General features: G+C 48.0%; 5 protein-coding genes across 5 annotated transcripts in view; 2 read left to right on the forward strand and 3 right to left on the reverse strand.

Annotated features, from left to right (window-relative positions):
- Window positions 1-2,176: 2,176 nt before the first annotated feature.
- On the reverse strand, window positions 2,177-21,485 carry LOC125621581 (zinc finger protein RFP). Its single transcript, XM_048818642.2, has 7 exons — window positions 21,015-21,485; window positions 19,390-19,485; window positions 15,108-15,338; window positions 14,022-14,044; window positions 12,566-12,681; window positions 10,567-10,596; window positions 2,177-3,759 (listed from the first exon to the last, which is right to left on the reverse strand). The coding sequence occupies exons 1-7, from the start codon at window positions 21,432-21,434 to the stop codon at window positions 3,245-3,247; spliced, it is 1,431 nt and encodes a 476-aa protein (XP_048674599.1). The 5' UTR covers window positions 21,435-21,485; the 3' UTR covers window positions 2,177-3,244.
- A 13,455-nt stretch (window positions 21,486-34,940) lies between these two features.
- LOC125621622 (histone H1C-like) lies at window positions 34,941-35,485 on the reverse strand. The gene has a single exon (XM_048818749.2). It carries the CDS (start codon window positions 35,483-35,485, stop codon window positions 34,949-34,951), a length of 537 nt encoding a protein of 178 aa, XP_048674706.1. The 3' UTR covers window positions 34,941-34,948.
- Window positions 35,486-44,412: 8,927 nt separating this feature from the next.
- LOC125621629 (histone H2B 7-like) lies at window positions 44,413-44,778 on the reverse strand. Its single transcript, XM_048818759.2, has one exon. The coding sequence runs from the start codon at window positions 44,776-44,778 to the stop codon at window positions 44,413-44,415; it is 366 nt and encodes a 121-aa protein (XP_048674716.1).
- A 12,004-nt stretch (window positions 44,779-56,782) lies between these two features.
- On the forward strand, window positions 56,783-59,783 carry LOC125621621 (vespryn-21-like). The gene is made up of 3 exons (XM_075119101.1): window positions 56,783-56,842; window positions 57,872-57,974; window positions 58,985-59,783. Exons 1-3 carry the CDS (start codon window positions 56,783-56,785, stop codon window positions 59,488-59,490), a joined length of 669 nt encoding a protein of 222 aa, XP_074975202.1. The 3' UTR covers window positions 59,491-59,783.
- Window positions 59,784-63,675: 3,892 nt separating this feature from the next.
- Window positions 63,676-69,024, forward strand: part of LOC125621440 (zinc finger protein RFP) — a 16,920-nt gene continuing 11,571 nt past the window's right edge. The window contains exons 1-3 of the mRNA XM_048818300.2: window positions 63,676-63,687; window positions 64,043-64,513; window positions 67,791-67,886. Of these exons, the coding sequence (XP_048674257.2) occupies window positions 63,676-63,687; window positions 64,043-64,513; window positions 67,791-67,886 (579 nt within the window). The remainder of the gene's footprint in view (window positions 63,688-64,042; window positions 64,514-67,790; window positions 67,887-69,024) is intronic.

A 69,024-nucleotide genomic window follows, 5' to 3' on the forward strand; every position in this document is an offset into this window, starting at 1 on the left:
AGAGCCAGAGCCAGCAGAGAAACGAATGAAAAGTGGATCTGAAAAGCCAAATCTTCCTTTGCTGTAACTCAGTGGTTCTCAAGCAGGGGTACGCGTATCTCTGGGAGGACGCGGAGGTCTTCCAGGGGGTACATCAACTCATCTAGCTATTTGCCTAGTTTTACAACAGGTTCCATAAAAAGCACTAGCGAAGTCAGGTTCCATAAAAAGCACTAGCGAAGTCAGGACAAACTAAAATTTCATGCAGACAATGACTTGTTTATACTGCTCTGTAGACCGTACACTGAAATGTCAGTACCATATTTATATTCCAATTGCTTTATTTTATAAATATATGGTAAAAATGAAAAAGGCAGCAATTTTTCAGTAATAGTGAGACTGTGACACTTTTGTATTTTTGTGTCTGATTTTGTAAGCAAGTTGCTTTTAAGTGAGGTGAAACTTGGGGGTAGGCAAGACAAATCAGCCTCCTGAAATGGGTACAGTCGTCGGGAAAGGTTGAGAGCCACCGCTGTAACTCCTCTGACATTAATGAAGATCCACAAGGGACAGAGGCAATGCATGGAGGGGGGAATGAGGGGTCAACTGCCCGCCCCCAGATTTACTTCTTGGCTTGTACTGAGCATGTTCACACAGAATGAGCATGCTCAGTAATACCACAGAAGCCAACTGCCCTCACTCTGTCCCCTCACTCCACCCCTCCTCCCCACTATTGGCAGGCACAGGGTCGTCTCTGATTTATGAATCAGATCCCAAGGGTATGTTTACACTGCAGCTGGAGGTTTCATTTCAGTTGCCAGTTAACAAATCGCTGGCCCATTGTCTGGGCCTAGCCCCAGTCAGGTAGTGGTCAGCCCCACCTGGATCTTTCTGCAAAGAAAACACCCTTTCCCCCACCACCTCGTTAACTCTTCACTACATAGGGGAAACTGAGGCATGGACATTGTTCAATGAAATATTATTTAAATTTCCAATCCTTCGCACCCTCACCTCAGCCCGCTGGGACTGTCCCCTCTCCCCAGCTCTGGTCAGACTGGAATTGTCAGAGTCGCTTAGGGGAGTTGGCCGCCTGCCTCCCGTGGCCTAGCCTCCTTAGAGGCCTTGGAAAATTCCAGTCTTAATCATCCTATCCTCCCCATTCCTGCCAGCCTCTCAGCAGCCCCCCCCCAAAGCCAGCTGCTTCACTTAAACTCCAGCCAGCCACCCTCCCACCAGACCCTTTGCCCCCATGTCAGTCAGCCAGGAGTCCCAGGGAGCCAGGCCCTTCACCCCTGTGTTAGCCTGGTCCCCAACAGCTGGATCCCTCACCCCATCTTCTGACCAGCCCTGCCCCTTCCCCAGCCGGGCCCATCACCCCCACTCTGGCCAGCAACTGGGAACCATGGGGCAAGGGGAAGGCGGTGAGGGGAAGGAGGGAGGGGTGACATCTGATGAGGCACCTGGGTGCAACCGGGGGAAGTGAACTGGGACTGGCTGTACCATGGAGTGTGGGGCATGGTGGTGAGGGGACTGTGTGAAGAAGGGACTTGGGTGGGGGAGTGGAGTTTGGGAATGGGGGAGAAGCAAGGACCTGAGGGAGAAAGTGGAGCTGGAAATGGGGGACGGTGAAAGCTGAGCACTTGTATTTGTCGGGCCTTGTGAAACTTAGCCGGGTGTAGGACCCAGGGGGTAAATTCTCTGGCCTGTGTAATGCAGACAACACGATCTAATGGTTCCTTCAGCCTCTAAAATCTACTAATCAATTTTGTCAATAGGGCAGGGCACAAAACTGCTCTCAAAACTTTTTTCCCCTCCGTGGCACATTTGGATTTTCTTCTAAATAACATTCTTGACAAAAAGGGTCTGCTCTCCTCGGAAATTTTCAGTTGTTTATTGGGAAACCAACCCCCTGAATACGTTCAATTGAAGCTGAAAATGTTCAGTGGAAAACCAAATGTTCAGGGGCTTTTCAGCTGCTGAAACTTCGTTTTTGGATGAAAAGTCAAACTTTTGCTCAGAAACCACCCACCCCCCCCCGCTGCCACATACTCCACCCACCAATCCTTGCTGAGTTTGCTGTGTTCCCCATTGGTGTTCACGTCACAGTCCCCTCTGGTGAACTATATTTATGTTTCCTCCCCACAAATGCTCAATAATATAGATAGGGGGAGAGGAGGCACAATAGAAAATAAGGGTATTTAAAAATATGGATTTTATTCTTACTTAGGTAAATGCGAATCCTAAAATAAACACAAGTTGGCTTTGAACGCTGAACATTTGCGTGAGCAGCAAGGACAACAGAGAAAGCTGCCGTTTGATCTCACCTAACCAGGGAACATGGGACAATCCTTTGGCGATTTCCACCTTCTGAAGCCAAGCAAGGCTCCCATCCTGCAACACCCACAATCTACATGGGTGGTGCCATGGGCCTGCACAGACCCCCCACTTAAATCACTGCTGATGTAGCAATGGGATGGGTGTTTAGAATGGTACCTAATATTTTCAAAAGCACCGAAGTGACTTCAAAGCCAGAGTCCCGTCGACTTCCATTGAGTCCTGGGTTCTCAAGAGTCACTCATCTCCTTTGAAAATGGGATTTAGGCACTTCTGAAAATCCTACCCCAAGTCTATGAATCCTCTGAATGATTCTCAATGTTTCTTGTGTAGCTATCATTGCCTATTACATGTATTAGGATAACCCCAACTGAGATCAGGGCCCCGTTGTGCCCCGTGTTGCACAGACACCCAGCGAGAGACAGTCCCTGCCCCAGCTTAGATCAGGGCCCCGTTGTGCAGGGCGCTGCACGGACATACAGCGAAAGACAGTCCCTGCTCCAAAGAGTTTATATTCTTCCTCATCCCTTTTTCTCCTGTACATTTTCCTCTCATATTTCCTTCTATAAACATCCTCTCCAGTTACTCTTTGTTTCCCCCACCTCTAATCCCTCTGATCTCTCTCCTCTTAGAAAAGATCCTCTCCCACTCATCCAGGGAGGGATTTGTCCCCTCATTCTGACCCCTGTATGCTGCAGTATAGGGGGTCATGATCTGTCTGCGCTATGAACTGTCTGCAGACATTAGAGAAACTGCGCTCTCTCTGGGCTCCAGTAAGAGGTGGCGTGGGCAGTCAGATACTGCTGTGAAGCGAGTGTTAGAAGCTGGGTCGGACAGACCAGAATTTCACCAGCTGGCTGTGCTGAGATTTTAGGGAGATGCCAGATCCAGGCCCCGGGGGGTGGCGGGGAGGGGTACTTGATCTCACGGCTCAGTGACACATTTTGACCTGGGAGCTTTCGTCTGCCACCCAGCAGAACGGGAAGATTCTCCCAGCAAAAGCGACTTCAGTGAAAGTGAAGATCTGAGTGTTGTTCTCAGCATTGAAAAATGCCACCTGCCGCCTTTTGCAGTCCAGGGCGACCCTGACCTTCCTGGGTCTCCTATCCAGTGGCAGGCTTGTCCAAGGAGAAGTGAGAGCCACATACTGAATTGGGTTCAGCTGCCCCACAGCCCAGATCCCCTCCTCTGGCTCCAGGCTGACCCCTCCCTTTCTCCTCACAGACTCTCTGGCCACCCCCACGGCCCAGCTGCTCCCGTCCACCTCCACCTCCCACCAATGTCTCCCCGCGGTGAACCCCTCACAGCCCAGCACACAGGGAACAGGATCAAATCTTCTGAAGTTGTCGGGCACGTCCTGCCGTGCAGGTCCCCATCTCACGCTTGTCCCATCCTCAGACAGGATGAGATGAGGATGAGCCGTGTCTGGATCCAGGGTCACGTGTGCTGGGGGTTGGGTGGGGAGGGAAGAGAGAATTAGAGTGTTAGGAGCACTCCCTTAAATCCCTTTGAAAATTCCTGCCTTTAATGGAAAAGGAAAACCTTCAGCTGCACAAGATGGGATAACTGGCAGGTCACCAACTTTATCACTGATGTAGGCTCAGCCAGCAGGTGGTGGGAGGAGCCGGAGTGTCTATTCCTGAGTCCGTAGCAAGGTCCTGCCACCCAAACTACATTTTACTGTTAAGGCATCTAAACTGCTCCCCTTCTTCTCTTTGCTGGTTTATCAGCTTCCTTTTCACAACTTCCCCTTGACAGCACCCATTGGATGCTACTGGCAGAGGAGCCCAAGTTGTACCATTGTGACCTCATTTGCTGACTCATTTCAACCAATGGGACTGCAAAGGAACTGGAGAGCGTGAATGATGACGGGCTGAAATACTTCTGATGTCACAATGCTCCTCGGCCTGCAGTACCAAATGGGCCCTGAGCGGAAATCAGGATTTTCTGGTGTTTGGGTTTTTTGACTGCCATCAAAATCAGTAGGGTTCTTCCCATCGATGTCCGGAAGATTCCCTGAAATTTTAGAACTGATTGGACATGGTCTTCAAAAATTATCACATTACAGATAGAGAACTGCCACTGACTGCAAGGCCTCCCCTCTGTCACTAAAAAATGTACCTAAGAACATAAGAGTGGCCAGACTGGGTCAGACCAATGGTCCATCTAGCCTAGTGTCCTGTCTGCCGGCAGTGGCCAATGCGACGTGCTTCAGAGGGAATGAACAGAACGGAAAAAATGATTGAGTGATCCTCTGTTGTCCAGTCCCAGTGTCTGGCAGTCAAAGGCTTAGGGACACCCAGGGCATGTGGGTTGCATTCCTGATCATCTTGGCTAACAGCCATTGATGGACCTATCCTCCAGGAATTTATCTAATTCTTTTTTGAACCCAGTTTTACTTTTGGTCTTCACAACATCTCCCGGCAATAGTTCCACAGGATGACTGTGCCTTGTCTGAAGAAGTACTTTCTTTTCCTTGTTTTAAACCCACTGGTTATTATTTTCATCAGGTGACCCCTGGTTCTTGTGTTATATGAAGGGGTAAATAACACTTCCCCGTTCACTTTCCCCACACCAGTCATGATTTTGTAGACCTCTATCATATCCCCCCTTAGTCATCTCTTTTCTAAGCTGAACAGTTCCAGTCTTATTAATGTCTCCTTGTCTGGCAGCTGTTCCATACCCCTCATCATTTTTGTTGCTCTTTTCTGAACCTTTTCCAATTCCAATGTATCTCTTTTGAGATGGGGCAATCAGAACTATATGCAGTATTTAAGGTGTGGGCATACCATGGATTTATATAGTGGCATTATGATATTTTCTGTCTTATTATTTATCCCTTTCTTAATGATTCCCAACATTCTGTTCGCTTTTTTGACTGTCGCTGCACCTTGAGCAGATGTTTCCAGAGAACTAGCCACAATGACTCCAAGATCTCTCTCTTGAGTGTTAACAGCTAATACAGACACCATCAGTTTGTGTGTATAGTTAGGATTATGTTTTCCAATGTGCATTATTTTGCATTTATCACCATTAAAGTTCATCTGCCATTTTGTTGCCCAGTCACCCAGTTTTGTGAGATCCCTTTGTAACGCTTCGCGGTTAGCTTTGGACGTAACTATCTTGACTAGTTTTGTATCATCTGAAAACTTTGCCACCTCATTGTTTGCCCTTTTTCCAGATAATTTATGACTATGTTGAACAGCACCAGTCCCAGTACATATCCTTGAGGGACTCCGCTGTTTACCTCTCTCCATTGTGAAAACTGACCGTTTATTCCTACTCTTTGTTTCCTATCTTTCAACCAGTTACTGACCCATGAGATGTACAAGAGATATAAATCCTGTTGTCTCGAGCATAAGCCAACCACTAACTGATGGGGATGCGGGTCAGGAAGTCATTTTTCCCTATGGGCATCTTATTCCAAATTTCCACTGTGGAGCAGGGTTGGCAGCCTTCCTCGGTAGCCACTACCAGCAGCTTTAATCAGAGACTGGATACAGGACCAGATGGACCACTGGTCCAATTGGATACTGGACTAGAGAGTCCATTTATCTGACCAGTTAAGAGAATTCATGAGTTCCTGGAGGAAACCATGGGGCTTTCTTGCTTAGAGCAGAATGGTGTTTGAGAAATGGTGTGATTCACTGACTGTACTGACTAGCTCTTTAGGATCTTATATCACTTCTTAAATGCCCAAAACTAGAGTCCCCTTTTCAGGTGGAATTTCAAACTCCCCCTTCTCCTAAATCCCCACCCATTGATTTAGACAGAGGAGAATGAAATGGGGTTGGGTTGGGAAAAAGTTTTAAATAGGGAAGGAGGATTAGGATTAACTCTGAATTTCCTGGGTTTATAATAGTTGGTTTTGGGATCATTGCAACATCCCTGTAATGTTTTTTTTTTTTATCCCAAATTAACCCCATCTTAAAGGTTTCTTTTTGTTTTGTTTTTGTTTTTAGCCTGGGTATAATACAGTACTCAATTACACCATCAGTCCCCAAAATTTACCTTTGTCCAACTGGCTCGACCCCCCTCTACCCCTGGTCCCGCCCCAACTCCACCCCTGCCCCGCCCCCTCCCACCCCCATTCCAATCCCTTCCCCGAAGTCCCCGCCCCAACTCCAGATAGAGTCACTAGTAGGAGAAAAAGTGAAACACTTTAAATGTAGCTGCTGTCAACGTTACGAAGATATTTCTGTTGTTAACAAACATAACTGCAGATTCATTTCATGTAAAATAGGGCAGACATAAATGCAAAGAAACCAGCAAAGCTCTTTCTAGTCAGACAATGTTGATAAAGCTAAATGGTATTTAGGATTACTTAACTTGTTTGATCCCCGCACCTCTGTCAAGTGCAAGGCAGCATGAACTAGTGGCAAGGGTACTGGATCAGAGTCAAGAATCCGGGGTACTATTTCTATCTCTGCCACTGACCAACTGCGTGACCTTGGGAAAGTCACTTCTAGAACCGGTTGGAAAATTTTCCTTGAAATAGTTTTCTGTCAGAAAATTCCATTTTGAGTAAATTGAACTTTTTAAAATTGTATTGATTTTGATGAAATTTTGTTTTGGGGAGGGAAAAGTAGGGGGCTGGAAATATCCCATTTCAACATTTTCAAAACAAAAAGTTTTGATTTTTCATTTTGAAATTACTTCTTGTTCTCCCTTTTATATTAAAATAAAATAAAATGAGTCAAACACAAAATGAAACATTTCAAATGTATTGAAACAAAACACTTCAACTGACCCAAAATGAATATTTTTGTTTCTGCAATGTCATTTTAAAAAATTGCTTTTCATCCTGATTCATTTTTAAAAATTTAACTGGTTTAATTTTTATTAAGTTTTGTTTTGGGGGAAAAAAATAAAAGGTCTGGAAATGTCAACATGACCCATCTCAACGTTTTCAGAACAAAAAGTTTTCATTTTGCATTTCAAAGCCACTTTTTGTTTCAAAATATTTGTCATTTTATATTTGAAATAAATGAAATAAAAAACGGGTCAAGATCAGAATGAAACATTTCAAACGTATTGAATCGAAACGTTTCAGTTGATCCCCCCAGTGATTTTTTTCCCGGAATTTCATTTCACAAAAAACAAAATAATATTAATAATAAAATCCTGCTTTTCATCCTGATTCAGGACAATTTTTCCCCCATAATCCCAACTTTCTTCATGGGATGGAAAATCCATTTTCTGACGAGCTCCAGTCACTTCCCCTGTCTGTATCTTTTCCTTCTTCCCTTCCTATTCTTTGTCAGTCTCATCCAGTGGGCTGAGGTTTCCAAACGGATCTGGGTGCCTAACCCCTTTAGGCCTCTTTGAAACCCCTTGTTTTAGGGCTTGTCTGCACTACAGTGACACAGTCGCAGCATTGCAGCTACCCTGCTGTAATGTCGTACTGGAGACACATTACAGTGATGGAAGGGGTTTTTCCATAGATGTAGTTAATACACCTCCCTGCTAGGTTGATGGAAGAAGACCAGGCAGCTTAACTGCATCCTTCAGGGGTGTGGATTTTTCACATCCCTGAGCAACGTCGCTAGGTCAACCTAAATTTTGGGTGTACACCAGGCCCCAGACTATGAGCTCTTTGGGGCAGAGACTGTTTTTCTCTATGGCTATGTCTACACTTGCAGTGAAGCGTAGAGTCTGGGTATACGTAGCCGTGCAGATGGGGAGACACAGCTTAGGTGACTTGAATACAGACACGCCAGATACACCCAGGGGATACACCCTACATGAGTCTCTACGTGTCCAACCAGCACCCCCCATGTCTACACTGTACAGTGCTAATAAACAATGGTCACATAAACACCACCCTATACCGGAAACCTACTGACCGCTATTCCTACCTACATGCCTCCAGCTTTCACCCTGACCACACCACACGATCCATCGTCTACAGCCAAGCTCTGCGATACAACCGCATTTGCTCCAACCCCTCAGACAGAGACAAACACCTACAAGATCTCTATCAAGCATTCTTACAACTACAATACCCACCTGCGGAAGTGAAGAAACAGATTGATAGAGCCAGAAGAGTTCCCAAAAGTCACCTACTACAGGACAGGCCTAACAAAGAAAGTAACAGAACGCCACTAGCCGTCACCTTCAGCCCCCAACTAAAACCCCTCCAACGCATTATTAAGGATCTACAACCTATCCTAAAGGATGACCCAACACTCTCACAAATCTTGGGAGACAGGCCAGTCCTTGCCTACAGACAGCCCCCCAACCTGAAGCAAATACTCACCAACAACCACATACCACACAACAGAACCACTAACCCAGGAACCTATCCTTGCAACAAAGCCTGTTGCCAACTGTGCCCACATATCTATTCAGGGGACACCATCACAGGGCCTAATAACATCAGCCACACTATCAGAGGCTCGTTCACCTGCACATCCACCAATGTGATATATGCCATCATGTGCCAGCAATGCCCCTCTGCCATTTACATTGGTCAAACTGGACAGTCTCTACGTAAAAGAATAAATGGACACAAATCAGATGTCAAGAATTATAACATTCATAAACCAGTCGGAGAACACTTCAATCTCTCTGGTCACGCAATCACAGACATGAAGGTCACTATCTTAAAACAAAAAAACTTCAAATCCAGACTCCAGCGAGAAACTGCTGAATTGGAATTCATTTGCAAATTGGATACTATTAATTTAGGCTTAAATAGAGACTGGGAGTGGCTAAGTCATTATGCAAGGTAGCTTATTTCTCCTTGTTTTTTCCTACCCTCCCCCCCCCCCCCCCCAGACGTTCTGGTTAAACTTGGATTTAAACTTGGAGAGTGGTCAGTTTGGATGAGCTATTGCCAGCAGGAGAGTGAGTTTGTGTGTGTGTGTGTGTGTGTCCCCAGGAAAAAAAAAAAAAGGGGGGGGGTGAGAAAGCCTGGATTTGTGCTGGACATGGCCCACCTTGATTACCATGCACATTGTAGGGAGAGTGGTCACTTTGGATGAGCTATGACCAGCAGGAGAGTGAGTTTGTGTGTGTATGGGGGTGGGGGGGTGAGAAAACCTGGATTTGTGCTGGAAATGGCCACCTTGATTATCATGCACATTGTAGGGAGAGTGGTCACTTTGGATGAGCTATTACCAGCAGGCTAGTGAGTTTGTGTGTGTGGTTTTTGGAGGGGGGTGAGGGGGTGAGAGAACCTGGATTTGTGCAGGAAATGGCCCACCTTGATTATCATGCACATTGTGAAGAGAGTTGTCACTTTGGATGGGCTATTACCAGCAGGAGAGTGAGTTTGTGTGTGGGGGGGTGGAGGGTGAGAAAACCTGGATTTGTGCTGGAAATGGCCCAACTTGATGATCACTTTAGATAAGCTATTACCAGCAGGACAGTGGGGTGGGAGAAGGTATTGTTTTATGATCTCTGTGTGTATATAATGTCTGCTGCAGTTTCCACGGTATGCATCCGATGAAGTGAGCTGTAGCTCACGAAAGCTCATGCTCAAATAAATTGGTTAGTCTCTAAGGTGCCACAAGTCCTCCTTTTCTTTTAGCAATTTAGTGTCCTGTAGCCTTCCCACTGCCAGAGCCTTTCCCTGCGGCCTTCCCTCCGCCAGAGCCTCTCACCGCTGCATGCAGCTACACATACTCTAAACACCGCTGCCAGGGTAGACAAGGCATGAAGGGTATGTACAGAACCTAGCACAATGGGGCCCTCGTTCTTGGGTGGGGCCTCTATGGGCTACCGTAATGCTACCAATAAAAGGGAATCTGTGTTCATCTCCCATCTCTCATCGAGTGGGAGAAAGATGATCAATAAACAGAGATCCATACACAGGTGCCGACTTTGGGAATTGCCGAGGGGTGTTCGACCCCTGCTTTGCCCCAAGCCCCACCCCCACTCCACCCCTTCCCCCAAGCTTCCACCCCACATCTTCCCGCCCACGCTCCACCTCCACCCTGCCTCTTCCCATCCCGTTCCTCCCCCTCCCGCGAGTGCACCCTGCCCCCCGCTCCTCCCCAGGCACCTCTTGCACGCCACTAACAGCTGATCTGCGGTGGGAGGGAGGCTCGGGGGGGGGGGGGGGGAGGGGCCGATCACAGGGCTGCTATTTTTTTTTCATGGGTGCTTCAGACCCGGAGCACCCACAGAGTGAGCGCCTATGGATGCATACATGTATACAACTTCATCATTATAGGAAGGTTCCCCTCATCAGCTTTCCCTGAGTCAGCTCAACTGAAACGAGATTCCCCATTAGCTCCAGAAATTTACCTTTGTCCAGCTTTGGTTCAGACAGAGACTCTAGAAGAGAGGGGGAAAAAAAAGGTGGAAGAGGTGAAATCTCGGTTGTTCTGACTGGGGAGAGATGCCTATTGTAGATTTTTGGATCAGGGACCAAAATAGGCAGTCGGGCCTCCTGCATAACACAGGTCAGCGAATTTCACCCAGTGACCCTGCATGAAGTCAGTAATTTCTGGCTACAATCTTTTGGAAAGAGACACCCAGTCTTAATTTAAAAACTTCCAAGCGACGGAGAATCCACAATGTCCACAGGTAGGTGGGCCTCAGTGGTCAATTACTATCGCTATTAAAAATGGGTGCATTATAGCCAGGCTGAATTGGTCTACCTTCAGTTTGCAGCCGTAGACTCTCATCCTGCCTTTGCTAGATGAAAGAGCCCTCTGCTATCAGAAATCTTTGCCCTGTGCACATGGGTGGGTGAACCACCCCCCCTTCAGGGCAGCTAGCCCCCAGCCCCGCCCCTTCCTCCTGAGGCCTCCCCCAATGGCCGGAGCCCTGAGCCCTCCTCCCCCCCACTGACAAGAGGACAAAGTGGAAAAAGCCCTTATAGCCGTGGCAGCAGGCCCAGGGCTTTGGAAACTGGACCCAGAGTGAGTTTGCTTTGCTTTGCAGAGTTCCTGCATGGATACAGAAATTTCTTCCTTGTCTCGAGACGCAGGAATCCACCCTCCCTGGGAAGTGGCTTGTTTTATATGAGCTTTTACTGGGCTGATCTCAACAGGTAGGACCTGCTACACACTGAGCACACAGAACTAGCATCTCCTCTCAGAGTCAGAGACATGTTCTCCCTCTAGCAGTGATGAGCTGCACAGAGCATACTCACCCCCCCCAGTAAGGCTGGTCAAAAATTTTCCATCCCAAACTACTTTTCAACTTAAACATTGGATTTTCGACTAAATGGAAATTTTTCACAAAAAGTGGCAACTTTCCACAGAAATGTTCAATTTATTTGTTGACAGTCTGAACACCTGAAAACTGAAAAGATTTTGGCCAAAAATGCTGCCCTGGTGCCTCATAGGAATTGTAATTTGGTTTGCTCATGTTCCCGTTCTCCTTTATGGGACAGGCTCTTGAACTGGACTACATCACCCAGGATGCACCACAGTCAGAGACTCCATGATGCCTAGCATACCTTCCTCAGGAGGAGACTGTGGTGGGTCATGGGAAATGTAATCCAATCAGGGAGCCCAAGCCATAGAGGAGAATGGGAGCCTGTGTCACCTAAACTACAGTTCCCATGAAACATTGCAGCAATATGTCCAAATTTAAATATTTAGTTATTTGACTGAAATAATTTTGTTCGATTTTTTGGGAGTGGGGGAGGGTCTGAAAAATCAATTTTTTCCAGGGAAAATGTTACTGCAAACATTTTTGGTTTTGCTGAAAATTTCCAGGGCGGGAGGGGTAGAAAAAAAACAACAACTATATCTGGCCTTGCTCTGCTCCCTAGTTGCCTATGCTGGGATGGATCCGAGCATTGTTGCCAATAGATAATTGCTTTGCAAGGGGAAATCATCCAGATAAGCTGGGGGACATGGGGCTACCAGGCGCCACAATCTAATGAATTTTGGTATCTGTATAGTGCTTTGCAAACCACTAGCTACTTGGGCTTCAATTTTCAAAGTGGTTTAGGGGAACTGGGTACCTAACTCCTATAGGAAAAAAAAAAACGTTGGAAAATTTGTCTTAAGCATCACCTCTTCCCCTTTGCCCCGGTGAGATAGGAAAGTTATTATCCTTTTGTAAATATGAGGCAGGAAAGATAAGTGACCCAAACCGGTGGCCATGGTTCTCATGGGTTTCTGTAAGGTAGACCATGCATAACCTGTAAACTAGTGAGAAGACTGAGCTCTCTGGAGACATCTTTTCATTATATGTGTGCACAACATCTACAGCAATGGGGCTTTGATCCCTATACAAGTAAATCAAAATTTTAATCGTAGCCAAGAACGGCCCCAGAGTTTGTTACCTTTAAATTTACTCAGAGCGTGCTCCAGAAGTGTGTGCTTCTGAGAGAATTCCTTGACTCTCCTTTTCAGTTCCAGAGGAAGGGATGGTGGACTCTGAAACTTCCCTGTCTCGTATCTAGGGAGAAAAATGGCCTGTTGTTAGTCATTGTTAACTGATTTCAACAACAATAAAAATGTAGTGGGTGAGGAAGAATTATCAGACTTTTTTGATTTAAAAAATCCCTTTTTTTCTAAATCCGAAATTTCAAAATTTCAAAGAAATTCTTTTAAAAAAACGCCACCCAAATCACCCAGCTCTACTTTTTTCTTAAAGTGAATTTAGTTCTAATGGAAGGCGATAAACTGACAGGCTGTCGAGACTTAGGTTCAGATCTATAACTGATGTTAATTGGCATTGTTCCATTAACTCCATTGAAGTAATGCTCATTTTTACCAGCTGGGGATTGACTTTGATTTGCACCAGCTGGGGATCTGCTCCCATTGACTGCAATGGAGTCATGGTCAACATACCCCAGTAGCGGGGGGGGTCTGGCTGAAATGACTTTAATGGAGTTACGGCTAATTATACAAGCTGGGAATCTGGCTCTGATGATACTAACGGAGTTTTGCTGATTTACACCAGTGCGGGATCTGGCCTTTCAGTTCCCTAATGAGCCAAAGAACTGGCTCAGTGACATTCTCCAACCCACCACCCCATAGGGTCATGTATGCCTGGAGGGTAGCGAGGTACATCTGTCAATGTGACAGAACCTTTCCAGCTCCGTTCAGTCATTGGCTGTTCTGCTGAAATTGTTGACAATAGGGGCATGAAGGGCTTTTGTGAGGGGGGGACTGCCCATCCTGAAAGAAGGTGGAGTGAGACCCACTGACCCCTTTCAAACAGGAGTGAGGAGTCATGTATTTATGAGGATAAATACGACACCCTTGTCTCATGGCACGTTTTAAATTCACTGGGACATGTACCAAATTGACAGGCACAACCCTGAACATGCAGACTGTGCTTAACAGAAAGGATAACCAGGGCACTGACCAGTCCTCAGATGGAAATGACTTCACGCCATTACTGACCTAGGTGGAGTTTTGCAATCATTGACTCAGAAGTTACTCGGGTCATGGGCAGCAGACAACACCCCTAGGTAGATACTGGTAGGTAGCTATTGACTAGACAGCTAGTTGTTTGTTAGCTAGGTAGCCTGTGCTACCTTAACTGGTAAAGGTAGGTAAGTAAATAGCCCATATTCCGTCTCTGATCTCCTGAGGCATCCAGACCATCAGAGGAGTGGATAATTCATAGTGTATCTGCAGTTGAATCTGCATTCTGGACACTGGGGAAACATAAGACAGCTCAGAATTCTGGGGTTGGAGGTAGATTAGGAGCTGCAGGGAGCTTTGTCCTTTACCCAACACCTTCCCAGCAGGCTCAAGTGTGAGGGGGAGTGAGAAGGAGCCATGTACCTGCTCAAGGTGCTTCTGATGTCCTAGAGAGGAGAGAGAAAGAAAAGGGAGTTCAGTCCCACACACCATATACTGGAGATCCCTCTTGCTCTGAGGTATCTAATTTGCTTATTTGAAAATCCCTCTGGGTGCCTAAAAACCTTTGAAAATCTAGCCCCATGGCACACAGGATTCTGAGCCTCATTGAAAGTCTATGGGATTTAGGGTCCAAAATGCCTGAGGGACTTTTGAAAATGGGACTTGGGTCCAGATCCTCAAAGGGCTTTCGGCACCTAACTCCCACTGAAATTAAGGGGAGTTTAGAAGTCTAAATACTTTTGAGGATCCATCCCTTAGGTCCCTTTTAAAACTTTTACTCCCAGGTCCCTTAGCTGGCACGCAGTGGAAGACTCATAAATCTGTATATGTATAAACCTGTACAGCCACTAGAGGGGAAAAAAGACACATGTTGACATGAGTTATGCACGGCATCACAACAGGTTAGCATCCAGCTGTGGGCTAATCTGCCAATGAGAACTCTTGAAATGTGTCCCTCATGACACGGACTCATTCCAACCAATAGAAGTATAGCATGCAAATTAGCTGGAGAGAAAGGGAAATGATTGGTTGAGTTCTCTCTGATGTCACATTAGGTCAGGTAAGCCTCACCTGAGCTATTGACTTGGCCCTGTCTGCAGTCTATTAATCTGAGCAATCATAGATTCTCGGATTGTCCATTACTTGCGACCTTTAAATCAAGACTGGATGTCTTTCTAAAAAATACACTCTAAGTCAAGCAAGAGCGGTGAGCTACATACAGGAATCTCTGGGTGAAATTCTCTGGCCCGTAATGAAGGAGATCAGACAAACTGATCCAAATGATCCCTCCTGGGCATAAAATCTACGAAAGTAATGGAAAAACTCATGTGTTTAACTGCTTTGTTTAATCAGAGAACCAGTGTGTTGAGCACCTTGTACCATCAGGACCTCAATGAATAAAATAATGTATGTTTCTGCAATGCGGTGTATTGTGAACTTGGACTTCGATAGCAAAGAGTCAGGGACACGTTTACTAAGGGCTCTGGGGTACCTCTCACATAGTCTCACCTGCAGGAATTCACTTGGTGGCTGCCGGCACTTCCCCTCCATCTCACTGATCAGGGTCCCGAGACGAGTTTTCTCCTGCGTGAGCCTGGTGGTGAATTCATCCTGCCCCTTCAATATCTCCTTGTCCAGCACTTCCAGCTGGGCCAACAGGAGCAATTCTTTCTCCTCTAGAAACAGATGAAGTTTCTCAAATTCCGACAGAATCTTCATCCTCTCGCTCTCCGTCTGTTGCTGCGATGAGCAGACACAAGCAGGTAAAGGGTGGAGAGAAACATGTGACGGCCCATACACAATAACATTTCCAAAGGAATCTGTGGCGCTTTGGGGGTTCACCCAGACCAGCAAGGGGCTCTTTCACCACCTGCCCTGTAACCTTGGGTGTCTCTGTGCTGTCCGTCTTTGGTTCAAAGCCCTCATACCAGCAGCCTGCTCAGAGCACGATGGCCTCACCCTACCTGCCACCAGTCTGGTTACTCCTTCAATTCTCCCCCACTTACTTGGTCCGTGACCCCGCAAGAGCCAGGGTGGGGCATGGGAGGGTGAGTGGGGCAGGATGGGGGAGGGGAAGCCACGCTCGGGGCAGGATAGGTGAGGCATCGATACCTCTCTAGCTGGAGACTTCCCTGAGTGCTCCTCCAGGCTCCAACAGCAGCTGCTGCTCTTCCTGGTCCCCGGTGGCGGAGGCTGGTTACTGCGAGTAACCGGACTTTTAGTGTCCAGTCCGCAGTGCTGACCGGATAGTGCCAGGTCCTGTTTCCGACTGGCCTTCCAGTCGAAAACCAGGCATCTGGCAATGCTAAGCCAGGAGAGGAGCTGGAGCGGAACTGGGGGCAGAGCGGGGCTGGGTGGTGCTCCCTCCCTCCTGCACCTGGGGAGGGGGGCTGGCCCAGGCTGCCACAACCTCTCGGACATTCCTCTGCGCCCCCTTAGGGGGGCATGCCCCCACAGTCTGGGGACCACTTTTGTATGGTGACACCAACAGTGTTTCCAGTTCTGTGTATCCCCGAAACCATCTCCCATCAATAGCACCTCACAAAAATTATCGAGTTCGCTAATACACACCAGCCTGCTAGGTTAGCTGTGGATTTTACCCTTCAGCTTTATATACAGCCCTGAGATGGTTTTATAATGAAACATGGGTACGTTTGCGAACAAAGAATTGAGACTTAAGTGCTAATGAGTAAGACTAGAAGAGACAGATTGTGGTTACAAGGAAAACACAACAAAATAGGCTTTTAGTGGCTAAAACGTCATTTCAGGAAGTTGCTGCTCTTTGTCTAAACAGGTTTCTCACTCACATTAAGGGCAGATCTATACTTAAAATGCTGCACCGATGCAGCTGCACCACTGTAGCGCTTTAACCAAGACACTCTAAGCCGACGGGAGAGAGCTCTCCTGTCGGAGTAGTTAATCCACCTCCCCAAGAGGCGGGAGCTAAGTCGGCGGGAGATGCTCTCCAGTCGACATAGCGCTGTCTGCACAGGTAGGTCGGATTTTTCACACCCCTGAGTGACATAGTTATACTGATATAGGTCTGTAGTGTAGACCGGGCCTAAGTCTCCAGCAGCTGTAGCCTTCTGGGCTAGGAAGGCACAGCTTTCAAAGGATCAACGCAAAGGTGCTGGAAGTAGGGGTGCAGGGAGTGCTGAAGTGGTTCCCATCATATCCAGGATTTACAGGTTTGGTTCAATGGCTGTCAGCACTCCCACTGTACAAATTGTTTCAGCACCCCTGAATCGAAGGGTGCTGTATTCTACTGAGCCTTCAGTTGCACTGTACCCTATTGTGGCTAGTGTGCCTTGTTATGGATAACAAAATGCCTTTTTGTCTCTGCTTATATCTTCCCCAAGTTCATTAACCCTGTTTCAAGAGGCAGGAAGGCTTGCTAGGGGTGTCAGCTCCATCCCCCATCGTGATTTCAACCGATAGCCACGTCTGTATCCAGTGGTTAGGTCAACTATGGTGCACAAAATTTGTCACAGTCCAAAAAAGGACACAACTAAAATCGTTAATCGCTTTTAAAAATTGAGTCCAAAATTCTAACTGAAAGTCAATGAGTGCCTAAATCAGTACTGAAAATGGGGCTTAGGTAATTAAATCAATAAGACCTGGTCTGCATGTAAAAATTAGCTTGACCTAGCTACATCTCTGAGAGGTTGTGAAAAATGTCGCTCCCTGAGTGCTGTGGTTAGGATGTAGACACAGCTAATTTGATGGAAGAATTCTTCCACTGAGCTAGCCACTGACTCACGGAGAGGTGGATTAATGACATGGGTGGAAAAAAACCTTCCATCGATGTAGGATGCGTCTACACTATGGTGCTACAGGTGTAGCATAGACATGGCCTAAGGGCTTATCTACACGGAGTGATTTCCCATAGTGAACTAATGCGTTACACATTAATTGGTCCATGCAGACCCTGCTGGTGTAAACTAAATGTTTCCTGATGAGCTTTATCAGCATTTCCAAGGCACGATCCAAAGACCACTAAAGTCATTGGAAAGACTTGTATTGACTTCTGTAGGTTTTAGATCAGGGCCATATTATTATGAGTTGTATTAGGATAGTGCTCAGAGGTGTGGGGGTTAACAGTCCCAGAGTCTCCAGGAATTAAAGATTAATTTTTAATTGAAGATTACATCATGGGATGAAACCTCCAGGAACAAGTCCCACCAACACGGGCAACCCTACAGAAGCTCCAACTGAGATCACACTAGATGCTGTACAAACACACGGCGAGAGATTGTGGGTTGGAGGGACAGTGGGGGGAGAGAGGGATGTACTGAGACTCGGGAGGCAGAGCAGTGGAGACACAGCCAGTTGCAGGCTGGGATGGAGGGTCCTGGAGGTTCCTACCTGCTTCCCGGGAATGTTCTAGCCCCTCTTTGTCCTGCTTCCTGCTCCTCTGCCCATCTGGGTCCTGCGCTGTCCTCTCTCCCCTCTCATGAGTTCATATGGGGGCAGAGCCCCATATTATTTCCATTGTGGGGGTGCTAGTCTCCCTTCCCACCACTCGGTTCTGCCGCCCTCGGTGAGAGACAGTAGCTATTTTGAAAATCTGAGTCTAAATATACAAGGGGTGGAGCTGATCTCATTTGCATGGGCACACCCACCTTGCCTAGGTGCTTAGCATGATGGGATTGCTTGCCCAAATGGTCACGTTTGGCTGTTGTGGGAGCCCAAGTCTCCTTGTTATTGGGGCAGGAGTAATAAAGGGTTGTTATCCTTGCTGTGTGAATCAAGGGCAGCAGAGCTGTACTTCGCATTTTCCAATTGAGGGACTCACCCTCAACTGAACAGCATTCGCTAAGTTGGGAACATGGGTTCCAAAGCCCAGTGAGTGAGAGAGAGGGTGTGGGCCTTGTGTAAGGGCCCCAGATACCATTTGACTCTGCAGCTCTCCACTGTGTAATAACAGAGGTAATTTAGACTCAATTGAGAGTCTTGTTACACACTACAGAGCTGAAATCACTGATACCTAGGTCTAAGTATTAGCCCTGCTTTGGTACAGTGTCTCTGATGCAAGAGACTGCCCAGTGTGCATCATCAGTGAGGCTCCCTGCACTAACAGCTGAAATCACTAAGACCTATGTTAAGTGGGGGGCCCTGAAGGCATCTTGGTACTTCCAGCACAGTAGCTGGTGGAGAGGTGTGGTGAGCAGTCAGCAGGCGGAGAGTCATGGCAAATGGCCAGCAGGGCAGCTGGTGGAGAGATGCGGCTGGTGGGGCAGCTAGCTGACAGTGCCAGAGCAGAGCCCTGTAGAGAGTGGCGGTGAATGAGTACTTGAGCAGTGGAGTTAGTAAGGTGCCTCCTCCCACCCCCCCGCAGGGTGGGAGGTGAACTCTGCAGATACACTTCTGAACTCTGGGCCTGCACTGTCCAAGGACAGCAACTGTGAGTGGGGTGCAGAAAAGGGACAGTTAAAGGGACTTTTGGGTTACTAGACTTAAGAACCTGAGGGGAAAAGGACACTGCCCAACTTCCTTGGTGGTAGGTCTTTTGCTCATGGTTTAGGTTTATAAACCCTGTTTGCGGTGTTTCCCAAAATTAATGCTGCATTATTTTCCTCCTTTTATTAAAAGTTTTTTTGCTACACTGAGACTTTGTGCTTGCGAGAGGGGAAGTATTGCCTCTTAGAGGCACCCAACTGTGACTGGCAGAAGTGTTACAGAGTTACACATAAATAAGTGATAATACATTATAGAGCATCGCACATTACTCTGTACGACTCCAGTGGTATTCAGAGTCATCACATAGGTTCATTTGCTAATGAGTAAGTACCAGCAGCTCCTGGCTTGTTATTTCCCCATTCAATTTCAGTGCAGCAATGCCCTCCATCTCCTTCTTCAACATCTCCAAACGACTCCTAATTTGTCCCTAGAGAAAAGAAAAGTTACGTGCACCTGAGGGTATTTTTCAGAGTTATTTATAGGTTCACAATTATTAACTCGGTTATAAAACACTCACAAGCTCTGTCCTTCAAAATCATAGAATATCAAGGTTGGAAGGGACCTCAGAAGGTCATCTAGTCCAACCTCTGCTCAAAGCAGGACCAATCCCCAATTTTTGCCCCAGATCCCTAAATGGCCCCCTCAAGGATTGAACTCACAACCCTGGGTTTAGCAGGCCAATGCTCAAACCACTGAGCTATCCCTCCCCCCCCCGTATAATGTATATACACATCAGAAATTATATATGAATAAAGATAATCTGCTTTGTCTAGCAAAGTTCATATGTCACCCTGGATAGAAGAAGACGTCACATCTGTCAGCCATGCATTCAATAGCAAAATAACAATTATTATATACATGTATTTGACAGACAGAAAGTTAAGTCAAACTGCATGCTCCAATCAAGTTAAATAGACAGGAATATTAGGCTCTAGAGACATTATTGTAAATATAGGATGGGGTATTAAAATCCACAGTTTAGAATAAAACTAAATATCGCACTTGATCGTGTATGTACACAAAACTTAATGACATTTCGCAAGAAAAGAATTTGAAAATGAATTTTCACGAACAGCTACATGACCCCCAGTCAGAACGCCTCCTCCTCCCAGCCAGTTTAAGATAATAAAAACAGCAACAAAAATATTTATCAAAATTTAAAATTATGGGTGAGATTCCGTGCAGTATCTCTTTGAGATTAGCACAGAACTTACAGTCCAGGCACTATGATGGGAATACAGAGCTAAGCAATGGATCCCTGCAAGATCAGGTCTTAAGGTGTAAAATCAGCAGTTGTCTCTTGTCTGGGCAGAACTAGGAACATTAAGTATGATACACACATTTAAGATTCTTTTCATAGGTCTTCTTTAGCAGGTCACAGCCTTATCTGTCACTGATGCAAAGTAACCAAACTCCCAGGCGAAAGACTTTGCTAAGGTGAAGTTCCGGTTAAGAGCACATGCCAGTAACTTATTAAACATGAAAAAGAAAGAATGTTGCAGTTATGTAGTTAACAACTAATAAAGGTACATGAAATGAGATCTGGCCAGAAAACGACTTTTCCCCCCCTGTGGAAAATTTTCATTAAAAAAAAAAACAACAACAAAAAATCTAATATTTTTTAGCAAAAACTGAAATAGTTTTGAACAAAAACCTTTTCCCCCTGAGGAAAAACCCAACATTCTTGCACAAAGCACCTGCTTTCCATGAACACTTTAATTCAGTCGAAAACTCAAGATCTCTGCGTGCCCCCAGGGGGACGGGTACCCCCGGTGGAGAATTACTGCTCTAAAATATGCCAGGGGTCTCTGTCCAGCCCAGAATCCTGAGGGCACAACGCCATTTAAAGTTGGCCCTGCCCCTTCTCCCCCTGGTCTGTGCCCGCTGCACAGAAGAGCACACACAATGAGGCGTGGTCAAATCAGACAGTTGTGCTGGACAATGATTCCTTCCTACCTTGTACTCCTGGGCGGCCTCCTCTGCAGGAACCACCGTGTGAGCCCTGTGCTCCTTGGACCTGTCACACACCACGCAGATGGGGGACTGATCCTCTCGACAGAAGAGTTTCAGAGCCTCCTGGTGTTTCTCACACGCTCTCCCGGCTCCGGCATCTTTTGTTGATTGCAAATGTAGCTGCTTGGCTATTTCTACCATGTTGGCCAGCTGCCTGTTCGGCCTGAGGTTTCTCTGGGGAAAGGTCGTTCTGCACTGAGGGCAGGAGAAGTCTTTATCCGAGCCCTCCCAGCACTGGGTGATGCAGGCTCGGCAGAAATTGTGCCCACAGTCTATAGTCACCGGATCATTAAAATACTCCAGGCAGATGGAACAAGAAGCTTCATCCTGGAGGCTTTGCCTTGCCTTTGCAGCAGCAGCCATGGCTCATCCCAGGCAGAAGAGCAGTTTAATTTCACTTCCCTGTTCCCTGAAATGTGTTGACCCTTGAACGAGAAAGGGGAGTTTCCCTTCCTGTAAACAGGCTTTGTGGAGTTGAGTCATGGTTCAGAACTGCAGCTTCCTGGTGACAGTTCCCAAGTTTGTCTCGCTGACGGAACAGAAGTTGGTCCAATCAAAGATATTACCTCGCCCGCCTTGTCTCTGCCAGGGACTGCAAGATACAGGACCAAAGCGGTGTAAATCCGTCTGGGGGAAGAGCACAGCTGGGATCACAGCCAACACACTGCGGAAGGGATCGACTAGAAGTGATTTTCAAACTTTTTGTATTGGTTCACACAGCAAGCCTCTAAGTGTGACCCCCCCCGCCTCCCGTATCAATTAAAAATGGGGGGTTAATTTAATTTAATGGGCGCTCAGGGGGAGTTGACCCCCATCTAACCCCCCTGAAGGATCACAACCCCCAGTTTGAGAACCCCTGGGATCAAGCATGATGCAATGGACCTGTCGCACAACTGGTTTATTTGGGGGAGCCAAGGGAGGTCGGGCAGGAGCGATCGGTCCCGGCAGCGGGAAGCGAACTGTATCTCATTAGTGGTGTATGCAGTACAGGCTCTCCTCTCTGTCCCCCGAGCTGGTGCTGTCTTGGAGGCAGAAAGTAGGTTAAACTCATCCCAGCGGGAGCAAGTGCTCCCCTTCCAGAGAGCAGGGAAGCAGCAAACTTCTCCCTCCTTGTGTCTTGAGCTAACACACGTCTCGTTTCCTTATGACGACCGATTGCTAGGACAGCTCAGGTTTGGCTGTGCAGAGCCCTTTATCTGGAGCTGAAGGGGGTGCGGAGAGAGCTTCGTGAATGAAATGACCATTCACGCACAAACCAAAGTGAATGTTTTCAGTATGAAACAAAAACTGAAACAAGTTTTGTCCAAACCCTGGAAGAAATTTCAAATGAAACCAAAATTCAAGCTTGTCCAACACAGTTTTTATACTGATTCATTCAAAAGCTTTTGGTTGGTTGTTTTTTTCCCCCCAAAAATGCTTACTACTTTTTTTCAAACCAGCCCTATAAGGGTATGTCTACACAGAGATAAAAAAGCCCACAGGTGCCCCAGGTCAACTGAGTCCAGATCACCAGGCTCATGCTCTGGGGATGAAAAGTTGCTGGGTTGATGTTTGGCTCGGGCACCAGCCCAAACCCGAATGTCTACACAGAGATTTTTAGCCCCTCAGCCTGAGCCCCATGATCCTGAGTCAGCTGACCTCGGTCAGGTGCCAGAGGTCTTTTAATCAGAGGTCTTTTAATACCCTAAAAGCCCTACCAAAGAGTCCACTATTAGATAATTTACACCTAATTTACAAGGAGTTGTGCAGGCCCCACTACAGACAAACAGATACAAACCCAAAGCCATGTGCTTTGGATTCCCCAGACGCCATACACAAAATACTGGAAATGAAATGGACTGGGAATGGGGAGGGGGGAGAATTTAGGTTGCCTGATTTTTGTCCTTCTGTAAATTTCTTTCACTTAAAATTCTTCCTCCCTTTAACCTTCTGTGCAAACAGAGTGGTTGATGAAGGTAGGAGGCTGGTGGGGAAGGGAGGGGGAAGCATTAGTGGTATTTGGGCAGGGTGTGATTAATGAATAAGTTACTAGAGGCTGCAAAAAACCTAGCCCTCGTGGGGGAGGAAACCTCAAAAATGTGGCCACCTTGGCAGTGACGTCTGTCTGAGTTTGTAGAGAACCTGAGACAATAGCTCTGGGGGTGGGGGGAAGAGCTGCCCTGAGTTTAACCAATAGAGCAACATCTGCCCAAGTTTTCAGAGAACCTGAGAGAATAGCTCTGAGTGGAGGGAACCACCTTGTGCAATTCAATGAGGTGTTAACTCCCAGGCCCAGTCCTCAGGGAAGGGGGGCCAGTTACCAACCCAACCCCAGCAGGGGACTCTGTCTGTGGTAAGAGGGGAAGAGCACAGCCTCCCCTCGCCACCAAGCAAAGACATCTCAGCTGCATGTGTATGGGTATGGAGCAGGGCCCCCATACTGCCTTTCTGTAGGGGAGAGGCGCTCCCTACTGCTCCCCAGGAGAGAGAGCTCACTGCTTCTGCTCCTGACAGGCAATACCAAATCTAGCTCCTACCTAGCACTTTGTATCAGTAGAGCCGAAGTTCTTTACAAAGCAAGGCAGTAGCATTATACCCATAGTACAGGTGGGGAAACTGAGGCATGGGGACAGGGACATGGCTTGCCCAGAAGTCCACCGGGGCAGGGAGAGCGAGCGCCTCAGGGCCAGCCCTTCGGAAAATTGTGCCCTGAGCGAATTTGTATGTTGATGCCCCTGGCCCCCGCAGGTGTGGCACCCCCCATTGCCCCCATGGGCTCCCCATCCCCTTCACTCCTAACCCCTGCACTGTGCCCCCGTTGCCTCTAACTCCAGCCCCCTCCTCGTGCGCTCCTAAACCCTGCCCCCAACTCCTCTACTGTGCCCCCTTTGCCCCGAACCCCTACACTCCCCTCCTGTGCCCCTAATCCCTACCCCCTCCTTCACACCTAACCGCTGCATTCCCTTCCTGCACCCACGTGGGGAAACTGACCTGCATGCAGGTCAAGCAGCTGGCACTGTCGCTCACTCCCCCGACCCCGGGGGGCAGCGAGGAGCAGTGGCAGGGCTCACTGCATCCTGGTCACCTTCCCCAGCTGGGCTGCGAAAGGGAAGGGGAGGAGAGCAGCAGCCCAGCTGGGGAAGGTGACCAGGATGCTCAGAGCGCTTGGTGTTGCTCCTCACTCCCCCACTTGCAGTCGCCCAGGTGGCCTACCCCTAAAGCTGTCCCTGTGGTGAGGGCTTCAGCTAGGGGTGCGGGATCTGGGGTGGGGCCAGAAATGAGGAGTTCAGAGTGTGGGAGCTCCTCCTTCCCCAGGCCGGGGCAGGAGATCCAGCTCCTCTGGCTGCCCCCGCCAGCCACAAGGGGCGGGGGGAGATAGAAAGTGCCCCTCCAAACGCAGCCAAATTTTTATCCCGGTGCATGCCCCTGCTTTAGTTAAAGATTAATCTCTAATTCCTGGAGACTCTTCAGGACAATCCAAGTAGATTCTCACAGCAGTAGCTCCAAGTGAACCAGGCTGTGGGCTGTGTATTTACTAGTGCTCCTTAGACAGACCAGGTTCCCTTGCTCACTGGATGGGCTGTCACTTTAAAAAAGTAAACTCTTAGGAGATCAGCTGACTATGAGTCAGTTCCAGGCAGGGAAACCCTCCCAATGGCTACTCCAAGCTGGGTATCTCATGTTTCATCTGCTCTGGATTATTTTAAAGACCCAGTGATGATTATAAACTGCAGGCACAATTTCTGCTGAGCTTGCATCACCCAGTGCTGGCTGGGGGAGATGGAGACCACTATCTCCTGCCCCCAGTGCAGGGAAACTGCTCAGCAGACAAGCAGCAGGCCAAACCAGCAGCTAGCGAATGTTGTAGAAATAGCCAGATGAATGAATTTCCAGGCAGCCAAAGGAGCAGGAGGGGAGAGGGGGTGTGGGAGACACCAGGAGGCCCTGAAACTGTTCTACGAGGAGGATCAACCCCCCATCTGCCTGGTGTGTGATGGATCCCGGACTCACTGAGCTCACATGGAGGAGGCTGCCCAGGAGTACAAGATAGGAAATCTTTGTCTAGTGTCACAGTTAATTGTTCTGGATTTTAACTACCATTTAATTCCACTGCAGTTTGCTTCTGGGGCCTGATTTATTTCTCCCTCTGCTATTATATCAAAGCCCTGGCTAGGAAGATTTAGTTGGGGACTGGTCCTGCTTTGAGCAGGGCGTTGGACTAGGTGACCTCCTGAGGTCCCTTCCAACCCTGATATTCTATGATTATGACAACCCTATAACTTAAGGCTGTAAAAAAAACGATTGAATGAAAAAAAAAAAGCAGCAAAGTTTCTAGAAAACTGAAGGTACAGTAAAAGCTGTGTTATCCAGCACTTTATCAACCAGAAAGTGCTATTAACCAGCATTTCTGATTTCTCCCAATACAAATCCTCAATCTAGTAACCGGGTCAAGTATACTGCCCAGGAAGTTATGCAATTGGCATAAAAGCAGAGTGCAGAATGTGCAAAGAGGCAGCAGACAAGTCAGCAAACTGATATCAGGGATTTTATTCAAAAAAGCAACTTCCAGGGTGTCACAGGGTCAGTCCAGTCAGCAACTTCCAGGGTGTCATAGGGTCAGTCCAGTCAGCGCAATCTCCTACATCTACAGTGATAACTGATGCTGATAATGACGACCGTGGGGCACTGCAAGATCCTGCAGGGCCTTCTAAATCAAAGAAAGATTGTGTTCAGTATAGCTGGGAGAGCTGGACAAGGAGCCTGAAAAGTGGCAGAATGAAATTGACACCCAGCTCTGCGAGGAGAATTCCTATTTCAGCGAGCTGATCAGTGAGATGGAGGGGAAGTGCTGGCAGCCAGCGAGTGAATTCCTGCAGGTGAGACTGTGTTAGAGACACCCCAGGTCCCTGCACGGGGAAGAGGGTCTTCAGAAGCATGAGCGTTTGAATCTGTCATCATTTGAAAAGATGCTGACTTTAGGTGACAGCAAAGCAAGACCCCTCCAGAGCAGGAGGGATCCCCAGTATGTGGCATGGAGCTCTCTTTTCTCTCTCTCCGCTCTAGGATGTCAGAAGTGCCTCGAGCAGGTACATGGTTCTTTCTCACTCCCCGACACGTCATAATGCTAGGAAGGGCCTTGGGCACCATGTTAAAGGAAAAACTCCCATCTCAGCATGTGGAGCAGGATCACAGTTCAGATTCAAATCTTCCTGTGTGGAATTGAATTCTGATGTGATTTTTTTGTTTTTGTTTTTTTGTTTAAGGAGACTCTGGGATTTGCCATCTGTGATAGGGTCTTCCATGGCCAGGTAGATCGCTGGTCTGCAGTGTGTAAGGCCAAAGGTGGTGGTAGGGGGACCCAGGCCCTCCCTCTCCACTGGGTCCCAGCCCAGGACCCTGTGTAGCTCAGCCCCTAAACAGGAGAGATGGGGTCAAGACCAGGGTCCCGGGGTTACTTCCTACAAGTCTCTTTAGTCCACTTACCCCACATTTGGGGCTTATCTGCTGGCTGGCAGGTCGCTGATCCATCCCTTGCAGGCAGGCAGAGAATTCCTGCCTGCACCCTGATCAGCTCCCAAATGAGCCAGGCTCCCTTTTCTTCTCCTTCCTCCAGGCCTGGCATTGGCTGCAAGTACACCAGGGCAGGGATAGCTGAACCCACAGGTTTTCGTTATCCCCCGCTGTGCAAACAGGGGGCAGGTGACATTTTTCGATGCTGGTAACAAGACTCCGGTCTTCACTTTCCTGCTGGCCTCTTTCACCGGGGAGCGAATTTGCCCTTTTTCCTGGCTCTGGGGATCCTGGCTCAGATTGCGTCCCTGAGCCGTTGGGTTCAGTACCTCAATGGGCTTCCTCGAGTCTCTGAAATCCGAGTCTCCATGTCCCTGGAGGACCCCCAGTATTCCTTCAGAGCTGAGCCGACCCGAGCCTGTTGACAGTGGGGGAGAAGGCACAACCTCGGAACAGCTGAGTCATGCCTCCCCCAGGCAGCCCCCCCCAGAAAGCAGTGGCCCCTCCCTGCAGCTCCCCGCTCTTCCTCCTGCCTCTCTAGACAGCAGTGCAGTGTGGGATACCAGTGGGATCACAGGTGCCAACTCTGTGGGTGCTCCGGGGCTCCAGAAGTGATGTGTCCTCCCCCCTTTTACATTGTTCCCCCCCAGTATCAGGAGGCATGAGCGCTCCACGGGCCAGAGAGCGACCATGAGAATGCCTCTGCATCCTGGCAGGTAGGCCACTCGGCTGGGACATGGGGAAACCCACAATCCCCTGCTCCAATTAGTCTTTAATTATTTATCCAGAGTGGAGCAGCTTTAGCAGGGAGAGATTGAGGGAGCCCTGCTTAAGGCCATCCCACAGCCCAGTGGTTAGGAGAAGTCTCTGAGAAGTAGGAGATCTCTATTCAAATGCCTTCTCTCCCTTCAGGTGAACGGGACCTGAAATTGGAGGGGCCCTAGCCCAAGCTGAGTCCCCCCCACCCAGCTGAGACCCCTAGTCACTGGGCTAAAAGCTATGAGGTGCTCAGGGGTGGCGAGTTACATGGGCCCGTGGTGTCCAGGATCCAGCAAATTCAGGGCCCAGGAGCCTGGCTCCACCAATGTTCAAGGCTGGGTCTCCCCCGGCCCCACCTGCCGCTCCCATGCGCCTCCCCCGAGTGTCCCCCGGTCCCCATGTGCTGCCCGCGGGCCCCCACTGCGCTTCCCCTGGCTCGCGGCATCAACTGCCGCCGCAGGGTCCTAGTGCCCCCCCCGCCACTAGTGTTGCCTTGGACCCTTCCCTTTTCCAGCAGGACCCTCCACGAGCACAGGGCCCCCCCGCCTGCCGTCACCATTCCTGCCCCACGCTGGGCAAAGGGCAGCCCCATCCCAGTGAGGGGCAGCAGCAGGGGACGAAGCCCACGTGATGGCAGCCCCCTCCCCCACTGCACCCACTACAGGGGAGGTGAGGGGGCTTCCTGGACCTGAGAGGGGCCCTAGGAGCATGTGCAGTGATAGTGGGGTGGGGTGAGTGTGCTGCCGGGGGGGAGAGGGTTGGGGGGAGTCCTCCTTTCTGGCCCCAACCCTGGGGCAGCCTGCCTGTACCCCAAACTCCTTCTAATTCCCAGGCCTGCCCCACCCAGAGCCCACACCTCCAGCCAGAGCCCTCACCCCCTCCACTCCAATTCTCTGCCCTAGCCCTGAGCCCCTCCCACCCCCCAAACCCCTCAGCCCCAGCCAGAGCCCTCACCCCCCGCATCCCAACCCTCTGCCCCAGCCCTGAGCCCCCTCCTGCATCATGAACCCCCCCCCGGTCCCACCCCACAGCCCTCACCCTTGAACCCCAACCCTCTGCCTGAGCCCTTCCCACACCCCAAAGCCCTCATCACCAGCCCCACCCCAAAGCCCTCACATTTTTACATTATTTTAAAATATATATATCAGCTTACAAGGCAGGTGGGGGGGGGGGTCAGGACTTGGACCTGTTCTGGGCACCACCAAAAGTTATACAAACCTGCCACCCCTGGAAGACCTCTGTGTACTCCCCAAGGTACATGGTTGAGAACCACTCCTCTAGTGCAGCACCCTTCGATGTGTAAGAATTCACTGTTCATCAGTCGTTTCCCCTCAGGTCTTGGGGGGGGGGGGGGGAGGGATGGCCAAGGGTGGTGTTTCTAGGAGGAATAATGTGGGTCCTTCTCAATCCAGTGACCTATAGGCAGTTTGGTAGTGGAGGCAGCTGGTCATTGCGCTTCTTGCCTCCCCCTCTAGCGGTGCAAGAATGATGGATCCCAGAACAATCACAGGCTGCGTAACCCTGTCCGTAATCAACAGCAACACTTTCTGACAGAGACGCAAGGCGCATCCCGGCCGATGGCAGGGGGACAAAGTGTCACTTAGCCGTAAAAGTTTCCCGCCTGCCGATGAGCACCCAAGGATCAAGCTGGATAAGCCAAACTCATTGCACCAAGCCCGTTTAAAACCCCACACTAGGCCGATGTAGCATGATGACAGCTTATGGGGGTCTGAGAGCGAGGCAGGGTGAAGGGAAAAACAGTCGGGACTGGACAGGGGAACCTGGTGGGGGAGAAGGATTCAGGGAGAAAGACAGGGACTGAACAGGGTAACCTGGAGGGAGAACCTGTAAGAAACGTGCGGCAAAGGGAAAAGAGAAACAAGCATGTTAAATGTTATTGAAAGGGACACTAATTTATTACTTGGATGCTGAGCTCTTTGGGGCCGGGACTGTGGTTTTGGTCTCTGTCTCTACAGCATCGAGCCCAGTGGGTCATCCCGATCAATGACTGGCGCTATGAGAATACAGAACCTCAGAGTTACACACACACCTTGGGCATGGAGCTTGTTCGTCACTTTGAACAAAACATTATGGTTCTTTCAAAAGTTTACAACCAAACATTGACTGAATACACCTTTGAAACGTTACTATGCAGAAGAAAAATGCTTTTAACCATCTTAATGTAAATGAAACAAGCATGAAACAGTTTTTTTTACCTTCTCAAATTTTTTTTTAATTTTCCCTTTACTTTTTTAGTAGTTTACAGTAGTTTCTGGTTCCAACTTAGGAGTGTGGTTGACCGGTCAGTTCGTAACTCTGGTGTTCAGGACTCTGAGGGTCTACTGTATTGTACAACTAAAACAATAATAATCCCTTTGAGCCCCCGATTTAGGACAAATGGAAACACGGCAGTTGCCTTCAAAATAATCTTCTCAAATGTAGGCCGTTTGTTGGCTTTGCTTGGGTTAGCAAACCGTGACTGAACTGGAGCGGGTCAGCAAACTTCCAAAAGTGTGACAAAAAAAAACACACCAATTGGTTAATTTTTTTTTTTCACACCAGCTATAGTCAACTCCTTTTAAGCTGCACGTGTATTTAATTAAAATTTTTTTATTAAAAAAGTATGTTTTTATTCTCTCCCCACCACCACTTTATTATTTTTTCCTAGCTGCCGTGTGTTTCATTCGTGGATTCTTCAACATAAACGGGAAATGCCACTCACACTGGTGTGATGAAAGGCTGTTTAAGAAAGTGTGGTGTGTGGGGAAAGATACAACACAATCAAACATATGAAATTCTGTGGCCTGCATTGTGCAGGAGGTCGGACTAGATGATCATAATGGTCCCTTCTGGCCTAAATATCTATGAATCTATGAATATGACACAAGCATCAAGGGATGCCAGATGCTCCTCAAACGGCAGGGCAGGGGAGCAGTGAGTGAATCAGTTAGTCTTCCCTGTGGGAAAAGATTGACAGCATTACATGTCGCTCATGGAGACACACAAGAAAAATCATTTACTGAGCTGGCTGAGAAGCAGGGGGGACTGGTCCAGTGAAGGGGATAACCCAGATCAGCTGGGAGCAGAGGCAGACCAAGGAATGGCCAGGAACTCTTTACCATGGGGAGAAAGGTAAACTGACTTAATGGGACTGAAAGGCAGCTGAGGCTTGTCAGTGGCAGAGGAAGCTGCCGACCAAGAGTTGGGAGAAGGGCAGGGAAGTCCAGCTCCTTCCCAGAGGAAGGAGAGAGAACTGGCTGGGAATCTGCCAGAGCTGAGGAGACAGGAGCCAAGCTAAGAATAGACACCGAAGACAGTCAGCGCCTTACAGAGCTTGGCATCAGATGGGGAGGTGGCCAACACAGCCCTATGCCAGTGTACAGCAAGAGGTCCTCTTTGTTAAGAATAATTATGGCTGCGTTTGTGAGAGTTCTGGTGCTCTGACTCTCGCTGCTCTTTTTGAGCCTTCTCGCTGCTCTTCACTGGCTGCTGGGATGCTTTGCCCTCTTGGAGGGGAATTTAACGTTTCTCATGGATAGGGAATTTCTTGGCTTCTCTAACATTCTCTATCATTTTTTGGCTGGAGGTGACTGAGAGGCAGGTGTTCGTGGGGCACCTGTTTAAGCGGGTCCTCTGGCTGCGATTTATTTGGACGCCCACTCACTGAAAAAGCCTGAAGGGCAAACTTCCTTTGGTGTGTGTCAAGTATCAGAGGAGTAGCTGTGTTAGTCTGTATCCACAAAAACAACGAGAAATCCAGTAGCACCTTAAAGACTAACAGATTTATTTGGGCATAAGCTTTCGTGGGTAAAAACCCCCCTTCTTCAGATGCTTCTTTGGGGTGTGTGTTCACCAGCTCTTCTTAGGGATGTCCAGAAAGACTTTTTGTGCAACTTCTTGGAGACATGTTCGAAGCTTTACTTAGAGCCAAAAAAATTAGCCCAGTTTGCTGCTTAGTTCTCACCATCTCTGGCCTGCTCCCAGGGTGTCACGGTGGCCCCACCTGCTGCATGGCAGGGATCGTTAAAGTGATGGGGGACTAGGAATGGCTGAAAGGATAAAATCGCCTGAAGGAACTTTGAGCTTTATCAATAGATCTGTAATCCAACTCCACTCACTGTGCTGCTTTATCCTCCTCTAGTGGTGGCTGGGTCACATACCCAGGTTGATAAAACTGCAGTAGCCTTGACTCTATGCAGTGGTAGTGTAGCTCTGTTGGTCCCAGGATAGTAGAGAGAAAAGGCGGGTGAGGTGATATCCTTTGTTGGTCCAACTTCTGTTGGTGAGAGAGACGAGCTTATACAGAGACCCGAAAAAGAGCTCTGTGTCGCTCAAAAGCTTGTCTCTCACACCAACAGAAGTTGGTCCAGTGTATATGAAGTCTGCTGCAGTTTCCACAGTATGCATCCGATGAAGTGAGCTGTAGCTCACTAAAGCTCATGCTCAAATAAATTGGTTAGTCTCTAAGGTGCCACAAGTACTCCTTTTCTTTTCACCCACTTTGTCTCCCTATTACTCTTGGCTGACAGAGCTGATTTGTAGCTCAGGCTGTCATGGCTTTGAGTTTTAAAAAGGTTTCCATAAACACTCTGAGTGTCCAGGAAGGGATGCAATTGGCTCGAAGTTGATTTTACAAATGTTAATAGCATTTGCTGGAAGGGAAACCTAAACTAAAAACATGGTTATCAGTATAGAGATAATTATTTCCTCATTTTATTTTGGATCTTGCTTTTATCCCCCTCATACCTTTAAGTTTTTTTCCCCTTTTAATTTGTACTCTAGATTTTTTTCATTGATTCATAGAAATGTAGGACCTGGAAAGGACCTAGACAGACCATCCCTGACAATGTTTGTCTAACCTGTTCTTTAAAAACCTCCAATGACAGAGATTCCACAACCTCCCTTGTAAGGCTATTCCATTTCTGAAGTATCTTTATAGTTAGAACAGTTTTCTTAATAACTAACCTAAATTTCACTTGTTAAAGATTAAGACAAATACTTCTTGTTGTACCCTCAATGGACATGAAGAATGATCACCATCCTCTTCATAGAAACCCTTAACATATCTGAAGGCTATCAGGTTCATAAAACTATCATTATTTCACACCTCCCCTGTGCAACATTCTTACTGAAAGATGAAGTATTGAATGAGTTTAGGCAGAGCACCTGCATAAAATTTCTAACCACAGCAAATCATTACACCATTTCATGTTTTCTGCAGATACAGGTTGTGGTCCTTCTTTGTCTTACTGCTACTGGAATAGAACCTATAAATGCCAAAAATTTATAAGCTTAATTTATGTAAAAGTTCACTATACTTTAAAATTTTTTAATTCAATAAATATTAAAACAACATTCTTCAGTTAAAGATTTTACTGAACTTAAAAAAAAACCAACAGAAAATGGGCAACCCTGAAGAGTATGTTTAGAATCTAATAATTTTAAAGGGTCAGCTAAAAAACTTTGCTTAGAGATGGTGTATTTAGCATCAACCCTAGTAGTACCTTTAAATAAAGCATACTTAGATCACTCCCTACATAATAATAAGCACACCACATTCAGGATCTTTCTTAGAATTCATAGCCAAGTACTTATTGTACCAAGCCAGCAATATTATTCTTCCACTGATACACTCAAACAAGCAACCTATAAATATATTCTTACACTCATAACCGTTGAAAACAAGCCTGTGACTGGGAAAACTAGCTATATAAGGGCCCTTAAAAATATAAGCAACAAAACTTTTCTGTTCTACATTACCACCAAAATGAATCCATCCTTCCTTACCTCCCTGCCTGCTTGCTTCTCTAGGCAGGCAATGAACCAGTGCACCGGCCGGAGCTCCTTTTATAGAGCCTGAGAGGACCTGAAGGAAGACTGAGACCTCTTACCCTGCGGCCCTGGGGTAACACTGCCCCCTGGCGTGTTCCAGCAGCGAACAGCAACTCCTCGCTACCTGGATATGGAAATAAACGGAAGCGTTTCGCCCATTCGCTTTTTCATTGGTTTGTTTGGGAAACCAATCAAACGGCACTGACTTTTGAAGGAAAATATAGACTTGTTTCATGGTGGGGGACATGGCTCCCTCTCTTACTTAGAAACCGTTGCTCACAGGGACCGGGGCTGTATGGTCCGACCGCGCCTAGCATTTGTTCCTAATTGGGGTTTCAGTTTGATGTATCAATACAATGAAATATTTGCTGAAATAATCCCTTAATTCTACCTCTATCCATTTACAAAGCACAAGTGCTATGCCCGAATGGGTGGGGAATGTTTTTGTTCCCCACATGTCGCTCATGGAGAAAGAAACCAGAATCCTTATCACAGAGGAGCACCCCAAAAAGTGTGTGTGTGGGGGGTGTTTTCTTTTTTTCTCTTACTACAGGGGAAGTATTAAGTATTGTGGCCCAGCAAAGGATCTTTGTTTCATTCCTACATTTTTCTCCCAGGTGGTAGCAAGAACACAGCGCCTTGTTCATAAATCCATGAATGTCCCTAAAGGAGCCAAACTGTATCCCGCTATTGTAGTGAGAACAAAGCAAATCGCTCGGACAGCGGCCGGTGGGAAGGTGTCTCCCTTAGTGGAACAGCTCACAAATTACTGTCTTCTAATAAGACCACGAGATAAGCTTCATTATTTTTCAGTTTGTTTGTTTGTTTTTTACGGGACCAGGACAGCGAAGCTCTGAAAACGAAGGTCGCTCTTGAAATCCGGAGCGACTTTTCTGACCAGGCGCTAGCTAGCAAAGCAGTTTAGGGAGGAGCCGCAATAGCAAACCACTTGCAGCGCCACAAGTGCTAAACCGATACCGATTAATCTTTTTCATCCCGCTTGTAGCAAGATCATGCTTCCGAACAGCGTTAGGTGCCTGCTGACTCTGTGGCATCTCCCCCCCAAGTAGATTTCCGAGCAATCTGCCTTGGTCTCACCTCAACCTGGCAGTGAATGTCTCAACATTGCTACACCAATCAAACAACCACAACAGGAAATACGGTACAATTGTGAGCTCATATATATAGAGGCAAGGGCGGGCGCTAATTGGATGAAAAGAGGAATCATTGGTAGAGCTTTTGAGGGGGAGGACAGGGATTGGGCAGGGGAAGGAGGCCTGCACTGTCTTTGGGCAGTAAGTTACCGCTTTGCTGGACCTGATAGGAAACAGGCACCAGTGGAAGCCCGGGCTCCAGTTCTCCCCTAGAATCGCTGTTAAAGAGACAAACATGGATATAAATTTCCTAGTCAAAGTGTATTGAGGTTACGATTTTGATCATTACTACGGAGTAAAACGATCTTTTTAAAGTCTGTGTTTACGTGAGGATTTCTTTCACGGGACTCTTTTTTCGGGGGAGGACAATTTTATTAACTATTTAAAAAATCAACTTTGAATATTTTTCCATAGGAAATTTTGGATTTTTTTTACGTTGTTCAATGTAACCTTATCATCATGAATAGAGGCACAGAATAAAATTCCGAATCAAAGATTTCCCTCCAAGAAGCATCTTTGTTGGTAAAAGCTCACGCCGCACCGCCCATGCTCTCCCGCCGAAACATTAGCTCATTTAGTGAGTATTGAGGGTGGCTCTTAAAAGAGCCTTTGAGTTTATATTAGCGGACAAGGAATGTGTTTTTAATGCCTCTTGACAGCAGCTTTGCCGGGAGGGGCAGCCCTCCCCTTGGCTCTGGCCGGGTTCTTGCGAGTCTTGGGTTTTTTAACAGCTAGCTTGGTCTCTCTGCCAGGCCCCTTTGCTTTCCTAGCTGCTGGGACGTTAATTTTTTTCGGAGATCTCCTGGCTACTATCTGGTTTTTGGGTCTCTTGACGGCCGTTTTTTTCTTCGTTGTTTTCAAGGCGCCCCCCTTCTTCTGGTGCTTGTTGATCCTGAAGGATCCCGAGACGCCGCTGCCCGTCACCCGCTGCAGCAGCCCTTTGCTAACGAGAGAGCTGAGAGCCGCCTTTAGGCGACCGTTGTTCTTCTGCACGTCGTATCCCTCGGCCAAGAGCGCCTTTTTGATGGCAGCCAGAGAGGCGCCCTTGCGGGCTCTAGAGACGCAAACAGCCCGCAGAATGAGGTCGTGGAGAGACGGCCTCCCTCTTTTCTTGGGTGGAAATGTAGCTAAGGCTACGTCTGAGGAAGAAGTCTGGAGGATGGAGCTCAAATCTCGCATGTCTCCCCACTGTATTCACAGCCACAAGAACCGCCACCGCCTGCCTGCTGCTGCAGCTGCAACGGCGGCTGCTACTGCCGCTGCTGCCGCCGCCGCCGCCGCCGCCTCTTATCTGCAAAGCGACAACCTCCCACGAAGCTTCCAGGACTCTCCGCTCCAAACTGATCTCACTGGCCCCCTGCCGGGCTTTATATAGAGAAGAACCCGACGCAACCGACTCAACCAGCTCGCCGCGCGCACCACCTCCCCTCGACGGCGGACGCAACAGAATCAATGAGCCTCCACTCGCCTCCCAGCGTCCCACAAATCTGTGTTTCTGAAACTCCACTGATCTCTAATTTTAAAAGTCCGACTGGCTTTTTGCTCAATTAATGTAGACGTCCCCAGGCTAGGACTGTTAGGTGTTTTCATTCGCTGCATCTTTTGGATCCACCGAATGGGCTCCCCCCGCCAGAAATCGACAAAACCCTCGATTTATCCATCGGCCTGTCCCCCAAAAGTAAACAAAATTTGGGTTTAATCTTAAATTACAATTAAATTTTTGTACCTGCCTTCAAGATATCGAGGGAACAGTATTAAGGCGGAGTGAGGTATCCCACACAAAGAAATTAAATGGTTTCCTTCTTTGTCTTTTTGTGCAGCGCCCTTCCAAAGACAAACAAGAAACACACCTAGGCTTCCCCATGCTCGCCTATGAGGATTTGTCTACTTTCAAAAGGAAATAAATATCTCTAGTTTTCTGTCATAGTAAAACATTACCAAGTACTTTAAACGTACTGCTATTTTAATTTCTATAGGGATGCATCCTACTCTCATTCACCTGGCTGAAATTAATGTCAAAACATCCATTTACTTCAGTAGAAAGTGCAAAAGTTAGAGAAAACTATAGGATACACATGCAGAAAAAAATGTAACAGGGAGGAAGAATAATTATTTTCATGTGTTTGGAAAATAATTATTTTGTTTTAAGGTACAGGTTTTTAGTAAAAGGGGAAGCTAACTATGATATGATACTTTAGGTTTTACGACAGAGGCATTTTATTTTATTAAAACCTTCATATTTGTGAAGAATTTAGAACCCGATTGTTTTATGCCTCTGGCTTAAAGGTATTAACCTGTAACCTGCAAAAGTGGCTAGAGGCTATGGGTGCCTCAAATGTCGAGTTCCCAGCACCAGACTATTGGGGGGAGGGGGGAAGTAGTGGTTTGATTGATGTTGATAATTCAGGTGTTACAGTTGTTGTCTCACATTACAGGACCAAAGTGTCATCCAGCATAACCATATAATCGAAAAGGAATAACTTTAAAACGGACAAGAATGATTTAACGCAATAATTACCCAGCAGGACTCAAAATTATTGAGGAAAAGACTTTAGGATTGGATAGTTATATAAATAACAAGATCATTTACACTTAGCATTACAAGGAGAGGGAAGAGACAAGTGTGTGTGTGTGTGGGGGGCCTAGAAAGGACAAACCCACTCACACTTCAGGACAAGATCCAAGCAGCCTCGACTTCCCTGGAGCTTGCTGTATATGGACGGGCGCGATAAATTCTGTAGCAATGAGCTCAGACAGGTAATTTGCGGTGATTCAAGATGCTCAGGACCTTAGAAAACATGCCCGGGTGCCCATGTGAACCTACTTCAGCATCTCGTACAAGTATCCGGAATAAAACTCTTTCCTCCTCTTTTTCAGCACACTTCTTTGCGACATCACCAATCAGCACCTGTCTCCCTATTCTTTTCCCTACAAAAAAACGAAACGTAGGAGCTCAGAGTTCCCATTTATTAAGTAGTGGCAGACCTGAAGGGAGACTGAGACCGCCTACCACCTAAGCTTTCGCTACTACAAGTCTCACCCTTCTTCACTTCTATATCTACCATCACGCCTCGCTTTCTTGATGTGCAATTAAGGATCCAAACATTTCTCCTTTTCATTAGCTCATCCGGCAAGCCAAGCAAAAATAGAACCAATGTCTCCCCGCCTCTAAAGTATCTGTCATGAAATTAAAATGCCATAGTGTAAACCCTTCTCTTATCCTTATTCTAGAGACTATCCCGAGAAAATGATGCAATTTTAACAGTAATTTGAGGACAAAAATCACGATTTTTGTTTCCTTAGTCGGGGAGCAGATCCGAGATTTGTGTATGTTTTCCCTGCCAGAGCTTTATTGTTTTAGTTTATCTGATCACCAAACTCTGGTGAATGAAACATCCTCACCAGGAGAACATACCACGCAGGTTGTTAGTGCTGAGGAGCAGGGGACGGAACCAGGCTGATTCGGTTGCGTCAGACACTGGGGTATAACTACCCCTCGGGCTGCAGCTGCCGGGCCCTGCTTCAATCTGCGGCACCCTGAGGTGCAGGAGGCGACGAGCTTGATTTTCAGGCTGCGCCGGAGCAAGTAGGGAACAACTATCAAAAAATAGAGAACGCAGCGCCTCTTGAGTCTACCCAGATGAACACAGATCAGCCGGCTGGCCCTTCCCAGGCACCAACCAGCAAGAGAACCAAGCGGAAGAAGAGGAAGGCTGATAACTCGAAAAGACCGGGAAGGTTTTGCCCACTTCATTCTCCAGACCGCGGATTTCTCCAAGCACTCCGGGGAGATCTTCCTGGGAGTCATCAGGAAAGAGCTGGCGGCGGAGGGGATCGATGTCAAGAAGAACAAAGCGCATATCAAAGCGGGGCTCGGGAAACTGGTCTCCACTAATGTCTTGCTTAGGGTCCCGGGCTCCTACAAACTTATCGCAGAAGCGAAGCTACCCCCTCAGCCGGTGAAGAAGGACAAATCGGCAAAGAAGCAGGGGGCTGAGAAAATCAAGAGGAAAAAAAAAAAAGCAGCGAAGAAAAAAGCCAAGAAGAAAGCAGGGGATCTTGTGGATCGGGAAGAGGAAACTGGAGAAACTGTCGCTTCTGTATCCTTTGTGCAGTGGGAAGCATCTCTCGAGGGGAAGTCCTAAAAGTCCCATAATTCTACCGGTTCATTCTGCTGAAAAAATAAATAAACCCAAAGGCACTTTTAAGAGCCACCCCAAAAACTTTCCCTATAAGAGCGTTAACACAAATGTACCTTTAAAAAAAAACAACTTTTTTTTCTGTATTTGTATAGGACCAGATCCCAGGCGTTAGGGAAGATGAAAACTATATAAGCATGGGTCAGTTGCCTTCTTTATCAACCCCCACCCCCTTATTTTAAGTCAGTTACTTCAATGGCAGGATCTAACTAATCTTGAAAGCGCCCTGCCTTTTCCTGCTGTTGGTTTTCCTGACCTGCTTATCATAAAATGCATTCATCAATGGTAGCGCTGCAGTTTGCTTTCTATTCTATGAATACATACAACACACACAGCCCTCCCTTATCTCTGAAAAAGCCGCGATACAAAATATGGCACCAGAGAGCAAAGACGTTCGCTCTTTTGATGAGCCCTGGGGGATGGTTCTGAAAAGAACCGTTTTGTTTTTTCGCCCCTGGCCTGAGCCTTCACTCCATAAGGAAGGTGCCCTTAATAATATCTTCTAAGATCTGCTTCCTGCGCGTTCCCACCGTCCCCTTGATTTTGCCCGGGCTCCTGCTGACCCTCTTGGGTCGTGCAGCAGCCGGTTTCATTTCCCCGCTGGGGTCATTTGGTCCTGGGGCAGCTGTTCCTGTCTTCGCCGAGCTCTGGCTCCTCTTGGACGCGGCTATTTCCCCTTTTCTGCTTTCGGGGAGCCGCCTCCCCGCTGGAGCCTGAAAGAGCCCGGGGCGCCGCTGCCGCTGACCCGACGCAGAGCCCCTCGGCTCAGGAGATAACGGAGCACAGTCTTGATGCGGCCCTTGTTCTTCCGCACGTCGTATCCCTCGCCCTCCAGCGTCTTCTCGATGGCGGCCAGAGAGGCGCCTCTGCCGGCGGCGGGGACATCAGCCGCCCGGAGAATGACCTGGCTGAGAGTCGGTTTCTTCCTTCCCTTGCGCGGGGGATTCTCCCCAGCCGGGTGGGAGGCTGCAAAAGCCGCGGGGAGAGGACGCGAACCGGGCATGTCCCTGCGAGTCAATCCCAGCTGCTGCCACCCAGACCCGCACGTGGGGCCGCCGCCCTGACACTGAGCCCAGCGGCCGCCGCTGAGGCCGGATAGCGAGCAGAGCCCGCCGCAGCCGAATCAATCCCCTGCTTTATTCCTGCCCCTGCGCCCTCTCCCCAGCCGGTGTTTCGTCTGCCCCACTCAAGTTGCCCGCAAAAAAGCGCCAGCCCCGATTTGCACAATCGTTTCCCCTCCCCGCTCGAGGACACAGCTAGTTCCCCCGCTGGCGTTGTCCGAAATATTCATAAGTTGCTGTCTGGGATAGGTCACAAAACTGGGCTGTGTAACTATATGGCAAATGTGCTTGATTGAAGATGACAAACATTAAGCAGTACATTCACCTGCCAAAAAATTACAAAAAGCCCTACAGCACTGAGATCCTTTATGATTGTGCCTCACACTTGGTAAGGCAACTCCCACCCTTTCATGTATTTATACCTGCTCCTATATTTTCCACTTCATGCATCTGATGAAGTGGGTTCCAGCACGTAAAAGCTTATGCCCAAATAAAATTTGTTCGTCTCTAAGGTGCCACAAGGACTCCTCCTTGTTTTTCCTTAATTCTCCTGTAACTCTGCATCCTTTTGTCCTTGTAGACTTTTAAAGAAAGAGTTTCAAAGTCACCAATAGCAATTAGGCCTACCTGGAACAGCCTAATTCTAAGGAAGACTCCCAACTCTGATTGAGTTTAACTGCCACGTATACCTTTGAAAATCTCCCATTTATGTATCTAAACATTTCTCATTTAACGAACAAATTTTCAGAAATGTGCAAATGAACATATCCCATATACATATTTACTCAGTCGAGCTGTATGCTTCTTAATTGGCCACATACTGAGACAAATTCTTATTTTGTTGTGTGTACCCACTATGGCATTATATGCATTGCAATCGGGTGGAATATGCATTACCGGTAATCAGTGCTCCCTCTGGAGTATTTTCTATCATGAAGACCATACAGATCAATGAAAGAAATAGCTAACAATAGCTGGCTAGAACGAAGAGTGGGGCTGATGTATTATCAGAAGTTTCTTCCTATCTATGTCAGGGAGAATTTGCTATGCCCGTTCCCATAAAGGTGATAGGAAGGCAAAAACAGGACACAGCCTTAGTTCTTGATACTACATTCCGTGTTAGTTACTAGCTGGTGCTTTCTCACACAAAAACACAGCTTCAGTGTTGGGCAAGACCCCACAAGAGCTTGTTCAGCACTTCAATCTTTGTGGACAGCAAACTATGGAGGGTACAGAACAATTGGGCTCTTCTCACTGTTCCCAGGACTCATTCTCTGCTAATAGAAGATTCTTAGTTCTCAGATACTTCAGCACACCAACCAAATTATCTAAAGGCAACATTTCTACTACATCTCATGGAGTAGCTTTTCAGCCTACCCACAGAGAACCGTAGCCCCACTCAAGCAACTTCCTTTCCTTACAACCCATCAACTGGACCGCTTTCTTCTCTCAACAAAAGGGAATGGCTGAGTGACTTTTGTTATAACCTTAGAGCCGGGCAGTTCCTCCATTCTGATTGGCTAGTAGGAGTCCAACTCCCCTGAACCAATGAGAATGAGGATCCTGAATAAACCAGTGAGAGAGCCCCTTTTCTTTCTCGGTCTCTTTTTTTCTCCTAAAATTGTCATGCTCTACCGTCAACACAAATGAGCATAGGGGGTCAGACCAATGGTCCATCTATCCCAATAGCCTGTCTTCTGAAGTTGCCAATGCCAGATGCTTCAGAAGGAATGGACAGAACAAGGAAATTACCTTGAGATCTATCCAGTCTACCAGTCCCAGCATCTGGCCGTCAGAGGTTTAGGGACACCCAGAGCATGGTGTTGGATCCCTGATCATCTTGACTGATAAATTCACCCGCTTAATTTAAAAAACAATTCCTCCCCACCCCCACAAAATCATCTATTGAATTCCTTCATAGGTTGATTTGTTCATTCATCCCTGTTCCTCTTTCTGTCAGAGGTAAGGCTGCGAATTTTAACATTCGTTAAGTGAAAAACCTATCAAACACTGGTCCCGCCTGAGTGTAGCGCTGGAGATGTGTGCGAGGCTTTGGTGGTTTTATTTTCTCTCTGTCTCCCCCCGCCCCTCAGCAGAAGGTTCATTCCTTAACACCATCGCCAGAAAATGAAACACCCTCCAGATCTCGGCAAGATGTCTGTTGTGGAATGACAGGAGGCCTCCTGGGCTCTTAGAAACTCGGGTTCTCGGTGCTACAGAGACACACTTTGGAGGGGAACCTAGAGCTGCGGAGGCAGGAGGGCCGGGAGGTTGATTCGGTTGCGTCCGGGTCCAGGCTATAATTAGCCGCGGGCAGCAGCCCTGGCTTCTAGTCTGCGGCTGGAGCGGCGAGAGCAGCGACTTGGAGCAGCTAGCCAATAGGCTTCCAAGCAATAGGAACCGGAGCGGTGCTGGTGGCTGGAGAAGCGGGCGCCCCCTCTAGACCGAGATGAATGCAGCGCAAAGCACAGCTGAAGCTCCCGCTGCAGTTCCAGCTCCAACCAGCCAAAGGAAAAAGAAGAGAAGGAAGAAGAAGCCGCCTCGAAGACAGCGGCCGGCTTTTGCCCAGCTCATCCTGTGGAGCGTGGATTTCTCCAAGAGCCGCAAGGGCTTCTCCCTGGTGGCCATCGAGAAGGAGCTGGCGGCGACGGGAGTCGACGTCCAGAGGAACAAAAGCCGCATCAAATCGGCGCTCAAGAAGCTGGTCACCAACAACATCCTGTGCAAGGTGCCTGGAGTGACGGGGGCTCCAGGCTCTTACAAGCTCTGCAAAGAACCGGGCGTCGGCAAAACGCAGCTCGTTCTGCAGCTGCCCAAGACCAAGGAGGCCAAGAAGCCGGCAAAGCAGAAGAGACAAGCAGATAAAAAGCCGCCTGCCAACCAGGAAGCTAAAAAGACCAAGAAGAAAAACAAAGGCACGGGGACAAAGGCCCCCGGGAAGATGAGGAACGTGGCCGAAGGCAAAGGAGCTGGCAAGACTTCTGCGGTTTCCTCTGCTCGCGGGGCAATGGCTCCCCAGGGGAAATCTTAACAGATCTATTGATTCACTGCAACGAAACAACAACGGCTCTTTTAAGAGCCACCCTAAACCATTTCCAGAAGAGCTTTAAGCACGAAGGCCCTGATGTGCATTGTTTAGGACCAAATACTGCATTGCTCACTCTGGTAAATCTCCTTTTGATTTCAACAGAAAATAGTGGGTGCGCTCGGAAACCAGAAATAGGCTTTCAGGTCTGCCCCCTGCCCTTTAGAAAGAGACGAGATATGCGATCAGGTTTGCTATACTGTTAAATATGATGGAACCTCTCTCAGTGTCTGACGGGAACGAGTGTGGAAACCCCACCCGCGCAACAGATATGGTGAGCAAGTGACCAGAAAACACAGGAGTTGTGTGTATCGAACTATGAAAATTTTAAACCCCAGAATTCTTCACAACCTTATCTCAGAATTTGATGTAACAGGTGGAGGAAACGTACAAGTAGTCTGGGAACAACCTAAATCCCCACGTATTACGTGCATTCTGGTATTGCCCATAATACTGTCATGTCAGGATGCTCGAAAGGTTTCCGTGACTACCCATGGCTGGGGAGGGGTTCAAGGACGGGACAGGGCTGCCCTGTTTCTGCCCCCCACTGAAGCCAGGGCTAGCTGGGGTGGAGGGCCAAGATTCCGGCGTTTTCAAGGGCAGATTAGAATATGTACATGTGGGGGGAGCAGGGAAGGTAGGTAGGTGGCCCTGTCTTATAAAAACTCCAGTTTAAGATTTAGGAGGAATTTGCCTTTCAAAAAGACTTTCACAGCCCAAAGGACCTGCTCCCCCATCAGATAATCGTCACGCGCATGCTGCCGCCCCGACCTGATAAAGCTGTTTTATAACCACCACCAGTGATCTCGAGCAGGAGGAGCCGCCATCCGCCCTGTATATTTCTGAGCGCGGTTGGTTTTCCCGCAGCTGGAAAGGCAGGGAGTGGATCTTGCCCCGCGGTTCCTGGTGTATTTGCGAGCGGTCTGCACCTTAACTGTAGATTTACAAGTAGGTTGCTGCTTAGTTAGCATCACTCCACGGCGATGCCCAGGCTCCTGCGACAGCCCCGTGCAGACAGTGTGGGTATTTTACAGTGACAGCAGGCTGCAATTGTCGGAAAGGAAAGCAACCATTTCAGACTGAAATTTTATCAGGGGATTTTGTTAACATAGGGCTAAGAAGGGGTATAGAGAGAGAAAGAGCCAGGTGGCTTCAGGTTATTTGGAGGAAGATGAAAGCAGTTTATACTTTATTCCTTCCCCATCCCCTTTCATTTCGGCTTGTGGTGTTTTTTGTTTCCTTATAGCTTTGGGGCTGCTGCTTTTCCAGCCTTTGGGAAATGAAGAGTCCTTGGTCTCCAAGTCCTTTGCGAATGAAAACGTTTCAAGAGTTTGCAATATTCATAAAAACAAGTTGAAGTTTATTTAAAAAAAAATTCTCTAGCTGCGTTTGATTCCTGTATTTCAGTATAAAAGACAAGATTATTAAACGGTCAGAATATCTACTATGCAAAGACTTTATAGCACGGTAAACCTTATTTTATAAACCAAATCTAATTTCCACGAAGGATTCTTATGTGGATAGGTTAAGAAACAACCTTTTTACCAGTTTCCTTCCCCAATATTGCTTTTATCCTCTCTCTACAGTCAAAAATGATGGGTATTTAATTGATGAAACCTCAATCAGTAACTGATTTAATTAAATTACTTTCCCTTACTATGAGCAGCTCTTTTATGGGAAAAGTGGGTGGCCCTTAAAAGGGCCTTTGGGTCTTAATTCGGTGGATGGTTTCACCTTAACACAGCCAGGGCACGCAAAACTTTATTTAGAGCTGGTATATTTGGTCACTGCCTTAGTGCCTTCCGACACAGCATGCTTCGCCAATTCCCCAGGCAAGAGCAGGCGGACCGCCGTCTGGATCTCTCTAGAGCTGATGGTCGACCTTTTATTGTACAAAGCCAAGCGCGATGCCTCTGCAGCGATGCGCTCGAAAAGATCGCTCACGAAAGAATTCATAATACTCATGGCCTTGGAAGAAATGCCCGTGTCCGGATGGACCTGCTTCAACACCTTGTAGACATAAATCGAATACGACTCTCTGCGACTCTTCTTACGCTTCTTATCCCCTTTCTTCGCACCTTCCGCAATCAGCTTCTTTCCCCCTTTCTTCGGCACACGCGCAGACATCTTCACTCTCCTTCTCGCTTCCAATCAACATAAAATGACCCCAAGTCCCTCGGAGTTCCTCTTTATATAGATTGTTGGCCGACCTGAATGAAGACTGAAAGCTCTTCGGTCCTCACCTTTTCTAGCAACTGCTGGTTCGCGCGTCAAGTCTGATCGCCTGAACATGACGGCTCTGTTCACTATCTGCTACTGAGAAGGCGGCATAATTGATATAATCTAGTGTTGTCTCAGACTTTCTTCTTAGATTAGCCCACTCTCAACACAGCAGTTTGATCCTCTACGATTCCAACAAAGCTTTGTAAAAGTCAGAATATTTACGATTTAAATTTCCATTGGAGAATGTCTAGCGTGTTGGAAGTTATCTTGTTTTCCCATATTTAAAAAAAATCATTTTATTTTCACTTTTTACATGTGAATCATAGATGTAACAAGAACCAGTTCCGTGCAGTTCTGACCACTGGCCTTTTGACTCTTGGTACACAGTTTCAGGTTGACAGAAAATAGAAGTTTTGATCAGCACTTGCCATCTGTACAAAAGAGCCATGTGGCTTCTTTTGCAGGGGTCAATGGATTTTTTTAACCTTTGTCATCCCTGTCCTTTATTAAACAATTAACTTGCCTGGGGGGAAAATCATTTCATCTAATCTCTCTCTCTCTCTCTGTGTCTGAAATTAGTTTTCTAAATCTATTCCTAGGTGTCTGAACAGGTGTCCTGATTCTAAAACCACTGTCCACCCAGCAGCTACTCCTGAGGTGAATAGGTGCTGCTGATAACTTAGAACTTTTTTGGGGGGGGGATGGGGAGCCTACAGATTTTTGGAGTTTACTTATGTATTTAAGACTTTAACTGTAGGCACCCAGGACTCAAAACCTTTGACCAGAGAGATCCCCTGTTGTTGTCTTTCTTCTTTTCTAAATACTTTCCCCCATTCCCTTCTCATTTTCCCAGATTTTTGGCTTGACATCAGACTTTGTTGGAAGTAGTTTGAACTTAAACAAAACCATTTAAATATGGCGTTCTTCTGTTTAAATCATTGAGAATCTACCAGCATAGAGCTAGAGGAGATCAACCTCTCTATGAAGATGTAGGTTGGTTGCTCTGCCTGATAGCGATTCACTTGGCATTGATAGCACACAAGAGCTGTCTGCTTCATTCTTGCCCCTTTGCTCCCTGGGTGCAAAGTTCACCCAAAAAGGAGATTCTGAGGCTGCCGGGGGGAGCAAATATAGGCACAAGCCCAGGTGACTGAAAGGCTGTGCGCCTATAGAGCAGTATATATGGAAGAAAAAGAGGTCTGGCGACAATACAGTAAGTTTCCAGCCAGGTCCAGCAGAAGAGCAGCAAAGACATGCTGGGGTCGGCTTTCAGCTCAGCTAGTTTTCCATCAGGTCTCTCCAATACGAAATTAGTGAATTAGTGGCTGGAGGGAGAGTGAGATTCCCGGCCATGGTCTCCTGCTAAGAGGGGACTGGCCAGAGTGGGTGGGTGGGGGTCTCACCGACTCTAACTTTCACCTCTCCACACCTATACAACCAGTCTCTCTCTGGACTGCTCCATCTGAGATACCATGGAAGTGTTTCTGCATAAAAATTTTTCAGTTTCCATATTTTGGTTTTCAGGCATTTGATTTTTCTACTTTTTTTTTGGCCAAAACCCAATTTTCAATTAAAAAAACCCGCAGTTTTGATTGCAAATGTTCAATCTCCTTTTAAGGGACTACCTTAACCACATTTTTAAAAACATTGCCATAAAATTGGGCCAGGCAGCATGAAATCTTATGGTTCACTTGTGCTCCTTCACCAATCCTTTGCTGTATCCACTTGTCTCTAGATGTCTATTGAGATTGTAAATTTTGAGAAGTGGAGGCTGTCTTTTCCTGACATGTACTAAGAGCTTAACACACTGGGGCTCGTGTTGGGCTGGTCAAAACAATTTCCCTCAAAACTTTTTTAATATATTATTTTCAATATCAGAATTTGTCTAATTTAACTGAAAAAAATTCAATTTCCAATCAGGAAACTGAAACAAAAAAAATTAGACAAAATTTTTTAAAAAAATTGTTGTCAAACTTTTGGGTTTTTTGTTTGTTTGTTTGTTTTTCAGCAGTTTTTGGCTGAGAATTTTTGGTTGCTGAAAAACAAAACAAAACAAAAAGAAAAATATGGGGGGAAATGGGAGATAAAAAGCCAACATTTTCCATGGGGATTTTTTGTGTGATCTAGCCCCTGGGACTTCTATGGGCTATTACTCTCTCTGGTCACGCAATCACAGACATGAAGGTCGCTATCTTAAAACAAAAAAACTTCAAATCCAGACTCCAGCGAGAAACTGCTGAATTGGAATTCATTTGCAAATTGGATACTATTAATTTAGGCTTAAATAGAGACTGGGAGTGGCTAAGTCATTATGCAAGGTAGCCTGTTTCCTCTTGTTTTTTCCTACCCCCCCCCCCCCAGATGTTCTGGTTTAACTTGGATTTAAACCTGGAGAGTGGTCAGTTTAGATGAGCTATTACCAGCAGGAGAGTGAGTTTGTGTGTGTATGGGGTTGGGGGGGATGTGAGAAAACCTTGATCTATGCAGGAAATAGCCTGACTTGATTATGTAAAGAGTTGTCACTTTGGATGGGCTAGCACCAGCAGGAGAGTGAATTTGTGTGTGGGGGGTGGAGGGTGAGAAAACCTGGATTTGTGCTGGAAATGGCCCACCTGTTGATCACTTTAGATAAGCTATTACCAGCAGGACAGTGGGGTGGGAGGAGGTATTGTTTCATATTCTCTGTGTGTATATAAAGTCTGCTGCAGTTTCCACGGTAAACATCTGATGAAGTGAGCTGTAGCTCACGAAAGCTCATGCTCAAATAAATTGGTTAGTCTCTAAGGTGCCACAAGTACTCCTTTTCTTTTTGCGAATACAGACTAACACGGCTGTTCCTCTGAAACCTATTACAATACAGTATACAGAATTATAATATACTAGTTTTGTCTCTTTCACCTGTTCCAGCCACCAGATGCTCAGCCACCTAACCTGGAGAAAGAAATGATTAAAACTATCATTATGATTAAAACTGGGACCCTATAAAAGGGTAAGTTCCCATGTGGAACTTTTTCTTCCAATCCCCCTCAAAAAAAACCCCAAACCGCTTTAATTACTTTCCAGCTAAAGCTTCTACGTTCATATCAAAATAAGACCCACCACAAAAATACAAATAGAAACATTCCAAACTAAGGAAATCACAAGCTATGATCACACAAACAGCCATTTCTCTCTCTCTCTCTCTCTCTCTCACACACACACATAACACTGAATAGAAACTCTCTATATTGAATAGAAACAGCACCCAAAACACCTTAACGCTGATGCTCTAGTTCCAGTAGACATTGACGTGCTGTTTTAAATACCAGCATTCAGAGAAATGTCCACTGAGCCCTCTCTCTTCAAGGCTACCACTTCCTTTCTCGTCCAGGGCTGGAGTTGATACTAGGATTACTTCTTCTACCAGCTGAATAGTGTATCTAAAATGTGTCATTTCTCCTCTGGACTGTAGAGGACTCTGTATCCCCGCTCACAGGCACAGTCTCCTCCATTCTCCCTGTCTGTGTGCGGCTGGAGAGCTGGGTGTGATGTCAACGCAGGGGACTGAATATAGTGGCTTCCTCATCTTCCCTTTCCTGCTTTGTCTCTGCTCTGAAAGCAGCCACAGCAGGGAAGCAGGGATGGAAGAGCAGCTTCTACAAAAGCTTCCACTGTAGGGAGCTGCGGTTAAATTATGGAAATAGTGAGGTTTGAACCTGAGTCCTTCAACTCTAAAAGCACCAGCCGCTAACACTGGGTACTAAAGGACTAGGCTTATTAAAGGGTGTAGTACATAGACCAGTGACTAGAGGGAGATGAAGACCAACTATCTTCAAAGGAGGTGCTGTCATCATCATGAATAAGTTGCAATATGAACAAGAGGCTGCTAGGCAGCTCTCTAACTCGACATTCTATAGGCCATTATCCTCTGATCCCACTGAGGAGTACCAAAAGAAACTACACCATCTGCTCAAGAAACTCCCTGAAAAAGCCCAGGAACAGATCTGTGCAGACACATGCCTAGAACCCCGACCAGATCTTGGGAGACAGACCAGTCCTCGCTTACAGACAGCCCCCCAACCTGAAGCAAATAATCTCCAGCAACCACACACCACACAACAAAAACACTAACCCAGGAACCTATCCTTGCAACAAAGTCCAATTCCAACTCTGTCCGCATATTTATTCAAGTGACACACATCATAGGACCTAATTACATCAGGGGCTTGTTCACCTACACATCTACCAATGTGATATATGCCATCATGTGCCAGCAATGCCCCTCTGCCATGTACATTGGCCAAACCGGACAGCCTCTGTGTAAAAGAATAAATGGACACAAATCTGACATCAGGAATTATAAAATTCAAAAACCAGTAGGAGAACACTTCAACCTCTCTGGCCACTCAGCGAAAGACTTAAGGGTGGCAATTTTGCAACAGAAAAGCTTCAAAAACAGACTCCAAGGAGAAACTGCTGAGCTTGAATTAATTTGCAAACTAGATACAATTAACCTGGGTTTGAATAGAGACTGGGAGTGGCTGGGTCATTACATACATTGAATCTATTTCTTCATGTTAAGTATCCTCACACCTTCTTGTCAACTGTCTAAATGGGCCATCTTGATTATCACTACAAAAGTTTTGTTCCCTGTTGATAATAGCTCATCTTAATTAATTAGCCTCTTACAGTTTGTATGGCAACTTCCACCTTCTCTGAATGTATATATATATATATATCTATATCTATATCTATATCTTCTTACTATATGTTCCATTATATGCATCCAATGAAGTGGGCTATAGCCCACGAAAGCTTATGCTCTAATACACTTATTAGTCTCTAAGGTGCCACAAGCCCTCCTGTTCTTTTTGCGGATTCAGACTAACACAACTCAGGTTTCAGAGGAACAGCCGTGTTAGTCTGTATTCGCAAAAAGAAAAGGAGTACTTGTGGCACCTTAGAGACTAACCAATTTATTTGAGCATGAGTTTTCGTGAGCTACAGCTCACTTCATCAGATGTGATGAGCTGTAGCTCACGAAAACTCATGCTCAAATAAATTGGTTAGTCTCTAAGGTGCCACAAGTACTCCTTTTCTTTTTACTAACACAACTGTTACTCTGAAACCTGTCTTAACATGAGTCACAAAATACTTGCCCAGTGGCAGAGAAGGCAGCTCCTTGGTATCCAAGACTAAGGGCTTGTCTACACTGGGAAGTAGCCTGAACAACTATTCCATAGTAGCTCCTTTGTAGACGCTCTAATTCTGGACTACAGCCTTGCCCACTCTTGCAGCGGTGCATAGGGTATGTGTGTCTACACTCCATATTGAAAGACCAGTTACATCCACACTCACTGCTGTGTGTAACTATTGGCCAAGACAGCAGCCATCCCACCAGTGCCCTTGTATGTCTCTCTGTCATTGAGACAGACCATGGTAGTCTCTCACTGTCACAAAGCCAGGGGGAATCTGGCTGTGCGGGGACAGGGCGTGTGTAGGGGAATTCCCCAGGAGGCAGCAAGGCTCAGATGCCTTCATGGCTGAGCTCACTTGGGGACAGTCAAGAGTTTCTTGAGTTTCCCCTATATATAATTGCCTCACTGTAATTGAGAAATGGGCCCTTCCTAGTCCCTTGGTGCCTAGACTCTATGGTTTATGTCTACACTGTGATAAAACCCCACAACGCCAAGTCTCAGAACCCAGGTTAATTGACACAAGCTTGAGCTGCAGGGCTAGAACTGCAGCCTAGATGTGTGGGACCAGGCTCTGAGACCCTCCCCTCTTGTGGGAGCTCAGAGCTCAAGCTCTGGCCCAAGCCCATATGTCTACAATGCAATTGTATAGCCCTGCAAGCCTCAGTCAGCCCCGCAAGCCTCGACCCAGCCCTTGTGCTGCGTGTCTTTTATGGCAGTGTAGACGTACGGTATGCCTGGGAAACTGGTCATTAAAAGCGTTCTTATAACACATTCTGGTTTGCTGTGTGGGACTCCTTTTGAGGTCAGTGTATTAATGGAAGCAGAAGGTTGGTTTCCGCATTTATTTTTAATCCACAGCAGATGCTTGAAAGCCTCAGTCCAGGCTTTTTGCTTTTTTTTTTCTTTTTCCCCACTGACCAATCGAATGTGTGATAGAAAGACTAAAGTACATGAAGAACACAGGACAAATGCCAACGACCCATCATACCTTGTGGTTTCTGCTTAAGCAATTAGGCAAAGGACCCAACAGCTGGTGTGGTGCATACACCAGAAATAATGGGAACAACATGAAACAAAAGTGAAGTGAGTGAGATACAACAGAATAAAAACATGCTCTGTGTGCATCTCACTCGAGGTTTATTTCGTGGGGGAATTGTGTTTAAAATGTGTCATATTTGTTCTTTGTGTAAGTCACTTTCCCCTGCTTTTCTGTATTTGATAGAAATACCCCTGATTTTACAGAACCTACCACTCACTTTATTGGATCTCAATCATTTCCAAGAAAGTTTCTGAGAGAGAGAGAAAAACAGAGTTCTAAACCTGGGTATTTCCAAACACTTTGAAATGAAAATAATTTGGAAATTTCATTTTAATGCAACTCCCCCCCCACCCCATTTTTCATCTAATTCTAATCCCTAGGGGCTCCCTAAAACACAGGAAAAGACGCTCCAAATGAGGGAGATTCGGTCTTATCCTTTGACATCTCTCAGAGGACAATTGGTCCCTGCCCTCAAACTGGTAAAAGCTCTCAGGGAAAGTATGTGGCACTAGGGACAGGAAAAACTAGCAGGGCTAGAGAGATGCAATTGTTCCTCCCAGATAAGGTATTGTTGCACTGGGAACTGGATCCTAGAAGGAAACTAGATGCAAATATGTTGCATCATCTTATAAACTGGGCCTACGGCTGCTGTCCCCAATCAGCCATCCCTGTTTATTTGGCCTGTCTATGCAATACAGTCTCAGTCTTTACCAGGGTTTTTTATAGGTTTTTAATGAGAATCACAATGTTCTTGAGATGATTTTTACTAGGGTTGGTCAAATATTTCCATCAAAACCTCTTTTCACTGGAAAATTGGATTTTTGATGAAATTCACTTTTTTTTTCTTGCACAAAATGGCTGTTTGCTTTCCTCATATTTACTTTATTTATTTATTTATTTTTGTCACCCCCAAATCGAAAGTTTTCCAGTTTGCAGCAATGCTGCTAGCCAAAATCCTGTGTGGTTTGGTGCATTTTTCAGCTGAAATGTTTTGCTGTCTGGTGAGTTTTCTGGTTTTCATGGGGGTTTTTTTGCTGTTGTTTTTACAAAAAAGGCAAAATTCTCCACTCAGAAGGTAGGCAACCTCCCCCCTTTTCTGTGTAAAATTAACCCAAGTGGAGGGGGAAGGGGAACAAACAAATAAACAAAAAGCCACATTTCTTGACCAACTCTATTTTCTACCCTTCAGTGAATGATCCTTAGCTGCCCCTTCACAATCACTATTCTCTGGCTATACAATAGCCCAGGGGTTCTCAAACTTCATTGCACCACGACCCCCTTCTGACAACAAAAATTACTACAGGACTCCATGAGTGGGGCCGCAGCTTGAGCCTGTCCGAGCCCTACCACCCCAGGTAGGGGAGTGGAACTGTAAGGATAAGGCCTTTTCCTGTAGCCATATTGCAAAAAGAAAAGGAGTACTAGTGGCACCTTAGAGACTAACCAATTTATTTGAGCATAAGCTTTCGTGAGCTACAGCTCACTTCATCGGATGCCATATTGTTTGGCCTATAGCCTTATCGTAAGGCTGAAAGCCTACTGCCTTTGTCTGCAGCCAGATTAAAAGAGCAGCCGCCGTTAGCTGAGAAGCAGGAAGTCACATCCTCACATTCCATCTAAATTAGATTAAAACAATGTAATATCAGGTTGTTAAGAAGGAGATCTTGTCCCAATGGCACCTACTATCACCAGATAAAGAAACAGATCTTAAGATGGTTAAAGAAAACTTAGTTTGATGGCATCCTGTCTGGCAAGAGACCACTTATCAGTAGTTGTGGTTGGGAAATCCTCATTTCTGTATTGTTTTGTCATTATGGTCCCCACTTCCCTATTGTTTGTCTGTATGATCTCTGTCTGGTCCTTTGATTGGTTCTGTCTGCCATATAATTAATTTTGCTAGGTGTAAATTAATTAAGGTTTTGGGTTATGATTGGTTGGAGAATTTTGTTAGGATTGGTTAGTAAAAGTTTAGTAAAATGATTGGTTGAGGTACAGCTAAGCAGGTTGGAGAATTTTGTTAGGATTGGTTAGTAAAATTTTAGTAAAATGATTGGTTGAGGTACAGCTAAGCAGGACTCAAGTTTCACTATTAAAACTGGGGTCCAAAAGGAAGTTCTTTGGGGAACCAACTCCAGGACACAGTCCCAAAGATCAGAGCTGCCAGACCTCAACACTTTGGCAATGACACCGTGCAGAAACTGGAGTCCCCCAGATGGACCTGATCCCGACAGGCCATCAAGAAAAGTTCATCTGCCTTACTGCCTTATTGTATGTGTAGCATTGTATTCTGGTTTTGGTAATTGTTAATAAATAGATGTTAAGTAGGATATTACTGTGTAAGACTCTTTCACTGGTAAAAGACCCCGTAAGCCCACAAAAGATTAAGCCTGGGGCCCAGAGGGAACTGGTGTCTGCCCGGAGCTCGGAGGGAATGGGTGCTTAAATTGACAGGGTTACGCCAGAGCCCTAGGAACTGGGTAAGGGTGGGTGCCCTAGAGCATACGGTTACGCCTGGGCCCTAGGAACGGGATAAAAATGAGTGCCTAAATTAAGAGGGTTACGCCTTGAACCCTAGGAACTAGGTAAAGGTGGAAGCCTTGAGCCCTGGAACTGGGTAAAGGTGGGTGCCCTAGAGTGAGCAAGTGACAGAGAATTTTGTGTGGGTAACAAAGCCAAAGCCCCACCGTCCAAGGGCTTCAGTCCCAGGCAGGGGGCCTGTAACCTGAGTCCCGCCACCCAGAGCGGAAGCGCTCAGCTTGGGCTTTTGCCCCAGTACCCAGCAAGTCTAAGCCAGCCCTGGCAACCCCACTAAAATGGGATTGTGACCCACTTTGGGGTCCCAACCCGACCCACAGTTTGAGAAGCACTGGAATAGCGTGGAGATTTTCCCTAGTAGGAACATTCTCTGTGGGGAGGCGGGGAAGCCTAGAGTTGTCTCTTGGAGTCAGTCTACACTGGATCTGGTATTTGCTACACCTGCACCATCACGAGCATGTGTTATGTTAGTGCCACCCCCCAGGTCCACAAGCGATGGCGCACAAGTGTTGCCAACATGGTAGCAATTGCACTCGCTTAGCGTGTGTCTCCCTACCCTACATCAGGTCATTGTGCCATTTAATTGATAAGATCCAGCACCTGTGACGATCAGTGGAAAGACTCACTGTTGATTTCAATGGGCCATCAACCCTTTGCTTCCAAGGGTCAATGGCCAATGGACCTCTCAGGCAAAGCAAGGAGTTTGCATTCTGATCTGCATGGAGGGATTTCCTCAGGGTCAGATGCATCCCAGCGATAACACTATTGGCTGCCAAGGAGTTATGCCACGGGTGAATGTGGCTTTTCCAAATTCGGGGAACACACGCACTTTAATGATAATATCTAGCTCTTATGTAGCACTTTGCAAAGGAGGTTATTCGCATCATCGCTGTTTGACATGTGTGGAAGCTGAGGCAGGAAGGTCATCCGGACTACAGCCCAGGTCTCCTGAGGCCCAGTCTAGTGATCTCTCAATGAGGCCCCCCTACCTCATGGGGTATTCTTGTTTGAGTCATCCAAAGTCTCTAACTCTGACTTACAGACTGATTCAAATTGACACAATGCAATCAGCCAAAGGACATGCACAAGACCATTCCAGGAAACCTTGCTCAAGGCTCAGTTAATTTCTGTGAAGAGGAGATTGGAACTGAACTTCACAGAAGGAGTTCTGCCTTCTGTGAATCGAGGAAAATACTCCAACAGGAAGCTGTTTCACCCAGCTGTCTAGATTGTACATGGGCGCGGGATTTGGGGTGCAGGGGTTTTACATGGGGCTCCGCTCCCAGACCCCCACCCAGGGTCCCAGCTGCTGGCCCCACAGCCGGGCTCCACTTCTGGCCCCCATGTGGGGTCCTGGCTGCTGGCCCTGCTCCCGAGGCTCTGGTCCCAGTCCCGCATGCTGGCTCCCAGCCCTGTGCCTGGGGTCCTGGTTGTCAGCCCTGTGCCCAGGGTCCTGCTGCTGGCCCAACGCCTGCCCTCAGCTGTGGCCCCATCCATGTCCCACCCTTCCAGAGAAATGACTCTGCTCTCAGCCCCAGCTCTGTGGATAGGGGACAGACAGGGGAAAGGGGGATGGCTTTCAGCACCCCAACTATTAAATGTATTCCAGCACCACTGGGATTGTGTATGAAATCTGGTGTTTACAAACCATGAGCACAAATTCTGCTGAGTCTGCATCACCCAGTGCTCAGAGGAACCAGGCAGAAACACCTCCTCCCCTGAGCGCAGAGAGATCTTTTGCCAGAGAAACTTCAACTCAAACAGGCGTGCGGGGAATCCTGTCGAACTGGACATATATTTTGTTTCGCAATCTGGGAGAGAGCTGGGAACAGAGGGTTTGTGAGGCTAGGTATATAAGCCAGTTGCAAACCAGCGTCCTTGAGAAGGCTATTGGGGAGTTTCGGAGAAGTAGCTGCAGACCCTGTGCTTGGAGGTAAGGGATCTGGTGGGCTGTGTGTTTGGTCAATTTGTTACTGCTTTGCGAGGGCTCCTTTGACCGGCTGTACAGCCTCTGATCAGAGCAGACGTCTGGTTTGTCTCTAACAGGGATTACAATCTGTCTGCTCAGGATGGGTTTGTGAAGTCTCTGAATGCTGATTCCTGCTTTTTAACAAGAGTGTACTTTATTATTTTTTTTTATTTTCTGGGAAGAGTATCAAATAATAGAACTGCCTGGAAATTGGGATGTCTGTTTTCTCCACAGAAAATTTTGACTTAAAATGAAAACCTGATTTATTTTTCAGTTTTCAGATACACACCAAAAATATTCAGCCCCCCAAAAGGTGCCAACACTTGAAAAAGTTTTGCCCCAAAACTGCCACACACAAAAATCAGCCCCAAACTGCCAAATTCTCATTTTTTTTGGCTCAAAATTATGAAAAAAAATATTTTTTCATGTAAATAATGAAAAAAATTGCCTCGAAGAAGCTGCAAATAAACAAAGAGGCTGTGGAAGCTCTGAGTTCTTAGCATGTCTGGCCATCAAGTCTTGTACGTCTGTGTGGACCGTGCCCACTTCAGTGTGTGTTGTGTGAAGAGCCTCAGTCCCACCATTCAAATGAAAGCTGTGGTGGTTTGCTTTTCTTCTCCCCTGGCTGGTCTCAAGAAGTCCCTTCTTGTGCCACCTAACCTGCTATTGAGAGGATATGACTTTCCAGGGACTACTAAACAAAGTCATCTGGTCATGTTTTGAAAAATGATACCCAACCCTTAGGTGCAGTTAGGGCTAATGGAAATCTACAGAAAATATTTTCCTCCGCTAAGTGCAGGGCTCAGGGGCGGCCGGTGACCCAGCCATTGGGAAAGGCTAGCCCCTGGCCCCGCCCCTAGTGCCTGAGGCTCCTCCCCTTCTGCCACCCCTCCCCCCCCCCCTTTTGCTCCTCACCACTGCCCCTGGCCCCAGCGCTGGGCGGCCAGGGGGCAAGGTTCCAGCTCTGGTGTGCAAAGTGGCCAGCCCTGGAGCGCCGGGCAGCTGGGCAGCACGGCCCCAGCACCAGCCACTCTAAGTCCCTGCGGGAGGCAGGCCAGCCAACCTGGGCCAGGGCAGAGCGCTGAGAACAGCAGGAGGGGGCCTGGCCTGGAGGCAGAGCCTGGGCGGGGGCCACGCTAGGCTGTTTGGGGAGGCACTGCCTCCCCCTGCCTACGATACCTGCCGCCCATGGCAGAGTGTGTTCTCCTGAAATGCTGGGTTGTGAAACAGAGAGACGTGGTGGGGGAGGTAATATCTTTGATTGGAGCAACTTCTGTTGGTGAGAGAGACAAGCCTGCAAGCTACACAGGGCTCTTCTTTGGACGTTGGCCCAATCAATTCCACCTTGTCTCTCTAATATCCTGAGACCAGCCCGGCTACAACAACACTGCAAAGAACAGGTAGTGGATTGTCTAGGGACTGCAAGGAATCATAAATTTTGAGGGGGAAGGCACGGTTAGACCATCCGTATCATCTTCCCAGGGCTAGGGCATGATCATAGGTGGTGGGTATAATAGGCCAGGAGAGGCTAAGCCATGTCTGTGCTCCACCTCTTCCCCTCCCTGCTCCACCCCGTCCCCGAGGCCCCACCACTGCCTGGGGAGTCCCTCCTCTCCTCCACTCCACCCCCACTCTGGAGGTCCCGGCCGTGTCCCTCCTTTCCGCCACCCTTCCCCCACAAGACCCCCCCGCCGACTTCTCCCCTCCGCACCCCGCCATGCCTCCACAGAGGAGAGGGTGGAGGAGAGGAGGGACACGGCCACTGGTGGGGTGGGGATTGAGCAGTGCCCGGGGTAGAGTGTGGGCAGGGCCGTGGGTGGAAGAGGTGGGACAGGGAGCCAGCCTTCCCCAGGGGAAGTTTCACCTGCTACCCATGGACAAGATTTCTCCCTGCAGGCCATTTTCTAGGTTTTTGTCCAGTCTTGTGTCCACACTCCAAAGTGATGGAGCAGCCACTCCTGGCAGTTCTCTTGGGAGACGATTCCACAGCCTGATTCTTTCCCATCTCACAATCTGGACGTTGTCCAATATTCAGCCTGAACTTGACCACGTTCATGTTCCTCCCTGGATCTTCCTCTGCAACCCCCTGTCTCACTCTTACTAATTCCTCTCCTGATGGCACCCCCAGTCACACTCAAGCTTACACCAACCCCGCCGCGCTTGCACACCAAAGCAAAGACCAAGGATAAAGCCTGTTAGGATTGAACAATCAGATGAAGAGGCATTATCAATCTCTGGGTTTGGTTGGTTAGTTGGTTGGTTTGTTTTTATCTCTAGCAGTCAGAAGGGAAGTTTCAGGCAGAGATGACTCTTGCTCCCGATCCAAAACTCATCCATGGGACTTTCCCTAAGAGAAGTGAGCTTCTGGAGGAATTCAAAGGTAATCAATCCATCCTAACCCTGAGCCTAAAACACTCCATGGTGTGATGCTTTCTCACAACCACTGGAGGTGCCGATGAGTTTCCTGGTGCACTCCAGTGACTGAGGAAGCTTTTGCATGCGTGGTGGATAGCATAACCCGAGGAAGGCTGTGCCTCCCCAAACAGCCTTGCATGGCCCACCCATGCTCCTCCCTGAAGCCGGTGCACTGGGGCTGGGGGCACACAGGGGTGTGTGTGTGTGTGCCCACTCTGGGCTCCAGCGGGTGAGAGGGGGCAGAAAAGGAGGGGTGGGGCCTTGGGCAGAGGGGAAGGGCCCCATGCTGTTAAGTAGAGATGACTGGAAAATTGGAGACGACCCCCGCCCCTGCGCTGAAAAATGTTACCTTTCTTAAAAGCCAGCAAACAAACAACAACCTGGAAAGCAACATTTTTGGGCTGGGGGAAGGTGGAAGGGAGAGTGAAAATGGAAGAAGTTTTGGCCAACGGCGGAAAAATAATCAGTCTGGGCTGGTTTTTTTTTTTTGCACGGATGTATGTTGTTTAGTTTTCCAATGAAAAAATAGCAATTAAAAAAAATAAATCAAGGAAAGCAGAACCTTTCCGTTTCAACAAACCCCACAATTGCCACTGGAACAGTTTCAGTGGAAGGAACACTTTTGACCAGCCCCACCACTAAGGGGCTACAGGAGCGGATGCCCTTTCCCCGGTACGCTGGTGGTTGAGGAGTCTCCTAAAGCAATTCCTCGAGGATGACAGTTCCCAGGCACTCCCAGCTGGGATGCAGGTGGTGAGCACCCCAAATGCTGTGGCTGTTGAGCCTAGATACATGAGGAACGCATGAAGCTCTGGTTGCTGGCAATATTGGCCAGATGCCCTCTCAGCTCTAGATACTTGGAGCACTGCCCAGGGATGGTCTACGGGAGAGAAGCCCAGCATCTGTAGATCTTTCGGACCCCATGTGCTGTACACAGCCAGATCTAACGGTCTGATTCTCTCTCACCCCTCTCAGAGGATGTGATTCTGGATCCTGACACCGCGAACCCGTGGCTCATCGTGTCTGCGGACGGGAAATCTGTGCGATCAGGAGAGATACCACAAGAGTTCTTGCCCGAGAATCCCAAAAGATTTGATCTTGCTCCCTGTGTACTGGGCGCCCAGGGGTTCACTTCAGGGAGACATTACTGGGAGGTGGAGTTTGGGGATCAGAGGGAGTGGGCCGTGGGGGTTGCCAGAGAGTCCGTGCAGAGGAAGGAATGGCTCACTCTTAGCCCTGAGGATGGGATCTGGTCTCAAGGGCGCTGGTGGCTTCGGAGGGAGGCATTCGGCTCCTCTGAGACCCTCCAACCCCATAGTGGGAGGCCTGGGATAATCGGGGTTTGTCTGGATTATGAAGGGGGGCAGGTGGAATTTTATGAAGATGACCATACGACTATAATGTTGGCCTCCTTCAACGGGGAAAAAATTTTCCCCTTCTTCTACTTGGGCGGAGGGGTCCACCTCACACTGATCCCTTGAGGCTTAGGGGGGAAACATCCCACTGGGACCCCCTCCCCCCATGAAATGTGCCCCTCTCTCTAGCCATTTCCTGCACCGCCTCCCCGAGCCTCTGCAGCCTTGTCTACATGCAGGCTTTGCACCAGGGTCTGATTTAATTTGAACCTGGAGCAAACACCAGTCTGGATGATCTTAATTTGGCTTAAGAGTGGTGTGGCTCAATTTTAAGTGTTGCCAGCACACGTGGTTTTCTTGTGATTGTCATGATATTTGGTGTTTTTTTTCTTATGATTCCATCGGATCTACGCTCTTATTAAATCAGTCCGTTAAAATAATAATAGTGATGGTAATTATTAATTAACCGTTAATAACACAAACAGAATAAGAAGATTCATTCAATACCTAAAAGAAGTTTTCAGCCCTCCAAGTTGCAGAGGAAAGATTGAAAATGTGACTCCTAAAGGCTCCAACAAATTAAAACATTTATTACTGTAATATCTTTGCATCAAAGGGTCATTTTCTAATCTGGGTCTGTATAGCACCTTGCCCAACATGGTCCTGATCCATGACTAGCTGCTACAACAATCTTTTTTTAAAATCTCCTGATTTTTGAGGAGCCCTGACTCATCATTTTTGAACACTGGGGGTTGGCAAGACTGGCTTTAGCTTAAACTTGCTCCTAATTGACTTTAAAAGCATCGTTTGTCTTGATTTAAGAGGGTCCGCGCAGGCATTTGAAGGGGTTGAACTACATGCGGCTTCAATCCCAGGTGTGGCTAAACAGGTGCAGTGCTGCATGGAGACAAGCCCTTCAGGAATGTCTACGCCCCAGTGTGGATCATCCCAGCCTGGGTCAAGGGTCTCGGGCTAGCGGGGACGTGCGCGAGGGCTCCAAAACGTCGTGCGTAGACGTTGCAGCTCAGGCCTGAAGGCTGGGGAGGAGGAGGGGGCTTCAGAGCCCAAGCCTCAAATTTCAAAGCCCCATCCACACAGCACCATTCAGAGCACAAGCACCAGCCCCGTGAGCTTGAGTCTCTCACTCCCTTGGGCTCCAAAATGCAGTGCAGATCTGCCCTTCCTTTCTAGCTTTGATGAGCCTGGAAGACTCCCTAGTTCACTCAGAGCTTCGTCTTGTCCTCTTCCTAACCTCCTAGACCCAGATTCTCAGTAAGAGATAGGTACCTAAATAGCTTTGAGGAAGTGTAACTCACTCCCTAGTCTCTGTGGTCATGCTCCCGCGGAGACTCTCCTAGCAGCATAGGGTACGTTTACACAGCAATTAAAAAGCCACGGCAGAGAGTCCGGAGCCCAGATCAGCTGATACATGCTCGCAGGGCTCTGGCTATGGAGCTAAAAATATCGGTATAGACTTCCGTGCTCCAGCTTGAGGCAGGGCGCTCAAACCCCACAAGGCGGGAGGGTCTCAGAGCTCAGACTCCAGCCCGAGCCCAGAAGTCCACATAGCAATGAAACAGTCCGGTAGGCTGCGTCCCACAAGACCAAGTTGGCTGGCATGGGCCAGCCATGGGTGTCTGCTTGCTGTGTAGACATACGTATGGTCTATTCTCTCTGCTCTGTGACAGAAAGGGAACGAGACATGAGGCATATGAGAATGATGCTCCAGGCCCATCATGGGCTGGCCCTTCCTCATCTCTATCCCTGTTTTATTCAAGTTAACAAACAAGCCAATGGCTTGGGTGGGGACTACCCCAGCAATAACGGGAATATGAAATAAATGTGAAGTGAGTCAATGGGAAACTCCAGTGAGATGCACAGAATAAAACAAAGCCCAGTGCCAGGCATGCCCCAGGCCTGTTAATGAGGGGATTTCTGTTCAGAAAGTGTCCTTCCTGCTTTTCTGTAACTAGCAGAAATATCCCTGATTTTGCAATAAACGTTGAGTCCCTTTTTTCACTTCATTGCATCTCAATCCTTTCCCAGCTCCTTGCCTGCCAAAAACAGGTTGGAAAAAAAAATTAAGTTCAAGAAGATTGTCATTTTAAGTGAGATGGCTTTGGAATATTTGCTGAGAAGAAAACAAGCAAACAGTCATTTCAGGTTGACCCGCAACAATTTCTTTTCTTTTCTTTTCTTTTTTCTTGTTTGGTCACTGTATCAAAAATTGATTTTTTTGCTCAGCTCTACCCAGCAGCTCATGGCAAATCCATTCCCTCATTTTTCTTCCTTTCCCCTACTATGAACAATGGGATGGCTCCTCTGCTTTGCCCCCCCCCCACTCCCACCCCTTCCCATCCCTGCAACATGCAGCCTGGGAACGGGGACCCCACTACAGCAGCTCCGCCAGGTCTGAGAGTCCACTTCTTTCTCCTGCTCATCTGGCTCAGGTGTTGAAGAACCCCAGGAGCTGCAAAGGGGATATAGGGTCTGAGGGGCAGATGTGGGGTCAGAACTGATGGAGGGAGCTGGATGACAGCAGATCTGAGGGCAGAATTCAGGTAGGAGCTGAGGGGGGCAGACAAGGGAGAAGGACAGATGTGGAGGTTGGGTGACAGTCAGATCTGGGAGTGGGGGACAGGATTGATCTGGGTTTTGGGAGGGGAGAATTCATTGCTGGGCAGGGGATATTCAGATGGGCGGATGGACACCTGCAGCAGAGACCAAAGTCACACATTTGGGAGAGGGGGCAACATTAATTGACACACACTGGAGGGAGTTCAAATATCAGAGGACAGACCCCCAAAAAACTGCTCCATTTTTTTTTTAATCTCATGGGTTTGGGGCCAAGCTCAACATTTTTGAGGGGGAAAGAGGGGATTGAGTCATGGTTTTTCAACCTTTGAGGTTGGCAATATTATAATCTAGACAGATGCTCCTCAAGCCCAGTGGTGAGCTGGAGCAGGTTGTTAAATTTAGATGCCCTTTTAGAACCGGTTGTTCCGCGAGGGAGAACCGGTTCTAAACGGGCTTTTAAATTTAAGCGGCCCAAAGTGGCGCCTTAGGTGCCGACTCCAGGGATGCTCCAGGGCTGGAGCACCCACGGGGAAAATTTGGTGGGTGCAGAGCACCCACCGGCAGCTCCCCACCCCACCCCTGGCCCCAGCTCACTTCTGCTCCGCCTCCGCCTCCTCCCCTGAACGCGCTGCCCCGCTCTGCTTCTCCGCGCCCCCCCACACTGCTTCCCGCGAATCAGCTGTTCGGTGGGAAGCCGGGACCGGCTGAGAAGCAGGCGGCGGCTTCCCGCTCAGGCCCAGGGAGGCAGAGCGGAGGTGAGCTAGGGCGGGGGGAGGGAGCGCGAGGAGGGCCGCCCGCGCCGCAGCAGGTAACCCCGGGGGGGGGGGGGCGCAAGGGAACCGCTCCCCGCCCCAGCTCGCCTCCACCACCCTCGGCCTGAGCAAGAAGCCGCGGCCTGCTTCTCAGCCCTCCCGGTGGGGGCTCTGCACCCACCAATTTTCCCCGTGGGTGCTCCAGCCCCGGAGCACCCAGGGAGTCGGCACCTAAGGCGCCACTTTTGATGTGATCAGTGGGGGGAGCGGCTGCTCCCCCTGCTCCCCCCCAGCTACGCTCCCCCGCCCCTAGGAGCCAGAGGGACCTGCCGGATGCTTCCTGGGAGCTGCCCCAGGTAAGCACCGCCGGGACTCCCCACCTCGCCCCCCGGCAGGTCCCTCCGGCTCTTAGGGGTGGGGTGGGCACCCACTACAGTGGCCCACAAGACCCTCCTGCCCGGTTCTGGGGGCAGTCAGGGGACAGGGGAGGGGGTTGGATGGGGCAGGAGTCCTGGGGGGGCGGGGGTGGGCAACGACCCCCTCGTGGGGTGAGGAGGGAACCCGTTGTCAAGATTTTGGCAGCTCATCACTGCTCAAGCCCCATGAGCAACACCAGCACTATTTCTCCCAGGACATAAATATTTGCCTCTGAGGTTGCTTTGTGGCCCACACTAGGGCAGGGGTTCTCAACCGGGGATACGTGTCCCACTGGGGGTACACAGAGATCTTCCCGGGGGGGTACATCAACTCCTCGTTTTGCCTAGTTTTACAACAGGCTGCAGAAAAAGCACTAGCAGCAAAATTTAGTGTAAACTAAAATTTGAGACAGACAAGTGACTTGTTTATACTGCTCTGTAGACGATACACTGAAAATGTAAGGACGCTATTTATATTCCAATGGATTTATTTTATCGTTATAGGGGAACAAGGAGAAAGTCAGCCCTTTTTCAGGACTAGCGTGCTGTGACGCTTTTGTATGGTTATGTCTGATAGCGTAAGCAAGTCGGTTTTGAGTGAGGGGAAACTTGGGGGAAAAGGCAAGACAAATCAGACTCCAGTCGTCTGAAAAGTTTGAGAGCCCCTGCACTGGGGCAAACCAAAACATGCCTGGGGTGTCACTGTGCTAGCATATATCCAGGTGTGTGCAAACTGCAGTGAACTGGCAACCAATCAGTCCCACCAGGAGCAAAACGTGTAGGCTGGCCAGAAGTTGGGAAACACACAAACCTTCAGGCTCTGTTCTCTTGAGCAGGCCCAGTGGCTGCTGCTGCAACAACGGCCAAAACAACTTGCAACGTCAGGAAGGGGGCTGATTGCTGATGAAAGCTCCACCCAGCCCTGGGCTTTAGGAAGCAGATAAGTGCAGCTCAACTCTGTGTGCACCTGCCCAGCCGGGTACAAAGACTGCTGCAAATCCAGCCAAAACGCTCCAGGAGGAAGCTACTTGTTCCATCTGCCTGGATTATTTTAAAGAGCCGGTGATGATTATAGACTGCGGGCACAACTTCTGCCGAGCCTGCATCACCCAGTGCTTGGGACGACAGGAGACCAGCCTCTCCTGCCCCTGCGGCAGGGGCAGCTTCCCCCAGAGACACCTCAAGCCCAACAGGCAGCTGGCCAACGTGGCAGAGGTGGCCAAACAGCTCAGCCTGCAGCTGTTCAAAGAGCCCCGAGGCGGGAGAGCGTGTGAGAAACACCTGGAGGGTCTGAAACTCTTCTGTGAGGAGGATCAAACCCCCATCTGCGTGGTGTGTGACAGATCCAAGGAGCACAGGGCTCACACGGTGGTTCTCATAGAAGAGGCTGCCCAGGAGTACAAGGTAGGAACCATAGAATCATAGGACTGGAAGGGACCTCGAGAGGTCATCTAGTCCAGTCCCCTGCACTCGTGGCAGGACTAAGTATTATCTAGACCATCCCTGACAGCTGTTTGTCCAACCTGCTCTTAAAAATCTCCAATGACAGAGATTCCACAAATTCCCTAGATACTTTATTCCAGTGCTTAACGACCCTGACAGTTCAGAATTTTTTCCTAATGTCCAACCTAAACCTCCCTTGCTGAAATTTAAGCCCATTGCTTCTTGTCCTATCCTCAGAAGTTAAGGAGAACAATTTTTCTCCCTCCTCCTTGTAACAACAACCTTTTATGTACTTGAAAACTGGTATCATGTCCCTTCTCTGTCTTCTTTTCTCCTGACTAAATAAACACAATTTTTTCAATCTTCCCCCGTAGGTCATGTTTTCTAGATTTTTTAAATCATTTTTGTTGCTCTTCTCTGGACTTTCTCCAATGTGTCCACATCTTTCCTGAAATGCGGTGCCCAGAACTGGACTCAATACTCCAGCTGAGACCTAATCAGCACGGAGTAGAGCGGAAATCACTGGCAAAACACTGCATTATTACAGAGATCTTGCATAGCAAACTCTATAGCTAAAGGGAATACACTAAGAATTTTTTAAAGTACGGTTTTACACACACTAAAGGATCTAAACCTCATTTTCCCCCCATAGGCATGGGATTACTCTGCATGGGGTGGTGAACCGGGGCTGCCGTGCGGGGTGGAGTCTCTGCACTGGAAATAGTGTGGGGGCTCTGTCCCTGCATCAGTTCACCCACAAGCTGGGTTGGGGGATAAGAATGGGACCCAGAGGGGCTGGAACAGCCTCTCTGGCACCCTGAATTGGGCCAGGAACCAGGCAGTAACTGATTCCCAATTTGGAGTGAGCTGTACCCTACCAGCCTCAGGAGCTGCTGTCTCTCCTATTTTTCTGTCGTCTCCCCCCACACACACACACCCATTCACAAGGAGCTTTCTCACCACTAGCCCCATTCTGCATTTAGGTCTTATTGTGCCTGTTTTGTTTTGTTTCCCTGAAAGCCCCATAACAGGGTTATGACGTCACTGGTAATGTAACAGACATGAAGGTCGCTATCTTAAAACAAAAAAACTTCAAATCCAGACTCCAGCGAGAAACTGCTGAATTGGAATTCATTTGCAAATTGGATACTATTAATTTAGGCTTAAATAGAGACTGGGAGTGGCTAAGTCATTATGCAAGGTAGCCTGTTTCCTCTTGTTTTTTCCTACCCCCCCCCCCCCCCAGATATTCTGGTTTAACTTGGATTTAAACTTGGAGAGTGGTCAGTTTAGACCAGCAGGAGAGTGAGTTTGTGTGTGTATGGGGGTGGGGGGGAAGTGAGAGAACCTGGATCTATGCAGGAAATAGCCCGACTTGATTATGTAAAGAGTTGTCACTTTGGATGGGCTAGCACCAGCAGGAGAGTGAATTTGTGTGGGGGGGTGGAGGGTGAGAAAACCTGGATTTGTGCTGGAAATGGCCCACCTGCTGATCACTTTAGATAAGCTATTACCAGCAGGACAGTGGGGTGGGAGGAGGTATTGTTTCATATTCTCTGTGTGTATATAAAGTCTGCTGCAGTTTCCACGGTACACATCTGATGAAGTGAGCTGTGGCTCACGAAAGCTCATGCTCAAATAAATTGGTTAGTCTCTAAGGTGCCACAAGTACTCCTTTTCTTTTTGCGAATACAGACTAACACGGCTGTTCCTCTGAAACTGGTAATAAGGAAGAGGAAGACCTGAACAACTGAGAGGGGGGTTTGTTTTTAGTCACAAGATTTGGTCTCTTTTTTGTTAGCACCTGCTCAACTTGACCCAGCCCGGGGCAGCGTTTAAGTGTGAAACTGGTGTTCAGGACACCTGTATTCTTGTTCTAGCCCTGCTGGTGGCCTTGGACGAGTAACTCCCCCTTCCCGCTTCTGCCTTGGCTATTTAGACCAGTGATAGTTAGACTGCAGCTGGCAAGCCACAAGTGGTTCTTTAATGTGTCTTCCTTTACCACATGATCTTAAAACACTGTAGGGTTAACAATTAAATCAATCAGCATGCTTTTTACCATCTTATTAACCAAGTAAATTATTAACTTGCACCAGATTATTAATTTATTTGCTGTGAGAATTATAGAATATCAGGGTTGAAAGGGATCTCAGGAGGTCATCTAGTCCAACCCCCTGCTCAAAGCAGGACCAATCCCCAATTTTTGCCCCAGATCCCTAAATCGCCCCCTCAAGGATTGAACTCACAACCCTGGGTTTAGTAGGCCAATGCTCAAACGAAATCTTTCCCCTGTCCTACTGTTTAAATATGAATAATATTGTAGTAAATGAAACAATGAATTCACATGACTGTGGCTCTTTTGGGTCACGTTGATCGCTCATTTGGCTCCTGAACCGCTCTTGTCTGAGTATCACTGACTTAGACCTGGTCTACACTAGTGCTGTAAATCAATCTAAGTTGAACTAGTTAAGTTATGTAACGTAACTTAAGTTGATGTACCTTAGGTTAGTTTACAGCCATGTCCACACTACGCAATGTCGATGGGAGACGCGCTCCCGGCGACAGAACTTCTGCCGCTCATTGAGGTGGATTATAGACGTCAACGGGAGCATAGGCACAGACTCCGTAGGCTGGAGCACCCACGGGGAAAAATTGGTGGGTGCTTTGCACCCACTGGCAGCCAAGCATCCTGCCCTCCCGCCCCAGTTCATCTCCAGCTCCGCCTCTTCCCCTGAGCGTGCAGTGTCCCTGCATCTCCTCCCAGCACTTGCCGCCGTGAAACAGCTGTTTCGCGGCGTAACAAGCTGTGGGAGGGAGGGGGGAGGAGCGGGAACACGGCGCACTCAGGGGAGGAGGCGGGGCTGGGGCAGGGATTTGGGGAAGGAGTCCAATAGGGGCAGGGAGGGGGCAGACTTGGGGCGGGGACTTTGGGGAAAGGGTTGGAATGGGGGTGGGAAGGAGCAGGGCTGGGGTGGAGGCAGGGCTGGGCAGCAGAGGTCAAGCACCCACTGGCGCCTGCAGAAGTCACTGCCTATGGCTGCTACCACATTCTAACTAATAATATTGTAGGCATTAGCACCCGGTTTAAAACACAGTAATGAATACATCATATTAATAAGCAACAGGGCTAAAAAATAATCTATTAGTTATTGTTGATGGCAAAGCCTCAAAAATATGTTGTATGTTTAAACAGAGCTCATAAAACATTTTTATTTTTGTTCATCTCCCAACTTCTTAGGTGCAAATTCAGAGCCACCTGGAGATTTTGAAGAAAGAGAGAGCTGAGATTCTAGCGTTTCAATCGAGTGGGGAAATGAAAAGCCAGGAACTTCTGGTAGGTGCCGTTATTGCTTATCAGCTCCAGGACATCACTGATACTTGGAGTAACGTAAGAGTAACATGCTCCCCTCAGAGTGAGATCAGTACTTACTTACTCTGCTGTCTTTTGCAAATTCTCTTCTGGTTCAGAGATTCTTTGTTTGTGATAGGCACTGCATACACATATATGGGTCTGGGCCTCTTGGCATAGGCGCAGACTCCGTGGGTGCTCTGGGGCTGGAGCACCTATGGGGGAAAAATGGTGGGTGCTGACCACCCACCAGCAGCCCCCCATCAGCTCCCCCCCCACCCCCCAGTGTTGCCTGCCCACTGGCAGGCCCTGCCAATCAGCACCTCCCCCTCCCTCCTTGCGCCTCCGGCCCGCCGAGATCAGCTGTTTCGAGGCGTGCAGGAGGCTCTGGAGGGGAAGGGGGCGGAGTGAGGATGCAGCATGCTTGGGGGAGGGGGTTGAACTGGGCAAGAAGAGGTGGGGTGGGGGTGGAGCAGGGGCAGGAAGAGGCGGGGCGGGATGGGGCGGGCAGAGATGGGGTGGGGTGAGGCTTGGGGGTGGGGTGGGGGCGGGGCCTGGGGCAGAGCCGCGGGTCGAGCACTTCGGAAAGTCAGCGCCTGTGCTCTAGGTGCTAACACAAATGTACATGGAGCCTAAGAAGGAAAATGGAGACTGCAGAAAAATGCATCATCCAAACAATGAGGTTAATAATGCTTGTTCTCTGCCATGCCTGCTCTCCGAAGTCCCTCCTTCTGAGGCCAGCCTCCTCCCCTTCTTGCTATTCAGAGGATCTGGCTTAAGGAGGCTGCTGACCAGAGGAGGCGCTTTTGCTACTGGGGAAGCGATCAGAAAATTCTCTGTCAACAGGTTTCAGAGCAGCAGCCGTGTTAGTCTGTCTTCGCAAAAAGAACAGGAGGACTTGTGGCACCTTAGAGACTAACCAATTTATTTGAGCATGAGCTTTCCTGAGCTACAGCTCACTTCATCGGATGCATACCGTGGAAACTGCAGAAGACATTATATACACACAGAGACCATGAAACAATACCTCCTCCCACCCCACTCTCCTGCTGGTAATAGCTTATCTAAAGTGATCATCAAGTTGGGCCATTTCCAGCACAAATCCAGGTTTTCTCACCCTCCC

This window comes from Caretta caretta, chromosome 14 (genome assembly GCF_965140235.1).
Source record: "Caretta caretta isolate rCarCar2 chromosome 14, rCarCar1.hap1, whole genome shotgun sequence".
NCBI lineage: Eukaryota > Metazoa > Chordata > Testudines > Cheloniidae > Caretta > Caretta caretta.

Excerpts from the sequence above, each read along its gene's own strand:
- LOC125621622 (XM_048818749.2), bottom strand. The coding sequence starts at position 35,485 with ATGCGAGATTTGAGCTCCATCCTCCAGACTTCTTCCTCAGACGTAGCC.
- LOC125621621 (XM_075119101.1), top strand. The coding sequence starts at position 56,783 with ATGGCAGAGTGTGTTCTCCTGAAATGCTGGGTTGTGAAACAGAGAGAC. Across the intron at positions 56,843-57,871 it reads AGAGAGACGTGGTGGGGGAG|CAGTCAGAAGGGAAGTTTCA; the intron begins GTAATATCTTTG and ends TTTTATCTCTAG. Across the intron at positions 57,975-58,984 it reads GCTTCTGGAGGAATTCAAAG|AGGATGTGATTCTGGATCCT; the intron begins GTAATCAATCCA and ends CACCCCTCTCAG.
- LOC125621581 (XM_048818642.2), bottom strand. The coding sequence starts at position 21,434 with ATGGCTGCTGCTGCAAAGGCAAGGCAAAGCCTCCAGGATGAAGCTTCT. Across the intron at positions 19,486-21,014 it reads AGGCCGCCCAGGAGTACAAG|GGACAAATTAGGAGTCGTTT; the intron begins GTAGGAAGGAAT and ends TCTTTTCTCTAG. Across the intron at positions 14,045-15,107 it reads CACCAAGTGAATTCCTGCAG|GACATCAGAAGCACCTTGAG; the intron begins GTGAGACTATGT and ends TCTCCTCTCTAG.
- LOC125621629 (XM_048818759.2), bottom strand. The coding sequence starts at position 44,778 with ATGTCTGCGCGTGTGCCGAAGAAAGGGGGAAAGAAGCTGATTGCGGAA.